Raw genomic sequence first — 72089 nt, 5'->3', positions numbered from 1 at the left:
AAAGTTGTTGCACGCAGCTAGAGCCCACCCAGTCACCAAGGTCATTTGTTGGCTGCTGTCTCCAGCTGAGATTCCTGTAGATTGCTGGATTAWATTGGAGTTAAGTCAATGATCCTGAATGATCCCGTTGCCTAAAGTCAGAGCAAAAATACATTAATCTGTCATTCATCTCCTGTAATACATGCAGAGGCATAGTCAGTTAGAAAAACTATATTTTTAGGCTGCTAAATACTCTCTGTGAAAAAAAACAGCCCATCTCAGGTATAGGTAGCATGATGCTTTATCACAGGCTAGGATTGCCAGGGTCAGTGCAGCTAGACTAGTTAAACAATCAGCTCTTGCCCTCAGCAAACGAGTGCTTAGGTTTCCTCTCGTTGTGGGTTCTCAGCGTGTTTTCCTTTTACTTACAACAGAAATCTCTCCCTTGGTGCCAAAGCTGAAATAGCATCAGATAAACTTACCTTTTCCCTAAAAAACCATACCAGAAAAGATATTGCTACAATGATGGATGGACAGCAACCACAGCTGGAAAAGGTGTAAGTTATTTTCTTTTTCTGTTTATCTGCAAACTTTCCCTTTTGAAGTTTGATTTCCCGAGGAGGTCAAGCTTGTRCAACTGTTTGATTTGTCTGCCCATCTATCTCCCTCTAACAAAGATGCCAACACCATTAAAGCCAAGTAATAGTAATATTAAAGGTAAAAACTTGTTTCCTATTGTAAATRTAGGCTGAAAGGACCATGAACACTGGATCACCAACAGCAAGCATGGTGAAGCTATTAGTAACTTCTTTGATTTGTTGGATAAGCACAAGTTCATTACAGTGTATTCACAGTTCAACTCACCTTTGAATTACATCAGTTCATCTTAATCTGAGGATGTTGTATTGAGGATTTTTTTGTTCTAGATAACCATCCAGCCTGCATTTCACATTGTTACTCTTGAATAGTAGGAGAATGGCAAGGAAGTGTTGCATCACTGAGGTCAAAGGGTAACATCTGCAGTCATTTCTGACATCAGATCCTTTCCTGTGCTGGAAATTCACAAGGCAGGCTCTTCATATGAATATCAAACATTATTCCATGGATAAAGCCTTACAGCATTAACAGCAATGGTGCCTCTTTTCAGACTCTTGAGAAGAGTCGGGCTCTTCCTCTACCAGCTTCTCACTGGGGATTGCTTTACAACAGTTGTTTCTAAGTTCTGCTAAGCCAACACATCATCCCTGAAGGCCACTTGATCAGACTTGTGGCCACAAGAGTTGAAAAGATTAAGCTGAGACCAGCTGGGATTTTGAAAACTCTGAGAAGTTCTTATCTATTAGTAGGTAGAAATTAATTTGCCTTTTCTGTGTGCAGCTGTTTTTCTGCACTCACACACACTTGTACATCCAAACAGATTGCTATTGCATGTGTGATCATTGCACTTAAAAATATTTAATGCCTCTTTTCTGCTGTGAAGATAGAGCAATATTTCCTAAGATGTAGGGCCAGAGAGAGTACATTTTTCTCATTTGTGGGAAGAAGTAATTAATTCATAATTCTCTCTTTGCAGGAGGCAAGCAGTAACAAGGAAGATATAGTTACATTTGCCTACCTTGCAGTAGTTTTGTAGATTTAAGATTTTTTTACTTGGTCATGAAGGAAAAATGGTTGTGGCAGCTAGTACCATTCAGGTCCTTTAACAGGGAGCTTTCTGCCACCACTTCTGCTGGGAAAATTAAGCTGCTGAGCTCTTYCCTTTTCTTGGACCTTCTGGAGTGATCAGAAGGGATTTTCAATTGGMCACTCTTGTTTTTCCTCAGCTTGGTGCATGCAATGTGGCCAAGTGTCACAGGACWTCTCTGAGAGCTCCTTTTCCCTGGAATTTGTCAGTCAATTGAGGAAAATGTTAGYGTCTCTGCTTTTAATGAAATGTGTYTCCYTCTAGATACTGGTAATTTACTCTCACTGGAGATGAGCCCAGTGGAAGAACTTTTACAAACATCTTTATAAGTTTGAAATCCTCCTAAAAACTGTGGAAATATTTCCCAATGAAAAGTTCTGGCAAAAACTCTTGCTGTTTTCAGTTACTGTTATCAAAAGACCTTGCATTCTGAAGTAATAGGTGTGCTCACCACGTATTTTTCTAGCTACATATTTTTCTAGCTTGTTTATTACTGGTGATGTCCTGCCTTTATTTATGACTTTATAGCTAACTATAAAAGCAGCTTTTTAAAAAAGGGAAACAAAGTATAAAGTCTACATTCCTTGCAAACACACATGCCCCAGGTATGTGGAATTCATGGTGTGTGAATGGTGACATTATGGATGGAGTTCTCAGCTGAAGTTCTGACAAAACACAGATGAAAAATCCAGCTAATTTTCAGATGTGATATCTGAGCCCTATAAAGTCATAGCTTAAGCCAAGAATTACTGGGAACTGTGYATAGTATACACTGTTAGGTGTTTCTAAATTATTTTAGAGGTATAAAAATATGAAATATTTTATTTCTCTTTTTTTTCCAGAACATTAGAGGAAGTGTACCCATACTACATCAAGGCTCCTAGTGATTCTCTGGCAAAACCCATAAAGCAGCTGTTGAGAGGTATGTGTCCAGACCATGGAAAACAGGGGATGGTTTAAAGAAGTGAAGGCAGCACTCACACTTGCACATTCACAGCTGTTACGGGCACCTCAGTCTGAAATGCACTTAAAGTGGTTTCTACTTGATGTCTGCAAGCTTGAGGGGAGATAAGGTAATACAGTATAAGGCAGGAAATGCATCTGGATGTATTTTAGCTTTGGATTTAACAGTAAAGAGCTTAAGGATGAAGTCTGTCTCATTTCCTTCAAGTCTGCTTTAGGAGCTGTTTTCCTTTGTTTCATGTGTTAGTGAGCACAAGTTCCCCTTCTCCACATGTCCCTGCTACCTCAGTGTGAACAGTCCATAGTGCTGCATGTCTGAAAATGCAGCTCCTCAGCTTAAATAATGACATTGCGTTATTTTTTTAAGCTGTTCCTTCCTTATTGTCTACAAAGAATCCACTTCAGATAAATCATTGAATTTCAGAATGCTATTAACAAATCAGAATCCATACAGGGACTCACAGACATACAGAATAATGAACACATGCACATATACATGTGTGAAAAACCTGTTGGGGTGGAAGAGTAGGAACAAGCCTTCATCTAAGCAACTTTCTCAAGGAAGCTAAATTTGGAGCTCGAGTGTAATAGTAGTAGTGCTCTGTATTATGTTCCTGTCAAGGTTCTTTGTTTAGATTCATTGGGAAAAATAATTCTTGGGGCTGAACCCAGCKCTGTGAGTAGCAATAAGTGACGAGTTCTTCACTGTCACTGGTCAAGTATTTAACCTTAGATTCATTATATATAAAGAATATAAATTCATATAATATCCATTCAGGAAGACCAGAGTCCCTCTGCTGTCCAGTGTGACCAGTATGCATAAAATAGGATAATATCCTTTTTCTGATATAAAAGAAAAATACATTTTATATCAAGATATAAACTGTTTACACTGTTAGTTCCATTCTGAGATACAGAAGCTACTGCCATCCTTCCAGATTACATGTATTTCTCTAGGCCTGAAATGCAGATAGGATGAGTGCTATTGATATTTTGGCCTGAAAAAAACAAAATTATTTGACAGCTGTACAGAAGAGAATGTAGGTGATACAAAGTATTTTATTTATTTTATGAAGATTCAGSTAAGATTTGCAGAAAAAAAAAAACAAACACAGAACTCTGGACTTTATGCTTTTGTATACAAAAATAATGTAAAATGGAGTTTAGGAGCATTTTTCTTCTGCATTGCTCAGTCATTTTAGAATGCAGATGTTTGAAGTATCTGTTCCAAAATAGTTTGATTTTTGCAATTCTTGGTGTRTATATATATTAACACTTCTTTTTTTCAATAGACTGCAAGTGGGAAAATATTACAGTTTCCCTGGTCAAAAATGTRTCTGAAGATGGAGTTCGTGAGTGGTGGGTTTTGAATCAGCTTGGAAAAAGACAAAAAACATCACAAGAGAGCCTTGAACTCTTCATATTCAGTGATAAAGTCAGTCCGCCAAGCCTTGGATTCTTGGCTGGTTATGGGTAAGAAAAAATCTTTACATAAATTTAAATAAAGTATGCAAGATAGAAGTGGAAGTGACTTGCTGATTTGGGGGGGTTATTTCTTTTTCATTGTTGCAGCATTTGAACATGACAACATTTTGAAAAGAGTGTTGTGAGATTTTCAAACCATGTCTATTAATATAGAAGGGTTAATATTTGCAAGGCTGGTATTACCCCTGAGAACTGCTCCCCAGTGGAAATAAAAACAGAAGCACCCTTCACACCAATTTCCTATTGAAGTGAAATAATTCAGAATATGTTAGTTTAGGTGCAGGTCAAGTTCTGCAGGCCCAAACTCTGGCTGGTTTTGGTGACCTTTCCAATCTTGTAGTCAGGACCTTGGATGTGAAACAGTTATGAAATAWATCTCCACAGACAGAGGAAGGCAGGAGACTAAGCATTCCCAGGAGATACWTCCTTCTGTTAGGATTTTGGAGAAGCCCCCATAGAAGAATTATCAGGGGGCACAGGTAAATGTTAGTTTGTCACCAGTTACATATACCTCMATAAAAAATATTAGAGATGAAACCTGACAAATTGTTTGCCTTTAGCAGCCAGCTGCTCTCAGATTTCCCATTGTGACTTCAAAGCTGTGGCAGGCAGGACAAGAGAGCATCAGCAACTGGGGCTAAACAATTTAAGCCAGCAGCCTCAGCTGTTTATGATTCCAGATTTGTGCAGTGTYTGAAAACATCTTATTTTCGTCATCCTGCAGCACAGCAGAAAYGAGATCCTAATTAGAAATTAATGTTCACCCAGCTGACAGACTACAGTTAGCCWTGCAGATGAGCCTCCTCACACTTGGCTGCCCTTTTAAAAGGCACAATTTGAACTCTTCCTTTGTTTCTTTTCAGCATTATGGGACTGTAYGCCTCAGTTGTCCTGGTGATAGGGAAGTTTGTCCGTGAATTTTTCAGTGGGATCTCTCACTCCATCATGTTTGAGGAGCTCCCCAATGTAGACCGAATCCTGAAGCTGTGTACTGACATCTTCCTCGTGCGAGAGACTGGAGAACTGGAACTAGAGGAAGACCTGTACGCCAAACTAATATTCCTGTATCGTTCACCAGAGACTATGATCAAGTGGACTAGGGAAAAAACTAATTGATCTCTTTGGCATCATACTGCAAATCAAGGTGGTTTAACCTGAATTTTAAAGGAAAAAGAAAAAAAGCACAATATTCTCTTAAGAGCTAAGCCTTTTATAGCTGGGTAGCGATGATTTTTCACTGAAGGAATCCTGGAAGCTACGGCCTTAGGAATCCATGCTGCCTTTCAAATTAAGGATCAACGGTGAAGAAGGCTGAATGATTTGKTTTTTTTAATGTGCCACTCCCCTACAATCTGGGGACTGCTTTGTAACTTAATCAGCAAAAAAGTTTGCATCTTTGTCTGGCTAATTGAATTTTCCAGACGACCATTACAACATAAAAAGAAACGAAAGGAGTGAAAACCCAGATGACTCCAGCGTACCTTCTTAATCCTTTCTGGAGCCACACAGTTTGGATTGTGCAATATGCAGTTGTACATCACTGATTTACAAGCTACAGTAATGGGACACTGAGGAGCCTTCAGGACACCCAACACCCAGGGCCACAGTGGGAACTGAAGACATTCTAGCCATGCCCATTTGTAGAAAAGCGGAGGTTTTGATGTACAAAGGACACTGTGGACAAGCCTCTGTCAGCAAAAAGAAAACAAGTAACAATCTCTTTAAATGCCTTATTTTATTTGTACAGTCACAGGAGACATTTCCATCAAACATCAATGACTTTTCTCAGGAAAAAAAAAAAGCAACTGAAACTTGACACTTAGTCAAGATTAACCAATGGCTAGAATAATTATGGTGAATTAAGGGGTGTTCTGCTGGGCCATTCTCTTCAGAATTACTGCTTTCCATTGGATGAGAAAAAGTGAAATCAATGACCTAATGAGCTACTTCATTTCTTATAACCCTTTAAAGACTGAATAGTGTGTGCTTCTCTTTGCTCCCCTGACATGCTTTTTCCCATTTTGATGGTTTAAGGCAACTGTTGTTTTGCTGTTAACTGATACTCTTCCAGTTTTTCAGGTATACGAAAATGTTTACATATACCAAGTCAYATTTTTACATCTGAGACAGGTTGTTTTTTTTTTTTTTAAGATCCCAAATATAGACATACATACGAGCTCGGAAAATGCCCTTTTTTTTCAATTGCTATTATTAGTGAAACAAATGGCTCATTAGAGAACATTGTAGCATGAAAATTTACAATTGCAATGTAGGTTTCTTTCCATGTTAAAAATAAAATACTGAGAAAAAAAAATCATTGAGTGGGTAGGGTATGCTAAAAGGGTATACTTGTAGTTTTGATTCAGTAATGACTTAAAATAAAGCACATGTTGCAAAGTCATTTTAGAAGTATTTTTCCTCTGCCTTTTTACATAAAATGGGAAAAGTTTGACATTCTTCTAATTCTGTGACAAATAAATCTCTTTCTTGTAGTTAGCTGCTATTTATTATATGAATGATTAGTTAATCACCAGAAAGAAACTAACATAATTTGCTGGTACATTTTACTGCGGAACTTCGTAAAACAGCACAACTAAATGAAGTTGAAACATACTCTGCTGAGTGCTTCCATGACAAATGCTGTCACATCCATTCTATACTGTGAAAACTAACATTTTGAGCACCTTGAAGTGCACAAAATAAAAATTGCTTCATGATATTGTAACAATAAAATAATTTGGTGACTGGAACTCACTGGAAGACAACCTGATTTCCTCTTAAGTGTAACAAAAAGGTGGCTCATAAAGCCAGGCAGCATTYCCCCCTGGAGAGTTTTGCTCCATTTCTTCCATAGGTCCTGTGAATGAAAATTGAAATATACAGGGCAGCCCTGACATAGCATCCAGGGATGCTAAAATTCCTKTATAGTTAGATGGATCCTCACCTGGGTGTTCAGTGATTTTAAGGAGATCAACACTGGAAGGAGAAGTATGAAGGAGCTCATGTGCTTCTAAAGGTACCAGCCAGCAGAACCATGCCGGCCACAGCTGGTCCCAGCTCCCTTCCTGGTTCCTTCATTTCTGGTGAGAAAAATCTGTCTTCAGAATGAGCTGTACAGTTGTTTGGGCTTTGCAAAAAATGTGCTGCTCTATTTCTTTCATGGATTGATCAAACTTTGAAAATAAAAGGATTCTTCTGTTGGTTTTATTTATTTATTTATTTTTGAAACCACCTATAGTCAAATCATTCATATGGACTGAGAGCTGACTGCAACAGGTGAGAATTGTACCAGACCATCCTTTGAGCCCAGCTGTCCAGATAGAGTTGAACTGGCAGMCAGATTCTGGGGGCATTCTAAGAGTTCAGTACTGTAGCCAGTACCATCTAATATCTAAATTAACAGCCTGGAGGACATGATAGAGTGCACTTCCATGCCCCAAGGGTCTGGAGAGATTTGTGWTAATGCAGGTGTGTCAGCTGCTCTCCTGGGGCATGGCCTGGGCAGTTGCTACAGCAGGGGCAGGGCTTCCTTGAAAGGCAGATGTCAGGATGCTGGAGAAATTATCTGCTGGCTACTGCATGACCTAAGGCAAATGCAGCAAATCCTGCCTAGGAGGCAGACTAACCCTCACAGCAATTCAAACTGGGTAAGTGGGTTGGGAACAGCTTTAGAATACAGAGAGCCAAGGGCAGGGGTGGGAACTGCACATGTATGAGCAGTGTGCCCTTGAGGCAGAGGAAACCAGCAGCATTCTGGGCTGCACTTAAAACATCGAGGTGGAAAGGCAAGGAAATTTATTAGTCCCCTCTATTCAGCACTTGYGAGACCACATCTGGARAGCTGCATGCAGCTGTGGGRGCYCCAGAGCAAGAAAGATATGACACACTGGACTGAGCAGGCAGCTGGAGAGCACAGCACGCGAGGAGAGGCTGCAGGAGTGGGGCTTGTTCAGCCTTAAAATGGAGAAGTCCCATGGGAGAGCTTATTGGTGTCTGCAGCTCCCTCATGGTGAGGTACAGAAAAGGTGGAGCCAATCTCTGCAGAGCTGCATGACAGAKCTGATTAAATAGAAGGAAAATTATTTTTACCTTGAGGTAAAACACTGAATGAGGGCAAACACTGAAGCAAGTGCACAACAAAACTGTGGGATCTTCAGCCTTCGAGGTTTCCAAAACTTGACTGGGCAGAACCTGAAGCAATCTGTGGTATGCAGCCATGCTCTGTGTGGCAGCTTTGATTCTGAAGCCTCCTGATGTCCCTTACAATCTGAATTATGTCACGATTTTAGGATTCTGCCAGAGGTGCAAAGTAACCTGCTGGTGTTCTTTCCCAGGCTATGGATGCATTAACTCTCTTGTTCTGCCCATCAATCATCCAGACACAGCCCCATAAAGCAGGAGGAGGAGCAGGTTTCAGCTGCAGTTTGTTTTCCTTGGCTCTGTTTAGAAAGCTTCATGTGCTTACACAGGCAGTGGTGTGAGTCTGTAAGTCAGAGAGAGGACAAGTGCTTGGACAACACACCCAGCTGAACCACGCGGCATCCCAGAATTMCCACTTGTCTTTGGGACATGGCAAAAGGTTCAGCTTGCACTGCTGGTATAATCGAAGCTTTCAGTTTACCCTGAGTTGGTAAACTGGCTAATCCCTGGGTAATTAATGTAAATAGATAAATAAATAAATAGGTAAAACAGCCTGCTCTGCATGGCACTGTGTGATATTTCAACAGRCTCTCTACTCAAGGTGCATAAGGACTATTTTTAGATTAGGTTTTGTTCCTTCCTTCTTGAGAGGGAAGAAACCAGAGGAAATCTAATGCTTTGCTTTGTTAAAATCTTGAGGAAAGCAAGAGAAAAGTAACCTGTGAACTTGCAACAGGAAAGGCAAATTCCCTGTTTAGTGGCCAAGGGAGCAGGAGCTACAAGTGCAGTGCAACTCTGAATCACTGTGCTGAAGGGCTACAGGGTTTTTTTGGGTTACATTAAGAGTTAAGGTGGACACTTAGGTCAGCAGAAAAAGAGCTGGAGGAGAAATAAGTATTCAGAATCATTCAGTGAGACTCCTGTGACTGAAGGAACTCCTTCAGCCCTGTGTTTCAAGTTAATAAAGTTCATGGTATGAGGAATCATTCACACCATAGCTTCAAGATTTCTCTGAGGAATATGCTGCACAAGTGGAAAGCCATGCAAGGGACCACCAAACATCCCTCCTCCCCTCTCCTGGCCTGACAGGCACCTCCCAAGGCCACTGCCACTGACTGCTATTTGGAACTGCTATTAAAGCAAAAAATCTAATGAAAATCAGCTTCTGCTGTGGAGAAAACTACATGGAACTATCTAGGAATCTTCAGCTTCAGCTTCTTTCATTTCTTCCCTTTGAGTAGGAGACTGTCACTTCCTCTGGTGAAGCCCTCATCCTGCAGGTTCAGTACCAAGTTATCTGCTGTGAGATACACACAGTTCTGTGAGGCAGCAATCGTTTTTGAGATGTTTTGAGCTGTGGAGAAAACTACATGGAGAATGACTGATGGCCAGGGAAACTGCAGACTTCCCTCTCTCAAGAGTAACTGGGGCAGCATTCACATTGAAGGAAACTCTCTTTGTCCCTCCTCAACATGCAGAAATTACAGATATGCTTGTGACCAACAAAATGCACAAAATGAAAATGCCAACCCTGTACTCTGGACTCACCAGATYGTAAGCCCAAACCAGGACTGGTTATCTAGAGAGGCACACATCACACACAGAGCTCAGATGTGTCATGACCATGTCTTCCTGCCTCTCCTCATAGTGAGATCACACACAATCCTTTCCTTCGTGTGGGCACCACAAATGAAAATATGAGGAWCCCTTCCTTGTGTAAAGCTCTCAGTGCTGTGGTTCCAGCCCAAATCTCCTTCAAAGGCTTTCATGAGGTGGTATCATTTTTCAGAGGGAATCTGGCCTTACTGTGAGGAATCTGACACCTCCAGAGGGCCCGAGGCAGCCCAGCTGTGCTGGATGTGCTGCGTTGCTGGACGCTGGCTATTGCCTGCTCTGCCACTTCAGCACCTTGCCTTGCAYGTTCAAATACATCAAACACACACAGGCACGGACAGTGTGCATCTGTGCATGTCTGTGTCCCTCTCTTTTCCAAGAGCAGAGCACATCTTTGCTGGATKAGCTCTCATTAATATTTCAAGGCGCTGCCTCCTGCAGCTCGTGCTGGGGCGGAAGAGGGAGCTGCCAGCAGACACAGACGTGACCATCAGACTCCTGCAGAAAATGTTCAGGGAAAGCACATTTTTAATGTTGTGGCAGCAAGAGTGAGGTAATGCAGTTCAAATATTTATGAACCCTTTCAGCTGACATCTCAAAATACCTTGCAGAGTCTAAACTTTGGAGGTCAAGGCAGTGTATTAACAAGATATTCATCCAGCTATAAAATTCTCCCTGTTTTTKACAATGCTGGGGATAGGAGGGAGGGAGGGATGGGTGGATCAGAGGGAGAAAAGACAAGGCCAGTTATAAAGTTCATTGCATATCAAAAGGAAACACATGGAAAGTTTGGACAAAATTTCAACTGTRCCTTTCTCCTTTTCAGAGAAAGCCTTCTGAAGTTACCTTTTAAAGGTTCAAAATACTCTTTCTCAAAAAGTGTCMCAAAATAAGGATGAACTCCAAATACGCCAGGCTTGATACAAGACTATGTTACCTGGCCTGAGTAAAGGCAGTTGGGATCTGCAAAAGATCCCAATTTTTGTTTTACTCTTATTCCATAGCTGGCCATCACCTGAACAGAACCATGGCACTTACAGYCGATGGCTTTAGAGATGAGCAGCTGCTTGTTGTCTTGTTAATCAAAGGGAAAGGGGAAAAAAATGAAATAAAAAAATATATATCGGAAGAAATAGATGAGAAAAAAACACCAATAAATGCTTCTATCTATCCATTGCTCTGATGGATTGCTTCAATGGGGTCCCTAGAGGTCAAAAATCATTATTTTTGTATGGTTTGACTCTGCTTGCTCTCTTCCCCGTGCCTACTGTGACCAACAGGCTTTTACTGCTGGGCCACATCCCTCGTCATCAAATCTCACATGTGCCACATCACAGATCCCCTTCTCTGTCCCCTAAAAACCTGCACAAGTTCACAGCTGCCACCAGGGCCCTGATGTAGCGATCCCAATGCCAGCCCTGCCTCCTCCCCAGTGATTCCAGCTCAAGTCCAGCCTCAAGCTCTCTCTTGCACAGGCAGGCTCTCACTCCTGCACTGGCACAGAGCACTGGGAGACACCAAATTATCACTTTTGATATGGCACAGCTGTACTCCCACCCTGATAAAAGACACTACGAAAGAACTGAGGAGATCCAACAGAGCTGAAAGTACAGCATTGCAAAACAAAATGACTGAAGGTTATTTGTGTGAGCAAGGAGGCAAAATGCATTTTCAGATGGCTTTTTGAATCATCCTTTTTTTTTATCTATCAGATGCTTATCTATCTGAGCTGTTACTTTTACAGCACTCAGCCCATCTGGTAATTGGCTCATGATGTGTGGATTCAAAACATATCCTCAGTGCTTTGTTGATGAAGTAATATTTCTCCTGCTTGTTTTGCTTAGATTTCACAGCTGTTCCACCAGGTCTGTGGAATTTGTGTAGCTACTTAACTATTTTCAGAAGAAAAAAAAAAATTTAATTGGTGGTGGTCTTGCTCAGGGTCCAAAGGACAAGAAGGGCACCAGAAACCAGGGCTTCTGACAAACTCTGAGTCTGCTGAACTGAAGCAGGAGATGGATGCATTTCTCTTTTCCCCTGCTCCAGCCACCCCTTTCCTTTTCAGCTGACCAAGCAGGGATTCAGATGGCCCCAGGTCTCCTTTCAAATACATCCAGGGAGGTGCTCTCTATGCTGAACATTTCTCAAAATCTCCTGGGCAGAGGCTGGAGTCACCAACCAAAGCAGGCTGCCCCAAAGAGAGAGTGCCACCTTCCAGTGAACTGTAGGAAACACCTCTGAACCAAATCTCCTGGCTGCAGCACAAGAAAGCCAATTTCAACACTGGAAATCCAAGTATGAGGTAAAGAGCAGGGCATGCAGAGCAGTGAAAAGGGAATCTTCCCAGCCAGCAGCCGCTGAGGGATACAGTGGAGCATTTCCCTGCAGCTCARCACAGCTCACTGAGGTTTCCTTCACTTCCAGCTACAACAATGTGAATTACAGCAATAAGGATGAAACGATCTGGGGAAAACAGCTCTCTGCACAACCAACAGAAAAGGGRCAAACCCATCCTGGGACTCAGTGACTCAGGACAGAGCTTTTCTACCTTGCAGGTCAGGAGATGAATAAGTGCAATGAAACAGACAGAGGAATTACCTTCTCTGAAAGGGATCTGTAGAGTACATACCCATTTTGAAGTTTTTCCTTATTAGTCATGCACTGGCTCCCACCAGAATTGTTCAACATATAAATAGTTGTAAGCCTTCATTTATTACAACTCTTCATCTTGTAGTAATAGTATGGGTCACACAGGCAAGAGAAGACAATGATTTTGCATGCATTTGGGGCTGCAGTTCAACATGGTATCTGGAAGAAAAAAGAAAAAACCAGACACTCATACACACACACACATTCTGATGGTCACTTGTTGAATAGAAGCTTCAGTCATTTGGCAGCAGCACAGAACAATGATTTAATAGTTTCATGCTCCCTGTACAGTTGAGGGCAAAGAAGAACATGCAAGAARAAGAAAATTGTGCATACCTTGAATTGGGGCATATCTCTCCACTGACYATGTAAGGGGCCAAAGTATTAAATGAGGGAGCTAAAGGATAGACATAAAGCTGTGTATGGGAAATATTCACCCAAATACAGTTCTCAGCCCTGCTAGTTTTAGACATCTGGTGCAGTTTTCCATTATATTCTCATTGTCCAACTCAAAGGTAAACACACAGCAATGTGCAATTTCATTCATCTCAGATCACATTGGCATCATTTCTGGAATACTATGGCAACAGGTAATATGGAAAAATGATGCAAGGGTGACCAGACATGAGGGATTGTGAAGGAAAAACCACCAGTTTTAACTCTGAGGGAAAAAAAAATCAAATGCAACCAGTAGTGTTTACAGAAATGTGTTTTCRGTTTCACCTGGCAACACCTACTTCCAAAAGCATTCCTCCTTTACTATTACAAATTCATCTGGAAGGTTCACAAAGCAGAGGACTGAGCCAGCTCTCAGTGCACTGCATCTTGCTGCTGACTAGGAACTGAACCTTTTYTTTTTCCCTCATCAGTTTTCCCAATCTGTACTTATGAAATCTATCAGGATGGATCAAAATAGATCAAGGACTGTTGCTCCTAATCAACAGCACAATTTGGCTGCATTTCACCAAAATTCAGACACTGTRGCTCAGCATAAGCCAACATTCTAATTTATGACTTTCAAAAACCTGTTTCTCATGCACCATAGTTGAGTTTAACCTATAGGTGAAAACCACCTTATTTTCCTGTATAACCCCTAACTCGCATAAGCCCCACAAAAAAAAAAAAAAGGCAGCGGTAAAGAGGAAATTAGAGGGATGAGAGCTTTAGAGAGGGTGAGCTGGAGATGACTTCTGGACATAAAAAATGCAGCCTCACCTACACGTAGCTGACAAGGACTCTACCCTGCACCTGTCCTTTTTTAACCCTACAGAGTCTGTGCAGGAAAGARTGGTAAAGAGCTTTGCTGTGGCAGCAGCATCACCACCACAAAGGCTCTGAGACTGACGGAAGGCACCCCTCTGTCCTGGTGCACCTGACTTTCACAAAGGCACACGCTACCAGATTTGGTCCTTTATGCCATTTAAAAAGCCATCCATACATGCTTATGTTGTCGATATRACAATTAAAACATTTGCTTGCAGGTGTTTACAGCTTCGTTCAATTTATACATATAATGGAATAGTCCGATTGAGAAATTAAACTCACAGAAGTCAAAAAGTCCAAAAGGTTCCCAAAGCAACTGTAACTTACGTGTCATTTTCATATCAAAACGGAAGAGAATTGCCTTGCCTCTCAAGAGTACCACTCAAGTTTTCATATTTATTTTTTTTTAAAGTAGACTCTTTCAGCCAGGAACTGACCTCTGCACCATGGTGCAAGAATGGGATTATTTCTGTTTCTGGAATGTAACCCTTTAGCTTCACTCTCTCTCACAGTTACCAGTCAGTAAATAAGAGCAGAGTTCCCAACACCTGCTGCACGATGCCCTCTCCACAGGACCACCTCCTGCAGCAGCAAACAGTTAAAAAAAAGGATCAAAGACCACACTGAGCSATTGTAGTCAGTGAGTAAACCATTTCTGCTGGTACACGATTGCACACCTGGCCCTCCATTATGCACACTTCCCGAACAACATCCACACCAAGGAAGAAAAAAACCCTCTCTACAGAAAGGATGGCTATGAGACACGACTGTCCTGCATTTACTAAGAACATTTTATAAAGCATAAAATCTGACTCCTTCCAGCAGTGATCATTAACATGAGGTTCCAGACTTACCATCCAGMTTAAATGCCATTCAATTCCAAGCCATAGGAAATGTTTATGCTGGTCAACCCAAAAATCTAAAAYAGGAGTCTCCACACTCTCTCCATGACACCCTTCCTCCCACAAGCTCTCCTTCCACTTCTGGCATTCCCCATGCTYCTCACMGGGATASAGCTTGAGGGGCAAACCTACATTTWATGCTGTTTCCTGACCCCAGATCTAGTCTCTAGAAGCAACATAAAACATTAAACAGTGTTAGGAAACAAGTAAGAATAGGCAGAGAGACTTGAGGTAAAGACAGTTCCCTTCTTCAAGTGCCTAATAAGTAGCTTTAAAGAGGATGGAGTCAGATGTTTCTTCAAGRTGCACTGTGATGGAACAAGAGGCACACACATGAGTCCTAACACAGATTTCCATTAGATATGGGAAAATTTTTAACTACAAGGAATAAAGAAACTTGGAGGATTTCTGTCCTTAGAGACATTCAAGTCCAGCATCTTATTGCAAAACAAATCTATTTAACTTTCCTCTCCCTGATTGCATGTTTTTAAAGACATCTGCAACACACCATCACCATCTCCTGGAGAAGTGTTATTTCTTCAAACTATTCCCATGGAGAGTGCTGGTTACATTTAGGATGTARCTATTACTTCTTCAATCTGTCCCTGTGCTTATTACAGCTGATAAAATGTTCAAGGGTGGTTTTGAAAAGGAGTTACAGTTCTGTCAGAAACAACATTGGGGTGAAATTTTACAACGAAATGCTTCAGGATTCAGCAACCAAAGCAGACGTTGCAGCCCACCCTAAAAGTTTCACAGGCGCTGCTCTGAGAGTCTTCTCATGCCTCTCCCTTCCTTTCCCCGCCCTTCGTGAATATTGGCTTGGAAGGAAGGAGGTGAAAAGAGGGAGGAGGGGGGAAAATTATTTTTGGCTTTCAACTTTTTATGGCATGCCTGTCCCATAAAACTCTTTGGAACAGTGCATCTCACCCCGGGTCAGAACAAAACCAGGTCTGCAATGGCAGCGAAATTTCTTGACGAGACACAAGTTGTCCAGCTGCCAGCCAGTAGCAATAATGTCCCAAAGCACTGACCCGCTCAGGGCCTGCAGCCAGAAAAATGCAGGCACCGAGAGCCTGGGGATATAAAGTGCTTATAAACCCACTGGATGCTTAAGCACACATTCATCTCTGAAGCGAAATTCCCTCAACGGGAGCTTTCCTTGACTTGAAAGGGCTGAGCTCAGAGTCCTTGCCCCGTGCAGGGCGGCAGTCTAGACATGACGGTGTGGGCGGGCGAGCGGGGAGGGGGCTGCCAGGAGGGGAACTGCCTCTGCTGCTTTCCACCAGGGGAACTGCCTCTGCCTCTTTCCAGGGGGGGGAACTGCCTCTGCTCCTTTCCAGGAGGGGAATTGCCTCTCTGCTTTCCAGGAGGGGAATTGCCTCTGCTCCTTTCCAGGAGGGGAACTGCCTCTGCTGCTTTCCAGGGGGGGAACTGCCTCTGCTCCTTTCCAGGAGGCTCCTCCATCCCCACGCCACTCCTCAGCACTGCCACCACAGCCAAAGCAGCGACCCTTCTGCCACGGTGCTTGTCTGAGCATTCAGACAGAGCATTACTGCGAGAAACACGTGAGCCTCCTCAGAATAGGCACGGGGAGGGAGAATGAAATATAATTAACTCGGTCACATGATGGTACAGCACATCAGGAATTGTCTCTCCTCACATCTTCAGATCAGCAGTGCCTGTCAAAAGCAAGATCAAGACTTGCAAAAACTCTTTGGAGGCTGTTATGGCACTGATTCTTGTGCCATAACACAAGAAGCTTGAAGGCTGCTAACTTGAAGTAACACAGGTGGAAGTCCCTGAATAGAAATGGATTTTAAGAAACAGGTCCATGATGTAATTTCTCTCTCTTTTTTTTTTTTTTCCTAGCTAGTTAGATTTTTCTCTTTTTTCAAACAGAGCCACTCAAGTTAACTGAATTATCACATATGCCTCTCCAGACACCATTCAGCACCTAATCAAATGGTAGAATTATAAATACCATGTGCTGCAGCAGTGGCTGAGCCTCAGTTGTTGAAGGTTAGATTGTCTTTACACCTTTGCACTGGTGAGACAAAAAAAAAAAAAAATGCACCGGGTAAGCAGTAATTTCATTGCATCAGRCAAATGCCACACAGAAAATAAGGTTTACAGAAAATGTGGAATATATGAGTCATGCAAAACAACCTCTTTGCTATGCTTTTTCAGTAACACAAGGCAGAAGATACCACTGAATTCCAAGTGAAGAAGTAACATTTCAAGGGTAGCAGATTCCAGCCTAGGTAAAGCTGTCTCTCTCTAGCTGGGAGGCAGATACAGCCTCCCCTAACTCCCAGAGATCAACATTCCTAATTGAGAGAGCAGGAGATCTTAGAGGGGCAGAAGGAAAAGGGAATATGGATTTTACCTGTGATCGCTGCATGCTCTTGAAGTAACCTTGACAGAATAATTAAATGTAATTTAGAGAGGAAAATGTATTATTTGTGAATGTATTGCAATAACTAGGGGAAAAGTGGATCTTCAGCATTCTGAAGACAGGTAACTCCCAAAAAGAGCAATAAGCAAGCAACAGGGAAAGTAGACACTGTYGGATGTTGTGTTTGTTTATTTGTAAGTGCATCCCAGAGATGACYCTGCTGAGTTAAAAACAACTCCCTGGATTTCTAGGACCTTAACAAAAAGGCTGTGACTGAGAAGAGATGCCCAGATCTCCTTTTAGGCAAGCTTTTTTCCAGGGCTAGTAAAGGAAGTTGGTTGCCCATTCTCCTGGTGTACTTAACTTTAGGGCTTACTTTCAGAGTCAACAAATTTGTACAGCCAGATCTCTGTGCTCACTCCTAACAAATTGTTTATTTGCAGCTGTCATGCTCTGGGTAAAATGAACAAGGGCATTAAGGCTCATGTGAAGGTGAAATAGCAAAGCTAGTCCCAGCTGAAGCCAACTGAGCAGGTTAGCCCAATGCCTGGATGAAGCACCTGGCGTCATCTTGTGGGGAGAACAGAAGGAAAGTGATTCAGGCATGGKCCAGACCTTTCTATAAAACACACAAATCAATGGCAGCATGAGACAGRTGCACACACAGAAGGAAAGGCAAAGAAAGGGTGGAGGACAGGAATCGGCTCAGATCAGAAGGCAATGGCAGAAACCAGTACTTCTGAAGGGAAACAACCAAATGCAGATTTGAAAATCCCTTTATAAAAAAATCCCTTTATAAAAGGAAAAATCCCTTTATAAAAGGGATTTGGTTTTGAAGTCCTACCACAGAATCATAGAACCAGTTAGTTTGGAAAAGACCTTTACTATCATCAAATCCAACCACCAACCCAGCACTGCCAAGTCCATCAATAAACCATGTCCCCAAGGGCCACATCTACACATTGTTTAAACACTTCTAGGGATGATGACTCCACCACTTCCTTGGGCATCCTATTCCAATGCCTTACAACCCATTAAGTGAAGAAWTTTTTTTTAATATGCAATCTAAGCTTTTGCTGGCACAACTCAGACTGTATCCTYTTGTCCTATMACTTGTTACCTGGGAGAARAGCCTGACCCCCACCTCACCCCAACCTTCTTTCAGGTAGTTGAATATACAAGCTCATCTGAAGAAGTTACACTGTAAAGTCCAGTAATTGGTATTTAAGTGAGTTTTGGCCCAGGAACTTCTGTATTTTGGATCTCTCTTCGCTGTCATGTACAGCTTTGACTGCACATTCACACATTCCAGCAGCTGTTATATTTCTTTAGCATTCAGCCTTCTTCAGCTTTCATCACAAGGATCTCTAGTCTGCTTTAGAGCTGATCTGGCAAAGAAATCCGCAAAGAAAAACTTCGTGCAAGAGCTCCCTAAGGTCTGCAGGTCTTATGAGTTTGGAAGACTTCCAGCCCTCTTCCAGGGGACTCCCCAGTTCACACTCAAAGAAGTTTCAGACAATTGGACTGATATTAAATAAAATTTAACTCTGTAATTCCCCAGGGGCTGGAATAAAAAGGGGAAGACACGTATAAATTTAGGTAGATTAATAATTATACAACATAGAGAGATGAGCACTTGGATGGTTCGTGGAATTTGCTGCTGTGACAGCAGGATGGCTGATCYCAGCTAACTGTGGCCATAAGCAACTTGCTGGGCCTCACGGTGCTTACAAGAGAAAACCACAACATTTGCTGTAGGGACTTTGTGCTCTCAGATAAAATGAAGAGGTAGCTGGGGAAATGTCACTTCAGATTTAAATCTCACTTSTGAGGGAAGAAGTGTTAACAGCAGTCTTAATTAAGAAAAAAAGGCATCAATATGGGAGCCTTCAGCAGTGAAATCCCCTCCAAACAGTCTTTGTAGCAGTCTSTGCAATCTCTCCCATTAGCTCCTGTGTGTAGCCACCAGGAAGCAGAAAGATTCACAGCCACTACACACAGCTGGAAAAAATACATTTAAAGCTTCCTCATATGTGTCATCCCATGGCATAGAGGAGAGATGCTGCAGTAACTGCAGTATCATCTAATGCAATGCATATATTTGAATATTTTTCATATAACCATATGCATTGCATAGATATTGTACATAGATTTGTTACACTAGCAGGTTTACAGTATGGGTTGTTTTTTTTTTTTTTAGCAAAAGCAGACCTTTTAAGTAATTTGTGATTAAAAGAAACCAAAGATGTTTCCTCAAGGCAGGTTGTTTAGGAGTTATTTGAGAATATCATGGATGGGCTGAGTCGACTTGGGAGAACTCCAAACAGGAGCGTTTCAGAGCAGTCCCCCTGCTGCAGTGAMAGTGCCAGCAGCAGTTTGCAAACAGCTGGTTCTACCCAGACCAGCAAAGCAAGATCCAAATAATGCCCTGACAGAATGCAATCTTACAGASTCCCACATTTGCCACCTTTCCCAAAAGCTGCAAATGCCACAGAGACACAGAGATCACTCATTCTGCACATGAAATTCAGTCTCCAAGGTCAACTCCTCAAGCTTGTGTATAGCCAACTCTACCAGGAGTCCCCAGCTCTACAACTTCTGGGGGCCACAAAGCACTAACGAGGACTCTGCTCAAAGGCAAGGCTCCAAAATCTCCCCTCAGACCTGTTCCCCTTCTTCCCTGTCAGTTCATGCACAGAAACAGCCACAAATCTGTGCCATGGGAGGCATTGTGGCCTCTTCCCCACGATGGTTCAGCCCTGCTSCATAATCCGGCCAGAGAGAGCCGTGACACCTCTACAACCAAACCCAGAGCAGATGAGCTCTGTGCAGCCTTGCACCAAGTGACAGCAAGAGCAGCTTCCCAGCTGGCCTCACTTTAACGGGAGGCACTGCAGCTGCTAGGAAAGGCGTGCTTGCTGAAGGAAAGGATATGATGCTTGGATTAAAAGAAGTCAGCTGAAGCAGGGTGATGAAGCCAGACTGTGCAATGGTGTGAGGCTGCAGTGCAGCTCAGAACTGATGGACTGCAGGTCTGTTTTCATCAGCGTGGTGGCTCTGCACAACATAGGATGAAAGAATACTTGWTTGCAAACATCACTGCAAATGGGAATTTCACTAGAGAGTGTTGCCATGTTCCAGGGTCACATCATAACCACCAAGATTGCTGTTAACACTTCTTCCCTCAGAGGAAAACAGGGGAAAAAACCCCAACACTAAACAAACAACYCCAGTGTTATTACTTTAAATTAATGCAGAACTACAAACCACATTCAGACAGTAATAACACACAAATGGAAATGATACTGAAATGCAGGAATTAGTCAACAAACGGCAATTCAGATAGAAGCTTTAGCTTTTGCAATTTACAATAAYAGGCATTACTAACTAAAATCTCCAGGTTTAAAAGCCTAAAACAAGTAATAAAGACACTACCTCAAATAAAATAAGCCTGTTATTCTGGAGAATAAAGTACATCAATTTAGCTTCCTATATGAAATTACAGTCTATGTGCACTGTACCCCTCTAATAGAAATGTCTGCATATTCATGTGCCTACAGTGGGTGGAGAGGGCTTCTTACATTACAAGATATATTAATGATATCAGCATATACTGTCTTTATTAAGTGGCTAGTGCAGGAATGTTATGCTAAAAAATTTACAATAAGAACTTCCAGTCAGTGAAAACTTAATTTCTACCTTTACCATATGCTTGACTATTCCAAAGGCTCTTTTAACTTTGATAGAGACTTCATCAGTTTGGAAATTAGAACTCTAGCTGTTAAAATTAAGAATAAAAAAGCATAACTACACACCAAAAAAAAAAAAAAAGCTGAAGATTCTGTACAAGAAAGCAGGTATTGAAGGAGTATAAGGCTGCTGACAGAAGTCTGCACAAAGGCAGATTCACATGCCTCATGTAATCAGCAAAATTTAAAGATCAGTAATGTAACTAAGATTTAAGATCACCAGTGGATATTCAAAGCAATACTCAACTACAGACTGTACTGTTAATCACATGAGTAAGTYCTTTCATGCAACTAAACCAGAGTGCTTTAAAGGATTCCCTCCCACCCCACAGCAGTTCTCCAGATATTATATGGTTATGAAATATTTTTAGATGAAAATGTTGTAAAGTGTTGCTTAGTACGATGGTATCACAGGGCTCTTTAGGGACCCCTCTTTGCAGTAAATGTCTGTTTTCCTTTTAGTGGTGTGTCCAAAGCAGAAGCATTGTAGTTGGGATCTGCATTGCAGGACTGAGGGCAGCTTCCCAGGCAGATCTCTCTTACCAAACTCTCATTTGTGTTATGAAGCGTTTTTGTAGCATGTTGTCCAAATCCATTCCATTTGAATCTAACACAGAGGGTGCTCTGCAGGTGCACATTAAATGTGCTGTAACCTCTAACAGGCAGTTCAGTCCAWGGGACCAGATTTCTTTTGTCTTCAGCTCTTTTTCCTCTGTGGGAAGGAGATGTGACAGGGGTAGTCATGGAAAAGTACAAAAGATGATGCACAGGACCAGGTTAGAGCTAGATCACTGTAAAATACCCAAATCACACCGGATGCCAGTGTGAACCTTGGTACTGACTTGGCACATCTCACTGATGTGCCCTCACTGTCCCATCCTGTTCACAGCTTGGGATACGTGGCAATAGGAGTTCTCAGGGATTATTTAAGAACATYGTCTCCTCAAAGCAAGAGGCTGACATTATGGTCCTGCCTCAGTCTTTGGCCTCTGCACATTTTCGGTTCTCTGGTTCTCATTCCCATCATCCCCATTGCCTCTATTTCCCCTCTCAGATTCCAGCACAGGGTCTCACAGATCACCAACACACTGATGGGACAGTGGGACTGAAGATGGGGAGGTCTCTTGTCCTTYCCTTGAAGGAGAGTCCCACAGTGCCCCTTCCTAGTGCTCTGACACGTCTGAGGGAGGGCACTTCCCAGCCTCCCCTGAAGCCAAGGCTTGCTTTATTTTGGTGGCATAAGGAAGTTCAAGCACAGGACTTTAATTTTTCAAGCTGTCCTATTAAGCCCTAGGGAGCTGTGATACGTGGGCATTAAACCACTGCCTTCATCAGAAGCTTTTGTTAACCCCTCAGACTACGAAGCTGCCGGCCTCATGACCAAATCTACTTGTTCTCCCAACAACCAACAACATTTTGACWCTACAGGTAAAAACATAATCAATCAATAAATCACAGAGGTCTTAGACCACGTTAGACTCCCCAAGAAACATCAAGAAAGGAAGAAAACTCTTTTCAACCTCTCATGCATGAAATACTTCATGGCAGTGTTACAACTACAGCAAACTCCTCTCTAGAAGGAAAGATTTCAAGCAAAAATTGAAGAGAGGATTTGATTTATAATGGGGGAAAATAAAACTAATGGGCCAGGYTTCGCCTACACTGAATAATACTTAGCATCTACATAGGAAAATTCCCACTGACTGCAGTCAGAGCAGATCTGAAGCTTTAAATATGCAGCTTCCCCTCCAGAATAGCAGTGCTGAAAATTAGGTGTCAGACTGTGACATGTCCTTCTGATGAGAGAGAGGGAAGAAATGGTATGCAGGGAGCCCCAGCTTCCTCCTGGGGAATAACAGTACAAAGGCTTTGGCCCTCAAAAGGAAAATTGACTGGGCAGGTCCACTGAGCACCTCTGGGAGAAGGGTGAGCACTGGTGACAAGCCTGGGAAAAGCCATCAGGGACCAGTTGAGCCAGAGTGCTTTGTGGCTGTTGGGCTTTAGCCAGAGCAGTCAGGAAAGGGTAAAATCTGCATTTTGCTGCAGGCAGAGACGGCAGGTGACTGCCAGCCTTCTGCTGTCAGCTGTGTCACAGAGGCAGCTGGCATCCCCTTCCCTCCCAGGCAAGGAAAAGTAGAGAGGTCACAGTCCTGCCCTGGGTGAGCAGGGCCCAAAGGGAGCGGAGCTGTTTGGACAGGATCCAGCTCAGCTTTATTGCCCGTAGCCGTATGTGTTCTCCAGCGCACAGAGCAACGTCAGCGTCACGTGCGCCCCGAGAGCAAAGCTGCCATTTACGGCCACGGCGGCCAAGAAAGCAGACAAACCTGAGCATCTGTGTTTGCAATCTCCACTGCTCCATAAAAGACAAGGTCAGACAGAAAACATGTGTTTCATATTTGAAAATCTGAGTGATTTATATGAGGGGAGCAGGACTGGACTGYGTGCAACCTCTAGGTTGTTAAAATTTAATTTACTAACCAATTACTATCAGATGCTTGCCTTCTTCAGCTGCCCCRTATGAGGAGTTTAGTTTCTCACAATACTCTGCCTTGATTTCATTCTCTATSTCCTTCCAGAGGATGAAGGGAATTGAGATGAAGTGGGTGAGCAAAAGAAAAAGGCCAGTCAGTCCCATATTTTATATTCAGAGAAGCCACCAKAGCATTATCTCCCTGTTTCTGTGTGTTATCCTTTTTCCATTATTTGCAGCTTAACTTGAAGAAGTAGATGCATTAAAATRAATGGTGAATCACTCACCTCAAGAGAGAAAGTCTGGAGGAGACTCAGTGTCCCCAGCTGCACTGTCCTCATTCTAGATTGCTTCTCAATCATCACTCCCAGTTTAAAGCACCTAAAACATTAAAAAATCATGTCTCAGAAGATGAAACTAAATGAACCAGGATGAAAAGTAAAGGCAGAAGGAAGATTATTGCTGATAAGCATCCTTCCTGTTACAAGGGTATGAGGTACAAGTTGGTTCTCCTGTGCTGCACAGCTTTGGGTTGCAGGTTCACAGAAAGTTCTGACCTCRGGGCAGCAATGTGTGTGTGTTTTCCAGCTCTTCTTAACGCTGAAAACACAACATCAACTCTAGCATTGGCTGAACAGTTTTTCAAATGTTCTCTATTAAAATTAACATTCTATCCATTCTTGGTGAGCAAGTCACGCGTGAAATGAACCTGGCTTCCTTTTAATGTGGTGATCAGAGACCAATAACATTTTGAACTCATGGGCGATTTGCCAGCTCTTCTCTCCAATTATGTTACATCTCCAGTGCTCTCTGCATTTTGGGTGACAGGTTCCTGGGGAATAGTTTAATATTACGACTCCTGGAATGAAAGAGGAAGATATTTTAAAGTGGGGAATAATCAATCCAGTCCAAACTTTAGGGTGGAGAATCATTCACATTAAGATGTGAAACTCTTAGAATTCTTTTCTTTTCCCAACCAATRCCCAGCAGGTCACAGGCAGCTGGACAACTAGCTCCATCATGGTAATTTATGAGGTTGTCTCATGAAGTAGAGAACTACTGCACTGAACTACTGCACTTTTTTTTAATAAGAGGGGCAAGGGAAGGAGGYAGGGAGGGGAGGAAGCCAAAAAATGTCAGACTCCAGGTCTTATGAGGATTTTAATGACAGCAATTAACTAAGCACTGACTSTAATAGGCAGTATATCAGATTGTGTTGAAGCTTTCAAAGCATAATGTTCAGAGGTTTCTTCATATTTCTGAATGCAAGGACTTCAGATATGTTTATACCTTTCCAGAACTCTTTACTCAGCCCTGGTTTTGCTAAATGCAGAATACGAATGCTGTTGACCTGAGGTTACCCACTCACTATAACTGGAGAGTTACAGCMATTTACTGCCTGGCAGATTTATCCCTACCTGGCATTACTGCTTAGGAACTGTCTAATTAACAGTCTGTTAAACCAASAGAATGAAACATGGCAATTTCTATGTAACTAACACAAGGAGAGTGAGCCAGTATAGGATCACTGGGTGTAACAGGGCCATGACCGCAATATGAGACAATAAATTCTCATRACAGAAGAGAAAAGCTGAACCAAAGCACTTAGCAGAACCAGAAGTGATGATGGAGGACTAATCAGTCCAGAAATTAGTCTAAACAGCATCAAATTCCTTTTTTGTTTTTAATCCATAGTGTAGTAGTATTTAGAGAGAGCTATTTTTCATATTATTACACTGCGGGGTTTCTGCATACTATGATGTTGTGGATCCTTCAGCTCTGGAAACTGCTGCATTTCAGTAATAACTCAAACAGCCCCAAGAAGTACAAGACAATTGGCCTGGAAATTAATGACCTTGACAAATGGTAGATGTGGTTTCAACCTCCAACTCATCCTTGGCCTCGATCTCCCTGTTCACTTGTCTCTTCCACTCAGTGCCTTGGCAAGCACAATCCAGCATTTAGAAACCCTGTCAGAAGAAGAAAGTGAGTATCTTTCCCCCAAAAGAGGGAGTCTGTGACTGGCAAACACATACAGGAATCTCAGTCCAGCCCTTGCCTGCCATGGAGGCCTGTCTGGGAGWAAGGGTGGAAAGCCAAAAGTTTGCAATCCTTCGCTGCAGGAATTTTGGCCCCTGGGTACGGTTTGCTGCCTCGAGGCAGCGCACCTTGCACACGGCTGAGGATCTGCTGTATTCTGTCTGTAAGCAAATACATTAACAGGAGAGAGAGAGAGAGAGAGAGAGAGAGAGAGAGAGAGAGAGAGTGGGAGAGAGAGTTAATGCCTAATGTGCACTTTGAGAGCACTGGATTCCAACTTATCTCCCACACTGAGCTCCAGGGACAGTCAACTGATGATCCAGATCTGGAACAAGACTTCAGAATTTGCTTCTAGCTCTGTGATTTCAACATTGGCTATAGAAGCACACACAATTATTTAAAAAGAAAAAAAATCTGCACCACTGAAGGAATGAAAAATARATGTCCTTTCCTTATTTTAGTCACTTCTTGTCCTTTCCTGAAAGTGRTTTTCTTTAAGGCATATACACTCATGGGTGTGGACACATCTGTGCACAGACTATCACRGTGCTTCATCCTYTCCTGCTGGTTACAGMAGTTTCACCCTTTAATTCTTCTCACTTCAGTGCAGATGGGATGTGCAGCTTCCCGGCTCTTTATGGGACCTCTCCTTCCTACCATTGAGACATTTATATTAAAGAGYTCAACCAGCAGAAACAAGATTATAATCAAGAATCATCCTAAACTTCTGCTCCAAACAATTTGATTACAACCCAGCTGTCAGTTTGCCAAAGTACTCCACAGGCTGCCAGTCATCCATCTGAAAAAAAACCTCAGAACACTTTGAAAGCCATGAAGTAAGACAGACTCACATGGTTGATATGTGACATGGCATCCCTTAAACAAAGTGAACCATAGGGACAAATGTAATATAGAGATTGACGAGGTGAACAAAAATACACCACAGCTGTCCAGGAGTAATTTAAATCTTCATCTGAAGAGAAAATCACTGCCAGATATTTCCAACCATTCATACAGAAATCAGAAGTATCAACGTTTTTAAACACTACTTAGAAATGAAGTTTAGGAAAATTGGGAAGAGAGCCAAACACACAAATAACTACGCAGAAATAACTTAGAAGACTGACAAGAAACATAGCATTCCTACTTTAAGCAATTAATTCACTTTTAACCCAACTGTCTCAAAACTCTATAATTCTGTATCATATAGCATGTGCTACCTTAGTGAGCCATACCACAGTTAACTTAAAGAAGTATGAATTCCACACTCAAAAGAAAAAGGGTTTGGTGACAAATGAGAGCCCCTAAAAGTCTKCTTCAGGGTGGAAAAATAGTTTGTACATTTTAAATTCAAGCTCTCGTTTTATCTACCATAACTCCCAACATGGGCAGGGCCTAAATCTAAAGATTTTGTGTCATATTCACCCATTACTTATATTTGGTCAAAGACAAAAATGAAAAACAGCAGCAAAATGCCAGCCTTTGTGCCACCAACACAGCATATCCTGGATTCCTGACAGACACCAGGAGTTTTCCATCTGCTCCAGATCCATGATAGTGTAGTAACTCTACTACTGTTTCTCTCCAATGAACACAAACCAAATATAGCACTGTCAATTAAAAAGCAACTGTTTTAATAAGGTGCTAAAAACCCATCAAAAATGGTCAAAATGGTTAAAACTTACTGGAATACCCATCCTAAGCCAAGGTTTGGTTCCTCTTCAGCACAAACTGAACAAGAAGAAACAAACAAAAACACCCCAAACCCACTAAAAACCAAACACCCCTCCCCCCAAAGTRATATACAGCAAAACCTTGTGGGAGCACTCCAACTCCTGTAGCAGAGACAAAATGCCTAAAAAGGAAAGGAAACAATTCAGCAAATAGGATCCCTTTATTACACTCACTGTTCACTTGCTGTGCATCTGGAAACTCCACAGAATAAATGCATTAGAACAGAATAGTATAAATTTGACATTAATTGAAGAGACAATATGAAAAATGCTTTCCCCTACTGCATTGCATCAGAATTATGCTGAAAATACCTTTAAATGTCTGACAAAAATAGTGACTTGTGTGATTCACACAAGCTATCAGATTATGATTCATCTTGCTGTTCTGTTATTTGTCAAACAACATATTATGTCTCCAGCTGTTYCTCCACCCCTCATGGCTATGATCAGGAAATCATAAGAGGGCATAAGTACTCAGCACTGGGCTGGAATCCTCCTTGGTTTCTTCTCTTTAAGTTGACTCCTTTCCATCACACATTGCCTCCTAGTCTCTTTCTATACTTCAGTCATAGTGAACATATTCCTTAACATCTCCCATATTCTGGTTCATAAAGATCAAAGTCCTAGTAGCTGCAGTATCTATATTTAAAAGTGGCCAATTCTTTTATTATAGCAATACTACAATTATATAATTTATGTAATTATAGCAATACTACAAATAGTCATCAGTGGAATTATCCACAATGCAAACTCAGAAAGAGAAAACCCAACAGGCACTTTCCTGAAATGCCCTGAAAACAATTACTCTGAATTTCACACGCTGCATTTTTAACAAACTATTTCAAAATCCAGTGGACTGATCACAGACACAGTGTATTCCCATATCTGTTTCCTGCAAAACAGATACATAGAAATTTATCCTGGAAACAAAAAGCTCCYTGAAAGTGTTGAAGCAATTAATCCATACCACAAATTGAAATTTCAATTCATCCCATTACTGCACTTCAGTCTTGTGAAGAAACACTGCTTCTCAAATATGGTTCCTGTTTTAGATATCCATGATGTTCTAAAACAAAAATTATGTTAAAAAAGCAAGTAGGGATAAGCATATAGCATGTGTGTGCATTCAGGTGCTTTAACTACCTTGTTTGCATGCCATTAATACCAGATTTTGTTTGGCCATGAGGTGTTCACACATGTTCCAATACCACCACTTTTGCCATCTCCAGGCAAAAAAAAAGGTAGGAAAATCATATAGATATGAATATGGATATAGCCTATCCACAGAGATCACAAGTAGTTCTGTGTTGGTACACACAACCAAAAAGTGACTAGTGTGTGCAGTCATGTGTATACTTTCTTGATTTCCCCCATCCCCATCTCAGTCACAAGAAATATTTTGCTTCCTAATAGCTGCAGGATGACAGATAGAGAAAAATAACTATTTGAATTTCAGATTGCATACTAAAATGCATGAGCTACAAAGGGGAAAAAAATCCTTATATTAGAGAATATTAAGATCTAAAAACGAAAAAAGAAACCTGAATCAACAGAAAACAAGGGTGTTTTCTTTCACTTTCCAATGTTTCTCAGCAGCAGGGCCTGTCACCAAACTCATGTCTTCATCAGGATAAGTGTTTCCAAGTGGTAAAAAATAACCCTCTGCTGGTGTTTCAAAGAAAATGACTCCTTAGAAATTCCCATGAGGTGCACTATCTGCTAAGTTTAGGACGATAAACATTAAGGCAGTAGCAGAAGTTACCAGATCATGCCTTACTTAAAGWATTATTTTTAATTTTACTACTCTTTCTGCAGCTGTGTCACTAAAACTTTAAAATATTTTGCTAAGCTGGTGTTGCTATACAACTGCCTTACCCCCCCCAAGTCCATCCACTCTTTACACAYCCAACCTGTGCTCCAGGCTCCAGTGCAGCTGAGAGGATCTTCATTGTTTCTGCAGTTACTCAGCCTGGAAAATCATACATTGACACAAGAGAGAAGCCAGAAAATTACTGGAYGGTTGTCAGTTAAATGAAATAGTTAGCACCCATAAAACACCCATAGGGTACCATAGGTCTTTAAACTTCATGAATTCTCTGCTATATTATTACCAACACAATTACTCTGGGACATTTGTTGAGCAGTGCAGCACAGCAAGTATCGGCTACAAAATTGTCAGTTACACTCATACAGAAGTCACTGTCTGCTGCTATGAAGTTTCTACCTTTCATTGCTGAAGTCCATTCAGTTAGTGACAGGCAAAGGATGTGATGTGTCTCCACGGAACATAGGAGCAGAACCATGTCATACTGGCTCCATGGAACACAGGAGCAGAACCTCTCCCCAGCATGGAGAGCAGTCATGCCAATCCTCATCCTTCCCTCCCTGCCTTTGTGGATTAATCAGGAAGTGGCACCTTTTCCAAAAGCAAACTCCATTCAGCAAATTACAGCAGGAGCTCTCTGTTCCATCCATCAACATACCATTGTCTGATGACCAGCTTCCTCCCTCCCTCCCTCCATTTTCAATTTCCCTGCCCCTCACTGATTTCTGTCCATGAGGCATTTCATAAAATTTTGYGGCTGCAATAAGAGTGCCAGCTGTAGCAGAATCAGCCAGCCCTGGAGCTGAAAGTTTCTTTTAACAGGTTATAGTGCACAYTGGCTACTGTTTTATTCRCCCACCCATCCAYTCTCCATAACCTGGCTCTTAATCAYCGGGTMTTCCAGGCCCGTATTCAGGGAAGCGGAAACACAACAGCCTAAGCTGCTCTCCTAAGTTGACTTCAACGACTTCAGGCAGGTKTTTCAAGCCACGAGAAGCAGCAGCAAAAGCAGGTCGGCGTGTGGATATTCCTAACCAAACCAATACTCCACCTGAGCGTATTTAAAGGCAGAAGCTGTTCCGGACAGAGCGGAGGCTGCTGGCAGCGAAGGAGGACCCGTGCCGGCTCTGCGGCACCATCTAGTGCTAAGAGGGAACAACGCGCTTGGGAAAACAAATCCACGCTGGTTTACGCAGAGCTTAGAAACTATGCAAAATAAAGGCATGTACATACAAACGGAAGACAAGCAAGGTAACTGATGGCTACACATTTTCACAGTGCACATGCTGGGGCCCGCTTCTGTCACTCTAGGACTGGAATGTTTCTGTTGCGCAGCCTAAACTGGTGGCACAGCAGMGAAGATGCTGGCAGCGCGCACTGCGGAGTCCGGCCACGCTCCTTACCACTATTCCCACTGGGCTCAGCAGATGAATCACAACAGCCACATGTTCTCAAAACGTACGTGCAGCCCTGCAGCTGCCTCYCCGCTCCCGTTCCAGGCTGAAGGCTGCACTGGAAATCTTGGCAGAAGGGCAAGAGCAGTGGCTCTGAAACAAAGACCCTCCAGCCTTGCGGAAGGTGCCCGTCCTCTCTATAGGTACCGAGGCAGAGGAGGAGATGAGCCCAGCTCCTGGGGATGCTGGCCTCTACAGACCATTAACTCAGAGATTAATGTCCCTGCTCAGACTCAAACCACAGATCCCAAGTGGCTCCCTTCTGCTCTCTAAAGTTACATCCACTTCCTCCAATTTTATTACCACTACTAGTTGTAAAGGTTGGGGTCGCTTTTTTTTTCCATTTCCTGCATCCAAAAAAGCTCACTACTTATTATAAATCTAGATGACAAGGCTTCTTTTTTTTCCCCGAGAGCAGCTTAGTTCTTACAATTTTATACAGCTGCTGATTTGCAGCATTTAAGGAACAATTCTTGTTACACTGTACAACCACAGCRCCAGATTCTTCAGCCTTTAAATGTTCCAGCAAGTTTCACTTTAAAACGGTAGGRAAGGTGATTTTTCTACAATTATTAAGAATTACAGAATTCACGTCCATAAATTGTGTGAAATCTAGTTGTTTTTCAAACTCCCCATTGGATCCAACTGAATGACAAGCTTGCATTCTCATGTCAAARAACACTTTGAAAATCTATCCCAGTGACAAATTAAATATAATTAATATTAATTTTCAAGTGGTGGTCCTCAGCAGGACCTGATCAACAACAGAGAAACCTACCACACATGCATTAATTTCAAGTTTTATTTTCCATGTTGGTGAAACACACAGCCTCCTCTCAAGAGACAGAATCTGTAGAGCTGTTACAAACACATTTTGTACTCTATTACACCACAGATTTGGGAAAAGAACAAATAAAGCACAGGTTTCACACTGCACTTGATCATCTGAATATTAAGTTACAGATAATTTAGAAATATTCTGATTTTACATATACATTGCATTGGCCATTGCTCAGCCTTCATGCACCATCTATGTTTTTCTTACAATCAACACTGGTTTTGGAAATTTTCTTGCTGTAAATGTTATCTTTTCCATTTTAGATCACTTAAATGGTATTTACATAAGTGTGCAAATTGCTTTGGAAGATAGAAACAAACACTAACACATAATATACAGACAGTTTTTTCTATAGTTAAAYATTTAGTAAAAGGCAGTTAACATTCCTAACACACTGTCTAAAATAGGAGAATAAGTTATATAAAATAGACCATCTTATTTTCAGATGCTTCCATTTCTGCAGATTTGGTCTTTGCAGCAACATTGCAATTAAAGATTAAGATTCTACTACTAGGAATCAGAAATGTCAATTCAAYGGCAGCTTAACATGTTTAGTACCAGTCACCTTTGTCCCAGATTTTCCACACTTGGCACAGAAAAAAAAAATCAACTTGACAGAGGGGGAAGACAGTATTGCACTTTTTTTTTGGCAATATGGAAAGTATGTTTTAAAAATCTAATGCATAAATTTTAACTTTTCTTTTAAGGGCCTGTTAGTGTTACAAGCACAGTTTAAATAAATCTGCAAATTCTTCCACAGAAGCACACCAAGTTTCCAGTTTTCYTATGCACCTCATCATTTCAGATATCACACACACAAAAAGCAGACTCTTTGGGATCTTACAACAAAACTGATTTCAGAACCAGAAGTAGCAGGAACTGCCTGAAGAAAATTACTGAGTGCTCCCTGAGCTCCTACATGTACATTTCTTTCTATTTGTGATAAAGACTCCCCATAAGAAGTGTATGTTCAACTTGATTAACAAATCCAGAAAGCAGAAGTTGAGTAAACTGAAGTGAGTTGCTCCAAAAGYGAAAACAGGAGTTATAGGGAAGTTTTCAAAACCATCTTTCATRTATCACATGCAAGCATTCTTAAGAGAAAAGCAGCTTGCTTCCTAAAATTTCACAGAGCCAAAACATCATAAASAAAGGGAAATTACCTGCCAGATAGTGAAGAACTACAAGTGCATCTGAAATAGCTTTAAAACTCATGGTTATTATTAAACAAAGAGACAAAACTGGTTTTTGAACACCCATTAAATTGATTAATTTGACTTTCCATAGCAGCCCTGCCTGCAAATTATGCTGCAGTTTGTCAATGCTACTCCCATGTCAATGCTACTGAGTGCTATCCACACCAAGGAAAGTGGTGGTGTGAGGTTTAGACCTCTAAAAGTTGAACCTTCATCACAATTACGCCTGACACAATTTTGTCAGACACTTACTTGATATTTTTTATGACATTCAACTCCTTAATATGGCAGAAACACTACCAACACTTAACGCTGTGCTTWTGGTCTCTTGCTTACAGAGCTTTGGGCATCACACACAAAACCCTGCTTCCAAGGATTCCCTGGATTCCAAGTGATGTCACCCTACTGCAGACCTTGATTAGATCCTGCTGAAGAGACTAGCCACAGGCACAACTTCTAGGTTGACAACTGCAAAGCATAAAATGGTGAAACAAATCTAAGACATGAAAGAAGTTTTCAAAACACATGATGACTTGAAACCAAACAAAAATAGAGAGTATGCATTGAAATTTGGTTACCTTGGATTCTGAGCTAGTTTGAAAAATGGCGCTAATAGGAGATAACCTGTTCTATGCTTTGAAAATATTAAAGAATCAAACGTCTTCATAGAATAGCATCTTGATTAGCAAATAAACACCTAGGACACTCATGAACTCAAACATATCACTGAAACATTCCCCCTAAGGTTTTGTTRAACATTTACCCTTTCTATTCAGTGAATGTTATTTGCCAACTTCAGTTTCTTTTTTGGTTATGGCACGCTTCAAAAACACTGCTAAGAATGGTTGTTCACTCCGTCCTTTCCTAAGGTGCACATTACAAACACTATGGACACCTTTATTTCCAAAGATTTCAGGTCAATACATTTCTTATGAGGAAAGATAGGTGTGTATTTCTACGTCTGCAATATTAACTTCAATCTAGTCCACTTAGTGTTTTCCCCAGTCATATGGATACAGGTTGTAACGAACAGGGTATTAAAATAATATTCCCCAGTGGAGTAAAAACTTGTTGAAAACAAACGGAATGCTCCCCCTAGTGCTTACATGAGTAGAAATCCTGCTGGGCACAGTCTGCCTTAAATGATCTTAAACAGGAAACAAACAGCCAGATGAATGATCCTACATTTAACTCCCAAAACAACTGCAARCATCTTACTGGGACCAAAAGTGTCAACTGGTGAAATCCAGCATTTAAAATTTTGTGCCATTCTCCCTCCAGTGCTTCAGAGGTTTTGGGTTCTTTTAAACTGTACTTTTAGAAAAATTTTCTCAAATTAATCTCGTCAGCTGAAGACAGAGCCCTAAGRAAGCTCCTACCAGGCAAGAGATGAAGTCCAAAGATGTTTCAAGATGATGGGTACAATCATGCTTTTTCTCCTGTACTGCACCCAGAAGCTGCCATGTTAATATTAGGATTCCCATCTCACAATTGCAATGAAGCTCTGGTAAATCTGGTACCTTTGGATATGCTCAGCATCACAATCAGTCAGATATTTAATACAACCTAGTCTGCAGCTAGCATAGTCCACCAGAATATTCATCCTCTTCCTCRTCAGCATGAGAGCCCACTGCAGCTGGTCCTCTGGCTTTGTCTTGGGTAACGTTTGGAGATTTCTTCTTGATTCCACCTCCTGGCACCACCAAGGTAAGACCAAGCTTGGCATACTGACAATGACAAGGCAAGTTTAATTTCTTTACTATCATAGAATTGACTGATGCTCACAATAAACAAGCAGGCAACATTCAGTACAGAAAATACAGTGGTGATGCTCTCAGGGTGTATTCTTCCAGTTTGGAATAAACATAACATTGGTTCATTTTTCTCTCTCTCAACACTCKGAGAATGGGATACAAGATCTATATTGATGTTGCTTATTATCAAATAAATTGACCACATCCTATAGTTTCTCTGGTTCAAGCTTTATGTAAAAAATAAATCATTCCAGTATGCAGCTCTTAATACATTACCTAGTATTAGATCATCTAAAAAGTCTTAAAAGTGTTTTTCAGCAAGACTAATAGCTTAATCTTTACTATTCAACAAAGTAAAATTAGTCAATACTGTTACAAGTTTTGGCAGGGATAGAAGTTTCCCTTATTTCACACTTTTCCTATCTTTTACTTCCTATAATTTACAAATTGTACAACAATAAAAAGTGGTGGGGAAAGAGACATAACTACTTGGTCAAAATTCAAAATCATTCCTGAATGAATATCTTGCTAAGAATAAACAATAGAAAAAAGCAGCCAACAATGCCATCCCATAGGCATCATATTCTTTTCGTGTTTATGCACATTTATCTGCTATATGTTATTTCTGAGAAAAAGCAGAAGCAGCACTGTTCTGGCCCTTAGGGAAGCAAGCAGAAGAGGACTGAATTTTGGTCAATTCATTAAACAAACTCAGCAAATCTCTAACAAGCTGTTCTTTCACCAAATCCTTAACACCATCTGAAAGGCAGGCAACACCACCACTGGCAGGCAAAGTAAAAGAATACAGGAAGCTCACAGACAAAGAGCAGCATGACAGCAAGTTACAATGAACACACAGACTGTGCTCTTCTTATTTTCCTCTACTAGGAAAAAAAAACTCCTTAACCTGAAAAAAAAAAAAAAAAAAATCACACGATCCACCTACTTACATCATTATCCATGTATTTGAAGAGTGGAGAATTACAGACTTCAGAAACTTGATCCTGATCTTGCTGATCATACCCTTCTAAAAGTTGTTCTAGTGCTGCACAGTCTTCACTCCCATTAAATCCTGGTATACTGAAGGAAATTAAGAGTTCATTTAGAGCAAGCARTCTACTTGACACTCAGCTATTCTACACAGCAGCTTTAAATGCTGCTGATTTAACAGCAAAAGGGCGAGCGCCTTTCAAGAATCTGACAGACTACTTGTTCCACAAMAACTGCCTATAACCACATTCATTTCTCCAGGTACATGGTTCATATCCATAAAAATTAAACTTTTAGCAATATTAGTTTACATGCAGAGTAAGACCACAACCATAGCCAAGACACAATAGGAATATCAGTTTGCAAAGATTAGATTTTTGTTTCCTGACTACTCAATAGTCTTTCTCCACTGTATACACAGAAAAAAATCTGTCATGAGTTGCTAAACATAAAGCTGGAGATTTGGAAAATATAAGCAAGATGTTTAAAGACTGATCTTGAAAGATAAGTTTTAAAAATATAATTTAACTTATACATATGTTTATTTCACTGAAAACATAGTTTAAGTAAATCATATTGTTTCAAGATTTTGCTACTGAAGTTCCAATGAAAGCTGAAAAGAACTGCCAGGGTTAAACACTAATCCATACATCGTCACTAAAATTTTCTCCTGTGACATGGCAAGAACTTCTAATTTCCATCTCATTTCCTCTGTCACACATAACTAGTTCTTTATGACTTTTCATTTTAAGTTTCTTGAGAAGAATCACAGTAGCCATTACAGCTAAATCTGTAATGTGTGAAAAAGATTCCTGATAGCCATACACCAGGGAACATTATTATTGTACAGTAAGTCAACAGAAGGGCCGATTAAAAAGAACTTATGAAAGAACAGCAAAATATATTGACATTAGTGAAACATTCAGTGTAGAATTACAGAACACAAGGTAGACTTACCTGTAGCTTTCCCTCACACATCTTTCTGCAGCAACATAATCATTTCTATGAAGATGAACTAAGACTTGAGCAATAGTTTTCTAAACAAACAAACAAACAAAAAGTAAATCTAATGATTCTTTAGAAATTAATAGTAAGAGATGAGAAAAATAGTAGACAGTTAATATCTAGCATGAGAATGATTGTGGACTGTAATGACCTTTCTAAGAGACTGAAGTCTCTTAGAAAGTGAGTCAAAGTGAGTCAAAACAATCCAGTGAAAAAGTTGAAAGCCACTTCCCCAGGTGGTATGACATAGATTATCTCCTATAACATTTAAATGAACTGTTGTCCCAAATAAATKTTTGCAGTTTGTTATTTTTTATAACATTGATATTTTTTATGTGTTTTTTGGTTTTGACAGCTAGATAACAGATTCTTTTCTTAAAAATTATAAAAGCACAGTTAAAGTTTGCAGAAACACCACTACCACAAATTCTCATAATTTAGCAAGAAACTTATCCCTTAATCAAGAGGTACTCATCATCTGTCAGATGTCAGCTGTATTTAACTACAAAAATAAAAAAATTGAAATGTATAATCAGAAGTTAGCTCTTAGAATTTACCTTATAGCATGTGGGGTAGTTTTCAATTTCCTTATAAATACTTTTTTCCTTTTGAAGAGACAATGCAGCCTCATCTAATCTAAAAGCCAAAAAAAACCCAGGAGTATCAGTGTCATGAATACAGCACATTGAACCCAAAGCTAATTACAAAGTATTTAACTAACACAGTGGCAAATCTACTGGAATAAAAAGCAATGCAACTGAAAACCAGCAGATCTTACAGAGTAGGTAAATAAATATACAGACAGCAACTCTTTTTGTGTATGCGCTAAGAACATCTCCAGTACTCATTTAGAGAGTAATGGTTTTGTAACTTGGGTTTTGTAACATGTAGAAGATGAATATTTTGTTACATACCCTAACACATTTCTCTATGTCCTGAGGTTACTATAAGCTATCAGTAGGTCTGATATCCATAAACTAGCAATATAGTYTCTAAAGGACCTAAATGTTTCAGTGAAGCAAGTCTGAGATGAACTGATAGGCAAGTTTGGTGCAAGCAATTTGCAATTAAACTTTTCCCACTGAGACTCTAAGATACACTCTTCCTTAAGAAGTCCAGAATCAGACTGCTGCAAACAGATTTCTTTCCTCAGGTTAGTCCTAATTCCTCTGTTTTACATCCCACAGCTGTAAAAGACTTTCAAGTACCTTCTACATATTAGTGCTGGAAGAAAAACAAAAAAAATCCTGAAATAGTTTTAAGAATTAATGAAAACTGGTGTATGTGCTTTCTAGCTATTCAGCAAACATAAAGGAAACAAATGTCTTTCAGTTCACATTCCCATTCCAAAACACAAAGCAGGTGGTTCCTGGATGAACGTGCATATCCCGCAGAAACTGGATCTTAGTTTGAAGTGTATCTCAAATAAGAATCAATAGTACATAAACCAAACATCACCAAGACAAAAAAAAAAAACCCGCCATCAAAATCACATTTGAGGATTCAATTACATTAAAAGAACAAAAAGGGATAAAGCTATACCTGCGTCCTCTGACCAGAAGTCTTGATGCCTTCCCTAACATTTCTAATGCCTGCCGTAAACGCTCTTCATTCTAGAGAAGACCAAAAAGGATTCAACATTCTTATTTGATTTGTACATATCTAAGAACACTAGCCCTTAATCTAAGCATGTCACCTGTAACTTAGAACAACTGTTAGTTATTATATTAGCAGTTCATACACTCAGAGGAAACATGAAGTGTATTGGTCTCCCAAGTTCCAGAGTCAGCTCCTGTCTGGATCTACTCAGCAGAGTAACATCAGTGCAAACTTGCTTATCTGGAAACAYTGACAACTGACAATAGAGAACTACATCAAAGCTACTTGCAAAAGAGCAAATCATTGGCTCGTGAACAGAGAGAGCACAAAGAACAATCTTCTCTTCTGTGTCTTCAGGGATTTCAAATTATTTTGGGTTCCAGGACCTCAACAGCAGACATGTTCTCTACCCTCTGGGTGCCCAACAAGAGGCRGAAAACTCACAAACAAAATTCAGATTCTGTCAAGTACTAAACCGAAAAAAAAGCAAAGCAAACTGACTCCTGACTTTTGTAATTTTCTCTACAGTGCAAGAAAGCTTCAGCTACATGACTCAGCCACTGATGTAAAAGAAAGGAARCATAATTTAGAACCTAATCGTAAGCTTTTTCTTGACTCTACAGCTGAAAAAAAATAAAAACCAAAAACACCCACAAAAATTTCCCACTTACTTCGAATACCGATGCTGCTTGCTGATAGAGCTGCACAGCCTTCTCTGGACTCACGTTTTCTATTAACCTGTAATAAACAAAATACTTTTCAGATGAAAGGAAAATAATTTTTACCTGAAAGCATAAAAAAGAGATAAAAGAAAACCACAGAATACYCATGCCCTGCACAGATTCACCATTAACTCATACTCACTTTCCAGCCCGTTCCAGTGCAATGGCTGCTGTGTCTGGTGTCCCATTCTCCAGGTACATCATACTGGCTTTCTCAATAAGCTGAACTGCTTCAGGGATCCTCTGCATCTCCTAGAAAGCAATAGTGAAAGTTGATCACCAACTCCATAAAATTCACTTTTAACTACTAAATTTTCRTGCAAGTCATGAATTTGTARTAGTTTAGAGCAAAAGCAGCACTAYTCTTCTGTCACCCTCCAACATGAGACACTCTTCTTTCCTTCTGCAAAAGGAAAACCATTTTCCCCCCTAAATATAAATGCTGCTTTCCTAATCTACTAAAGGTATAGGTGGGGAACTACAAGTCAAYGAACGAATTTAATCTGAATATGCAATTCGATTATATATATTTGTAAAATGGTCCAGTGCACAATATTCRTCTCTATAAAACAGAACTTTAAAATAAAAACTAGTAAATGAGAATACCTTTAGCATCATGCCAGCTTGTTCATAAGCTCTACAGAGAAAAGAAAAGTACAGTTTGGTTAGAGATAGTGTATTACACTAAGCTGTAGTTATCCAGCAAAAGTTAACATGCACTGACTATCTAACATCTTCACTGTTAATAAWTAATGTTTTAAGGATGTTTCAAGTGTTTTATATAATGACACAGCATATGTATAACATTATCTTCCACAAATTCAACCATGCTCCCCAGTAAAAATATATTCTAACCTGATCCCTGGGCAACGTTTGGATTATTGTCATCAACTTCTTGCCTTGAAGTACTSTTTAATTAAAAATTTCTTTATAAGCTCAACAGTGCAGAATTTCAAAATTATGAAAAGTTCATCTAAGAAAAAATATTTGTTATCAAAAGGTGCTGAAGAATACCAAAATAATTTCTTCAGGTGGCCACTGCAGGTTTTCAGAYTTTCCTAGCTCACACTTCCATTGAACTAATTTTGAAGCAGCAAAATTACTTCAATCAGAACACTTACTACACTGAGATCAAAATGCCAGTTCATGCTTGTACTGTATGTTAAAAAATCTGTTTCAGATTACTTAGCACTTCTGTACTTACTTGGCAGCATGAAAAAGACTGGACATGAAATTATCAAAGTCAAGGACAAAAGCCACAAAAATATAATGCAGGTAAAGTATTAACACACAAAATCTTACACAACTACTAGTTTCAAAGCAAGGAGCCCCATAAAGWCAAATCTAACCTACTACATCTGCAGGGAAGTTATCAAAAATAAATGATTCTAAGGACTGAATAAATGAAACATAGCAATGCAAAGTTGTAAAAAGCACATTTATCTAAAATATGTTTCTGCATATTAAATAGTACTATTAGTACTGTAATAGTACTGTAATAGGCAGAGGATAACTTAGTTTATAGTATTTGCAGGTAATGAAAAAAAATTAAATTTCTGAAGCAGTATGCTTAGATATGTCAGGCACCTGTCAGCTGTTATTGGGAACAACGCTGATTTTCTAACCAAGAGTTCTTTAGTTTTCCCACTCAGAGCACTCAGGAACACTCCTTTAAAAGCAATTATGCTACAATGACAAAATGTGCAAATACATTAAATAACCTGCTACCAATCCCCATTACTCCAATCTAAGTAGCAGCTAGTCAGCTTCTTGGAGAGAAAGAATTTCAATCAATGAAAAGATACGCTTTATTGTTTTCATGTGCCTCAGCTTCYCGTAAACAGGCCTCCCTTGCCTGGTCAAACTGCTTGGCATTCTTAAAAGCAACAGCTGCAAGAGAGCAAATGAAGAGATTTTATTTACAACTTGACATGGTCTTCTTTTTGCCAGGGCTGCTCAACAGTTCAGCTACCTAACTATGCAAACAGGCTCTTTAAATGAAAGGTTACAGTTTACCAAGGTCTTCTCAAAAATCCCAGATGTTTTCCTTGTTTCATTAGTTACTTAGTTGCCATTAAAGACATTTATTGTCAACATCACTTCCACATCACCACAGTATCATATGTAGCACAGAATATGTTTAAATGGACTTGGAAACTCACTTAATATATTCTGTATTCTAATTACAGAACTGCAGGAATGCATATTTATATCATTTTATCATTAGAGGTTATAGAAAATCAGTACAGCCAAAACAGAAGTGTGCCACCAACAAAGTATACCTCTAACAACTTCYTCAGCAAGCACAACCACTGCAGGGCACAAATTTGTATTTCTAGCTCATTTACAATAAAATACTGAAGTAGGACTTAAAKTAAATTTCAATTTTCTTTCAAATTTCACTGTTCCTCCAATTTTATATTTTTTACTTCATTCTTAAATAAATAAGTAGAAGTGCCTAGAGTAAGAAGCCAAAGGACCGTAACGAATTACTACTATGAAAAAGAAGAAAATGCTTAAGAACAAAAAGAAATCAAYTACTAAGGATTTTATACACAGTGTGTCACTTACAGTAGAAAAAGAGAGGAAAGAGACCTTACTATGCCTGAAAAAAAAACCCAGTCTGGCAAACATCTCACCTTACTGAGACAGTCTTTGACAGGACATATTTCATAAGATGATGATAAAGCAAAATTTTAAAACCAGCTTGAACATCTGTTGTTTTGTAGATAAAGTCATAGGATTTGGGGGTGGACAAGTGAAAGAAGGAAAGAAAGCTTTATTTTTGTCACATATAGCAATATAAAAAATAGAAGTTGTAAGCTTGAAAAAAAAWTTGGTTTGAACACTGTTCTAGATTTCCAAGTACAACCTGAAATTTATTTTACAGTATTACCAATAGGATTTTCTTATTGTTTCATCTTACATTTAGTCTTCACTACAGTTTAATTACACAGCAACCTAATAAAAATATGTAAAACATTATCAGGAACTAAYATTAATGAATACTTTGAAACCATTAAATATATATGGCCATATTTACAGACACACATACCTGCCTTCCCATATTCAGTAGCTGCACTGTCATAATCTGGTTTCCACTTTAAGAAYCCAGTTTTCAGGCTAAAACACAAGAAACAATTAATAAAAATTTTATGKTTTACATTCAAGGCATTTTAGGTATATTTCAAACTTCAGAAAGCCCCTAGAAATGAGTGATTACCTATATGCCAATAGTACAGTGGCATCACTACTGTAAAAACAAATGCCAGCACTGTTAAGAATTGCATAAAGCACTGCAATTATCTCCCATAGTTACATGCCCTAACATGCTTCCACTATTCTCAAGTCCATCTTCTCAAGAATAAGAAGTCAGCAGCAGAAAAATACTTCCTCCTACACCAACATGATATCACCAGAYTTCTATTATCATGACACCTGACAATACATTTTTTTTCACACATCAGGAAGTTTCCAGCATTCCTCTACAGGAWTTTTTTTTGCTGCTGAGAATTAGCAAAAACTCTCCACTGCATACACAGATAAAAGAATTTATTTACCAACACAAAACCTCGTATGCCATTTATGTCTACAATAGATCATGACCCTAAAAGGKGCCATACGTAGGCATAGATACATAGGGGAAAATGTACCCTGGAAAATTAGGTGAGTCATTAGGCAGTTTGGAATTCAATGTGCTGACTTCCTCACTTCTAAAAGAAATTTTAAAATTACCATAACTTTAGAGTCCACTTGTATATTTGTAACAGGCCAACACATCATATGCAATACATTCTTTACTTGGAAAACATTAGTGTATGGACAAGTTGGTTTTCTTGTCTCACTTGGATGAAGACCACAGTTACTCTAAGACAAACCTTTATATTATGTTATTTTTTATCACAGTCAGAGTCTCAAATGCATCAAGCTGAAATACTTGCACTCAATGCACTTGCAATATAATGCACTCAATCCACACACAATTTTATGTTTCAGGGCCTTTTATTTCAAATGCTCTCCAGAGAAGCTTAAAATTTATTCTGCTGGAGGGCACTTYCAGTCAAGTAATTTGAGTAAGACACCCTGTTTTTTTCTATTTGCAAGTCTTCCCTCTATARCAATTTATACTTTTGATCCATGATTTCCAGAGGGTCTATCACCGTTCTTACTAAAACTACGGCAACCTTGGATTAGTCAGCTGTACTATCTCTATACTGTAGCCTGTGCCATTGAGACTTACTAGCAAAATGGCTATGTTCAGTGTTAAAATACACAGTAACAGACTATCAAAGATGTTAAACTCTCCAACATAAAYGTCAATATAGGTCTTTGAAGCCATCTAGGAAGCAACAATCACACATTTCTCGTGGATAGGAAGCAAACACAGCACCTCRGCAAAGTCAAGCTCTTTTATCCAACACAATCTCCATAACTCTTTTCTACCACTTGTCTATAGCCTTCAGATGCACCAGGGAAGGTTTAGGATCGACATTAGGAAGAAATTCCTCACRGAARGGGTGATTAGATATTGGAATGGGCTGCTCAGGGAGGTGGTGGAGCCGTCATCCCTGGAGGTGTTTAATAAAAGACAGGATGTGGCACTGAGTGCCCTGGTSTAGTTGACAGGGTARTGTTGGGTCACAGGTTGGACTCCATGATGTCAGAGGTCTTTTTCAATCTAATTGATTCTGTGACTTGTCTTCCTCCCACTAACTTTAGGAAAGGGACAGAAGTGGCTGCCCTCGCTCTGCAGTCAGGGTCGGAGCAACAGAGGCCACAAGGCCCTAAAGGAAACTGCTCAGGCTSCAGGCCTCTGAGCCGCACCGTTCAGCTTCACCGACCCCACTGTTTGGCTTTAGGGCCGGTTTACTCTCCCGGACCGGGGCAGCAGGCCCTCTAGAGTACCCAGGCCCTGTAGGGGGGGTCCCCTCAGGCAGAGGAGGGGCTGAGCAGCCAAGTCCCCCTATTCCCTCCGCGCCAGCCCATCCCGGCCCCGCCGCCTCTCTGCCCTTCTCCTGATGTCCCCATGCCTGGCACACGAGATGTCTCCTGAGCCCCTGGGCCAAACCAGGAGGGGACACGACGCCTCCACGGGCCAGGAGGGCCGGGCGGGCCGGACAGCGCGGACGCCGAGCTGGCAGCCGCTCGCCAGCTCYCCCCAGCCCGCACCCTCCGCCCCGCTGCCCTCCGCTCACTATTTCTCCGCTTTCGCGATGTGCTCCAGCGCCTCGTTAATCTTCTGCGCCGCCATCTCGCCAGCGCGGCGGGCCGGGCTCGGCCGCGCTCCTCCGCCTCCGTGCGCTGCCGCTACGGAACGGCGCAGGGATCACGGGCACCGGGAGCGGCGGGAGGAGCGGCCCGGGCCCCGCCTGCTGCCCGCGCCTGCGCCGGGGCTGAGTGCCCCGAGTGCCCAGAGCGGTGCGGGAGCCTCGGGCTGGAGCGGTCGGTGCGGCCGGGAGTGCTCGGCGCTGGGGTTTGCCGGGCTCCAGGGGCCGGCGCTGCCTGCAGTACGCAGCTCCAGCCCTGCCGTGTGCAAGGCCGACAGAGGGCTTTTAAAAAACAGGTACACCCAGAATGGTTATGGTTGGAAGGGACCTCTAGAGATCGTCTGCTCCAGCCGTCCTGCCAGGCAGGGTCACCCGGAGCAGGTGGCGCAGGAACGCGTGCGGACGGGTTTTAAATGTCTCCAGACAGGGAGACTCCATGACCTCCCTGGGCAGCCTGTTCCAGCGCTCTGCCACCGTGAATGTGATGAAGTTCCTCACGTTGAGGTGAAACTTACTGCATTTTACTTTGTGGCTATTGCTCCTTGTGCTGTCACTGGGAACCACTGAAAAGAGCCTGGCACCATCCTCCTCACACCCTCCTTAGAGATATCTATATATCTATATCTATATCTATATCTATATCTATATCTATATCTATCTATATCTATAGATGAGATCCCCTCTCAGTCTTCTTCAGGCTAAACAGGCCCAGCTCCCACAGTCTCTCCTCATAAGAGAGATACTCCAGAGCCCTAATAATATTCGTGACCCTCTGCTGGACTTTTTCCAGTAGCTCCTTGTCTTTCTTGTGCTGAGGAGCCCAAACTGGATGCAGCCCAGAACAGGAATGAGCAACATCTGTGTTTCCCAGTTTTTTTTTAATGGAGACCAGTTTTTTTTTTTAGCAGTGCAGAGTTCACAGGCTGAAGTCTGAGCAGCACTTCATGCCCTGCCTTCGGGACACTTCTAGAGGCAGTTTTGCTGAGGCCTAATCTGCCTCGGTGTAAACAAGAGGGTGTCTGCAGCTGGGCTGGCACAGAGATCTGATGCAGAAGGTGTGAGTGGTGGCTGAGCACACCAGGGTTGCTGACACAAGCCACACAATCATGCAAAATACCCAAATTACACACTCAGTAATTGAATCAAAAATGCTAAAGTCCCTATTATTGCTCATGTCCAGCTTCCTTGACTCTTTAATTTTATTAAAATGAAGTATCACCAAGTAACAGATCAGTCATTGAGCCCCAGAAGGTATTTATTCTCCGAACTTGAACATCATAATTTTATTCCAATGATCTGAATAAGTGAAGTATTTATCAACACATGAGAGAGAAAGCAAAGGAAGAAGAAGCTGGTTAAATTTGCAAAACTTCCAAGAGCCTAGAAGTCATTGAAATGATCCTTATGGGTCCCTTCCAACTCAATATCCTCTGATTCTGTGATTCTCTTTAAAGTCCATAGCATTTACAGGAATCAGAGGTTTACAAGTTCCTACATCAAACTGGGAAAASAAGCAATATTTACATGATTTGTTTTACTCTAGGTAATCATAAAACTCACAAGTCTGAATTGCTTTCCCTTCCTTTTCCTTTTCCCACATTCCCTTGTTGACTTGGACACTTAATTTTCCGACTTCGGTTCTTGCATTGCACTTGAGAGGTTATCATCTATTGCAGATGGTGGAAAATCCCCACTAAATCTTTATTATTATTCTGTGTCCTAGATCAAAGTAGGGRAAAAGGTTGTRGAGAGGTTTTCTGCTTTCAAAAGCAGATGAGTGGTCACAGGAGCACTGGGACAAAATCGCTAGTCTTGCATAATGCATGCACAAAAAAGGTTTTTGGCAAGCACTCAGTGGTAGCAGGTATAAAGCAGAGGAAGCTGTGATCGGAAAGATTCTTGTGTCATCACGTCTGTCTTTTCTTTCCCTTGCAATGTCAGCCAGGATAGATCTGGCCATATGAGCTTGGGCTATGAGCTTGCTGCAGCACCTTTCAGATAAACGTGTGTTAGCTGGGAAAATTAAATCCTAGACCGCAGCATTAAATGACAGAATAACCTCAGACTGTTGTTCTGGAGCTCTAAATTAATGACTTACAGTTTGTATGTTTGTTTTTGGTAGGGCTTCTGGCCTGCTCTGTTCCCTGGGTTGTAAATATCTGTTCACTTTCTAGTGAAACTGCACATGTGCACTGCCTGGTTACACTTTATACTGGAATGACCAGACGAAAGATTTTCAAGACTAGTATTAAACGAAATAGGATATTCTTGGGTAGCTTTTATTTTGTAGGCACGGAAGCTCTGGAGATTTTACATCTGGGAAGGATCATATCACAGCATCTGGTGCTTGGCTGTGGATTAGAATTTGGTGTTGAAAAATGACCAGGTACAATGTGAAAAAAAAATTTACTGGGATAGCAGTTGGAATGAAAAAGATGTGAACTCTGTAAATAGCTGTACCAGTAGAACTCATTGATCATTAGCCAATCCTCATCTGCTGAGCACTWCACTTTGCAGAGAGTTTCTGTCTCCTAGATAAGCATTTCTTCATGTGTACCATTGCAACCAAAGACAACAGGCTATGAGAAACAAGGTGCATGAGCTATTGCAACTTATTTGTCTCTAATAGGTTAAAAAACACCTGTGTGAGACGTCTCGGGGCTAGCCTCTGGCTAAAGGCTGGAGGCAGGCAGAGGTAGCACTTTCCACCATTATGGCTGGGTCCCCCCACAGCTTTGGCATCAGGACAGCCTGGGTGCCCTTCAGAGAGCTGTTGTAAGTTACAAAAAACTATCAGTACAACCATAGCTAAAATTTTTTTTTGTAATTAACTCTTAACTTTTCCTTTATATAAATATGTTGTCTTCTTTCAGAAAGTCAGGATTAACTGCAGCAAAATGTACTTTAAATCAACTGTCGAATCCTACCTGCTGCTCCACTGGATCTGGAAGGTGAATTTAAATTTTCCTAGATCTGGATTTCTCACCTCTGTCTGGTACCTTTTTATGGCAGCAAAACATGGAAAGTTCTGCCTTATACTTTRTTAATGTCTGAAATTGGAGTCGTAACTACAATACAGTTCACCACCATGCTAAGGAAATTATCTGGGAGAAAGGGAGAGTGATCTGTATTTTTTTTTCTGCCAAGCAGACTGCGCCATCACTGATGCTCTAACGTGCAACTGGGTCAGACAAATTTTGGGCCCATAATATACACTAAAATGTGCTCTGTGATCACTCCAGTCCARTGCCAGCACCTCAGTGCTCCAGTACCTTTCCTTTTCTTGTCTTCAGCATTAAATCCATATAACTCATTTGTCTTTCAGATACTACTGTCTAAATGGATATGGTAGAAAGCAAATAAATAACTCCGAGGGCAGGAAAATTAATAAAGAGTGTTTTTCTGTAGATTTGTGTCTCCCAACTGATTGTCTTTAATTAAATAGCAGAGCACTGCAGTGTGAGYGTGCCTTTTATTAGCTGTCAGAGAACAAAGAGAGAGGCATTATAAATATCCCAKCTGGGGGAAGGTGGTAATGTCTAATTTGCTTTCCAGATTCATTGGACATGAGAGAGGAGGARGGTATTCTGAGGATGATCCAATGTGAATCATTCATAATGCCTTCCACACTATTTATTGAACCTACATAATTTGCATGCTCCTATTGAAGATTAAGTAAGGTGGCCTGTCCACATAGGTTAAGGCAGGTTCATTTTGTTACTAAGTGGTGTGTCATGATTATCAAGACTCTTTCAGTCCTACCTAGTATTCCATCGTTCCAAGACGAATTCATTTCCCTCAGTCATGACAACCCTCAAATTGTAATTTGTTTAAATTCAAATTAATTTTATACAATAGTTCATGTGTGACTCACAAACAAATGTACAGTATTTACAGATGTGAATAAAGTTATTCTGGAGGAGAGTTGAGTCACCTGTTTTTGTTGGGTTTTTGAGAGACCAAGGTTGGATAAAGGCCTATAATCCATCATACCTCTTCCCACGTGCTCTGATGGGAATCTGACCAACTCWGTATTTTTGGCATTTGTCACCTCCCAGACTTGCTCCTTGATACTTCCTCACCCTCTCAGCCACTGTGAGGATAATTTGCTTTCATACCTGATTGTTTCATCCACCACCAGTGCCTGACCCACCCTTAACAAATGCTTGTAGAGCTTGTTTTGGTAGTCTCATAGAAGTTGTTACTAATTTTTTATATTCCAAAGGTGGCAATTCCACATGACAATTCCTGACATGGCAACCCCTTCCAATTAATAAAATCTTCCTTCTGCTGGTTACYGGGTCTTGGAAGGATGACTTTTGGAGCAAAAACTTCCCATTCTGAGACTAAGACTTCACTGCAAACCACTTCTGGAATCACCTTGACTCCTGGGTCCCAGTTTGTTCCTGTTTTTGGCTAGTATCTTCCTGGCTCTGTTCCCTCTGGCAATTTACCAAGCAATCACACCTGCACTAAGAGGAATATATGGTGGAGGCATGAATTGTTTCAGCCGATTTAAGTACCACATCATAAATGTGTAATCATAGCTTTACTTTAGCTTCTCTTTCTGTTGATGAAGTAWCTTGCTCAAGATAGAGCACATACGTAATTCAAAAATGTGTCACCTTTTCTGCTCCCTCTYTGCAACTCCAGAACCTCTGGAAAGCTCTTCCATTTTTTTTCATTCTYCCTTCTTTCTGGATTGTTTTCTACMGAAGGCTCTCACATCAGACTCTCCTGGTAGAACGCCAGCTATTYCTCCCTCAGAATCTACCCAGTGCCAATGGCTTTTGATGGAGCTTTCCTTGGTTTGCAGCAGTCTGTACACAAGATGCTCATCATGGAATGACATGTAGCATTACTTTCCAAATCAAGAGGCATTTATATCTGCATACGTGAACATGTATCCTTCAGTTTTTTAAAGAAATACTGATTGAAATAGATCTCAGAACAGAGTCAGGAAAACAWAACAGTTTTCATCAGCTTTGAAGGCATAATTAGATTATTCCACTTTTCTATGGGATTGCCAAATTTCATGACTGGTTCTTCCAGGTGCCAGCTTCTACTTTATACCCATGAATAGGGAGGTGAGATCACTAATATCCAATAAAATAAACAAGGATGTCCTTATTCAAGGACATCAATAAGCTTTTGGTGACTATTATTGACAGCATAATTTTGTGCACCTGAAGCAAGATTTACAGAGAAGGAAAGACATTGTTTTGTTTGTCTTAATTGGCTTAATCTTTTTTGACATTGTTTGCCTTAGTCTGCTTCAGAAGAGCATGTGTAGATCTTCTAGCCTGCTAGCTAGAACTAGGAATGCAGTCCTGGACAGAAGCTGCTACACTGTGGTCTCTTCTTTTGAACAATCAATACAGAGCATTCCAAGTTGCTGGGTTTTGTTCCACATGGCAGCATGGAGTTAACTAAAACATCTGTTGCATTCCCCCAGTGTTTTAGTCTTCAGCATAACTTTTTTTTTTTTTTTGCAATTAATTGCTTTGGTCATGTGTCTGAATGTCCTATCTACATTGATTATGGAGATATATTGACAATACTAAAGCCTATTTCCCCCTGTAGAGGAGTCAGTTCTCCCACTCTGAATTGTTATTTACATACACTATTATGCTGCCGCAGTACCTGTCTGCAACAGACTAAACTGTACACTTTTGTAAGTTTTTTCTAATGATCTGATGATAGTCAAAACTGGTGTGGCAGTCATGTGGGGGTGCAGCTGAAAGCCTCCCAAGGCACTGAATTCAGTTCCATGGGCAGCCCAGTGACTGACGAGTGAAGCTCTATTGTTCTGTATAAACACCAAAAGTAAAGAAAATAAACCTTCCAGATCATTTACCACTGTTGAAGCTGATGATTCTTACTCTCAAACATAGCACTGAGATAGTATTTAAAATGTTAAAGTAGAGTTTGATATCAGGATTCTATTTGATTGAGTGGCCTAAAGACTATTTACCACTATAGGGACTACATCYGTTCATTAGGTCTTGGTCTCTAGATAAAAGTAGCAAAAATCTCCTTTAGAGTTTCATTTGTGGACTGGAGAAAAGCTCCTTCAATTCACAATAGTGACTGAAATTTCTGTTCTTTAATAAATCAAACACCTCTAGCCCTGATGTGTGAATGTGTGCTATTCCAACCTGTAAGAAGAGTTCAGCTGCTTCATACAGATACATTCTGATGTGCAGTTTCGGTTCTCTGTTCATAACAAACTTTTGAAAATTTGTTKAGATGGGTTGAAGACATCCACAAAGTACATTCCTACTAGTCTTAACTGTAGCCTGGTGTGTGCATTTAAAACTTTTTATTAATTTCCTTCCAGAAAAAAGTATAAAGTCTGTAAAAGCCTAGGCAAGCATTAGGCGTTCCATGTTATTCTCCCACCAGAGCTTAGATTTCTCCTCCAGTAGGCCAGTAGTAGCTAAAAATTACTATTGTCAACAGCTCTTTTGACAAACATTTAGAAGAGACTGAAAGTCTTGGTTCATTTAGAATAGTTACCTGTGTCTCGTTCATGAATTTCCCTTGAAATATAGATAAAACTTTAGCAAACACATTAATTCCTTTTCTGTAGTCCATTCTATRTCACATGCATTTTTCCATACTTAACTAAAGCTTTATATTTCTCCTCAGTCTTGCAAACCAGAACACTTTAAATTCATTCAGTTCAAATAATCCACCATTTCTTTTRTGTGACTTATTTTGATAAAAACTCATGTTTTCTGCTCTAGAACAGACCTTTTATTACTGCAGTGTGTGTGTAGGACAGCACTCAGAGGTGTTTTTCTCATGAAAAAGAATGTTTAGCATTTTGTGAAAGTAATTTTTTAATATCCTATCCTTGGGCTATTCACGGATATGTAATTAAACAGTTTCTCCTATGCTAAAATCATATATGAGYATAGTGAATTCTCTTAAATGTATTTGCCCTTTAATGCCATATCCGCTGAAAACACTAGTGGGAAAATTTAAATCTGGATGAATCAAAACCTTCTTACAAAAATCATATTCTTTATGTTTACCCTTAATGTGGGAAATGAATTTATGAAAATGAGAATTGGTCTCCACTTTTATTTTGAAGAATTATAGGGTGAATCAACAACAGATTCTTTCTTTTAAGCTGTAAAATGTATTTTCTTGTCTCTAAACCCGCTCAACAAAAGGCAATTACTGGAGTTACAAATGTGCTTCACCTGCATCRATTATCAGTAAAGACTTCAGATGTACCTGCAGAGAAGGAAACGTAACTCAAGGTAGCATTTCCCTTCCGTTCTGCATGCCAGGTCTTCCTTGTGATGGATGTGCTTCTTACATACCTTTCTGTCTTTGAGAATTGCAGACCACAGTGTCATGCCCAACTTCTGTGCATTTACTTTCTACCTCCTAAATTTTTTACACTGTTCTCTCTTTATTTTCCCCATAATCTCATCTGGTTTCTGGGTTTAATTTTACCCTTTTGCCTGGTAGCTTCTTTCTTCTCTTTTTTCCTTCCAAGTGCTGCTTCTAGCAAATGTGTCCTGTGATAGTACCATTAGACCAAGATACGTATATTCTTACAGATGAAAAGGCGAGAAACAGAAGCACACAGGGGTGCATGGACCATGTAATCTTTTTCACATAGATAAGAGGCTACAGCAAAAGCAGGAGAGAAAACTACTTTAAGTGCAGCGCCTCATTTTGCCTGTGGCTTCTTGACTAAGATTATATGAAGGATTCCACCTATCCCCATATCATTTGGAGAAGCCTGTATGATTCAAAATTATATGGAAAAAGTAGTGAAAAGTTACAGAATCACAGAATATTTGAATTTAGAAGCTATCACAGGAGGAGGTTCTGACTACTCAAAGCATGATCAACTTCATCAGGCTGCTCATGGCCAAGTTCAGTSGGGTTTTGAATATCTCAATACGGAAGGGATGCAGGAATGAATCATAAAAACATTCTGCCCTGCTTASAAGGAGTTGGGGGTGCTGGYGGATGAGAGGCTGGATGTGAGCTGGTAATGTGCACTTGCAGCCCAGGATCCCCACTGTGTCCTGGGCTGCATCCAAAGCAGTGTGGCCAGGAGGGCAAGGGATTCTGCCCCCTGCTCTGCTGAGACACCCCTGCASTGCTTCATCCTGCACTGGATGAAGCAGAGGCCCCACCTCTGGAGGCCCCAGCATAGGAAAGACARCAACCTGTTGGAGCAGAGGCCCAGAGATAGGCCACCAGGATGATTAGAGGAGGGATGGAGCACCTCACCCATGAGGAAAGGTTGAGAGAATTGAGTTTGTTCAGCATGGAGAAGTTTTCAGMGTGACCTAATTGTGGCTTTCCAGTACCTGAAGGARGCTTACAGRAARGAYGAGAGGGACTTTTTACAAGAGCAAATAGCAACAGGAAAGGGAGAGTGGATTCAAACTGAAAGATATTAGGTTTAGATTAGATAATAGGTAGAAATTTTTCACTTTGAGGGTGATGGGGCACTGGAATAGGTTGCCCAGAGARGCTGTGGAKGCCCCATCCCTGGAAGTGTTCAAGGACAGGCTGAGTGGGGCTTTGAGCAACCTSATCTGGTGGAAGGTGTCCCTGCCCATGGCCARAGRATTGGAACTAGGTGATCTTTAAGGTCTCTTYCAACACCAAACATTCTATGATTCTATGATAAATATCATAAGCAATGCTTATAACAACAATTAAATTATGTTATTTACAATGCCTACCTCTGAAAAATGGTGTAACTAAGATGAGTGGCAAATTCTCACTTGCCACCTTTTGGAACTTGATACAGTATTTGGCAAGTGGAATTCAACAGTCCCTGTTGTATAAATGGGAGAGGAGAGAAGCTTGRCATTCCCTTCYGGARCTCAATCTTGTCAATGTAGGTCAAYAAATTGTCTTCAGATAKMATGGCTGTTGTAATGAAGCCTAGCAAACACAGGAGGGCTCTATGTGAACACATATTAAGAAATGCTTAGGTTGGTGCCAGACAGGAGCGATATGTTCTGGTGTTACATAACCTTAAGTTAATTTGCAATGCAGTTTAAAGAAGTAGAAGATTTTGTTATGAAATTACCATCTTGTTTTGGTTATGTATGGGTTTTTAGCTAAGCATTGTATCCATGCTGGAGCATAAAAATATAAAAATAGATCCCATAAACCCCAGCTGAAGGGGACTATTATGAAACAAATGAAATAAAATTCCTGATTTTGACATTTCTGCTAAATAGATCTGGTTTTTTATGAAACAGATTTAGGTTTAGCTGTCATRGATACATTTCAGTATATCACAAACTGGCTTCTGACAGGAAAAATGGTCTCTTTCCTTAATTTTACATTATAAATCCCAATTTTTCCATATTGCTACCATGGAAACAAATGGAGAGTGAAGGCAGTAAACGGAACAAAAAGCCACTATTGCATAATGGGGTTTGGTCATTCCTCCACAGAGACAAACAGGCTTTCACAACAGGGCTCTACTACAGCACAGCCGTGTCACAGCAAGTCCTYTGAGGCAGGGACTCAGCTTGCCTGTGTCAGTGTGCAGCTCATGCTGCTTGTGGCAAGGCCTCTGTCTCTTTTTGAAGAGTGGGGCTGTGCAACCATCCAGCACTGGCTGTATCAGATGAGAATGTGTCCCATATCAGTCAGTGCCCYGAGAGAGAGTGGGTATCTCCTCTGTGTCTGGTGTCCCTTGCCTACCACCYCTTTCACAGGACAATTCTGGGAAATAGAGGGTAAATAAAATCTGACAATAATGTGGCAGCCCCTGCAAGACAAAGGACCTCTCCAACTCTCACAAGAACGGTCTGGCTTCATGATTACCAATAGGAGTAGTAACAAGGAAAGGGAAGCCACAGATTCCTTGTCARTCTGTGGATGCCCACCTGTGAAGGAATGGTGCTTTCCTGGGGCCAGGGGGCTGCTCTAGACTTTCCACAGGAGGTGTCATGGGCTTGTTCCCTTCCCTCATCCATGACTGTCTACATAAGGTAAGGAGCTTTGTTCTAACATTTATTATCGTCAAAAGGAAAACACTATATGTGAAGAAGAAAGGCACTAAGTTGGATTTTTTCTGCTCAGATTTGAGCATCTTGATGGAGGTTCCATGGTAGGAGTGCTTTTCTGCTAGTTCCTGAACCCAGTTGTAGCTCAGCTACCTTGCAGGTGCATTATTTTATTTGTTGTTCAACAGGGGTCTCCAGAATGTAATGTAAATGTTAAAAATCAGATTATGTAAATCCAAGCAGCTGGGAATAACGAAGGTGGCCCATTGACAGAAAGATCAAGATCAAACTCTCTGGAAGAATCCACGAAAATGACAAGTTCATTACCAAATCWGAAATCAAAGGTAAAGTTCCTCCAGTAGGAAGAAGAATTTTACAAGACTCTTGGATTAATCCTTTAGGACTTAATTATCTCAGTTCAGCTGTACACTAAAATTACACGTGAGTGCCTCCGGTAAGCAATACCAGTTGTCAAGCCCATCACATTCCCATTATAATGCTAGCTGACTTTAATGTTTAAATCTGTCATRTTAAGACCACCTCCAGCAGGATGGTGGTTTAAGTTAGGTTTTATTRTAACTGAGAGTTTTGCATTTTTGTTTTCCAGGACTTTTCTTTTGCCAACAAGTATAAACCTACACTGACATAGCAAATGATATATTAATTTATAAACCCTTTGGGAAGGAAAGTACATTACAAAGCATTTCTGGAATGCAATTTTTCACCCAGATAATTTCACAATCTATTTTTCCTTCTAAAAAATGTTTTTATTTAGTAGACATTGTTAATTGCCACTAGTAATCTTAAGTATTTTCTTTTTCTTCTCCCTTCAGTGAYAAAAGAGTACAGAATGTATTTCTAAAGGAACATGTAACAGTTTTTCTGTGGATCCATTCCACAAAGTTAATAATCACAAAGAGATTAATTTCCTATGTTATAGACATGCTGTTCTTGACAAGAGGGTTATMATTTCTTTACAGCAAGAGTGTTATAAAAATAATTCAAGGCACACTTACGCATGTACAAACAGAGTAGCCAGGCAATGACAGATCTTTAGTCCCTGGCCCGAGCTTTGACATTGGAATTCTGAAAAGACTGTTGTTCACTGAATGTGTGGATTTGTSTCATTACAAAAACAGGTCACAACCTGCAAACTTCTGACCTAAATTTGTATAAAAATATCCTTCTACTTCAGCAAAGTTTGGATCAAGGTTCTGGGTTAAGTCTTAATTCAGATCATCATGTGTTCYTTCATTAGAATTACCGGGAAAAACGTTGGCTCGATACCAGGTTTTCCCTCTCAGATGTTTGTTGCAARGTCTGTTGAAGTATTCCAGATTGACTGCTGTACCTAAATAATGGAAAAGACCATTTATTTTCTTCATGTGACTGTCCARGAAGACAGGAAGAAAATGAGTGTTACTGCAGTGCAGCTGTGGGCTTGCTAAGAAAATCTGGCCCACAGACACATTTATATAGCAGATCCCCCAGTCACTGCTTCCATTTAGATGAACCACAAATATCTTGGCATTCTCATCTCTCCACAGCATATTAATCTCAGTTTGGGGGAAAAAAAGAGACAAACAGTGAAAAYAGTGTAGGAAAGATTGCTTTCTTCCATTCCATCATTTGATGCTTTCTGTGTTCCTCCAGAGAGAAAGATGAAGGGAAGTAGTAACACATTTGTGGTATAACACAGACAGAAAATCTCTTTAATTAAACATTTTTTAAAGGATAGTCACCCTATATCATGAGTTTTCTGCCACTACTGGATTCTRCTCACTTCAGCTGTCCTGTGGGGATAGGAATCAGAGAAGAATCTYTTATCAAGTAGTGGGAAAAATAATGCAGGTTTATCAGAGGAAAGTCTAGGCAGGCAGCAGAGGCCATTACAAATAACAGAAGTATTTTTGAGAAGGAACATTCTTAAGAAGAAAAATAAAAGAAAGGCTATACTAGTAAAGGCTTGATCAGACGATATACAGGCGCCACAGGTACTGTCCAAGATATTAAAGACTTTTCTGCCTCTAGCAGATCAAGCAGACACATTTATACTGGTTCTACAACCTTGCATTAGGTKACTGTGATTCTCTGCCTTCACAGACTGCTTGGAAATCACACATCCATCTGAAAATTTTTCATCTGCCGTTATTACACGTGCCTATTTCTTTCATGTAACAGCAGTAAAACAGTTATTCTGTTACTCTCCCATTTTCCTTGTTTGGTGGGAGCAATTGACACTACAATTTGTTAAATCAGTTGCACCTGAGACCCAGTCAGTGAGCTTTTTTYATTTTTAGCTGAAACCCTTCCATTTATATGCTTTATAATAAAGCAAGCTGGAAAAAATCTCACAGCTTTTGCATTMTAATTTCTCCTTGGGGCCTTTATCTTTTTAATGATTCTTTAATGTTACACTGTAACTCAAAGACTGATTAGTTTTTTCTTACAAAACAAAATAARGGATTGCTTGCTTTGAAGTCTGTCATGCTTGACAAATCTGAGGCTGAGGATTATCAGAAGCTAGGAAGGGTCACACCTGATTAGACAATAGAACCACCTCTTACAATCTTCTGCTCTTCAAAAGTAGCCAAAATACCTAGAAAATTTTGTAGCAGGGCAATTATATATCATGCTTCCACTTGWATTCTCCTGTCTTCCAAATACATTTATWTTGGAGGGTTTCTAAGCAGGATTTACTTTTTCTATTTCAGAAGCCTTGGTTGTTTTTTCTTCATGAGTTTGTCCAGTCTTCCTTCACATCCATTTAAAGTTTCAGCTTCTACAGTGTCTTCTAAAGAGGCATTCCACAAATCATCTACTCGGTGTAATAAATATTACCTTCTTTGATTTATTTTGAACTGGAATTTTAGTAGCTTTATTTGATTCCCATGGAAGAGACATTGGACTGCACTGAATAGCATCTCCCTTTCTGTCTGTGACAGCTGGGATTTTATGGACCTACCAGTTTCCTATTAAAAAGTCCTGAGAATGGGATAGGTGTGACATGCTTGGCAATGCTGGAATGTATTATCATGAATCGGTACCTGGTGGAATCAGTATACATGCTCAAAGCCAAATTCTAGCTGAAATAACYGATAGATATGTTTTTCAGGAAAGACATTGATAGAGATACTTAGCATAGATAACAAAAAGAGTTCACTCTTAGCAGCCTTTCAATCTTCAAAGACAACTTTCATCCACAGTTTATCCCTTGTAGCTGTGAACAGATTGAATCAAAGGGTCATACGTATTCTGATCTCTCCAGATGTGAGCCAACTTTTGTGCCAAAATGGGGTTTATATATTCCTTAAATCCTCTTATACAACTTTAAGTACACATATCTTTAAGGACTTGGTTTAACTGGTGTGCTCTCATTTTGCTCACCTGTTGCACAATTTTGAAATTCAACTACCACAGGTATGTTTAAGTTGCATTGTGGTTCTGTATTGGGATTGCAGCTCATTCAGGTTTCTTACACAAATGTCCCTTCTGTACACATTAGAAAGAGACATCAAGATCTCATGTTCCTTGGATGTGCCTGGCTGTATGCATTCATACAGCTGTTGTGCCCTTCTGTGATGAACTAGGTGCAAACGTGTACAATGAACTATTTTCCTTACAGGCATCTGCCTGTCACTAATCTGTTAAATTTCAGAGACCTTTGGAAGGTATAGAGATTTGGCTTTAATTTGTGAAGGCATTAACAACTTTGCCATCTTTCAGAAGAAAAGTACAATAAGATAAAGAAAATGAAAATGAAAAATTTTTAAACCTGTCTTCTATATGAGAAAAGTCACTTAAGGGCAAGCTTATTTCTCTGCTGTCTCACAACAGTTTTCTCTTCTTGGCACTTGTCACTTCTAGTGTACGAACACAGTAAGCCCAAATCTCTGCCTGGCTGCTGGTGCTCCATCCTGACAGTTCATTCAGCACTACTTTGAATGGCAGCTGACTGCCCTTACAATGCTGTGTTTGACAGGCAAATGCTGACCAGTGAAGAAGAAAATGCAAGCAACAAGAAAGGCACTTTTCACAGAGCTATGCCTCTGAGATATAAAATTCTTCCAGAGGCCACAGGCAAAGAAAATTGCTTTGTATCTATTAAAAAATGCTTTCAGCAGCCTTCTTTGAAAAGGAAGTCTGCCTAGTAAGCAAAAGGAGAAATGGAATATAAGATCAGAGTATGACAGACTGCCATATATATTCTTCTCTGGCCTTGAACATGCATCTGGAAGGATAATGTCAGAATTATTTGTTGTAAATAAAAACTGGGAATTCAGTTGTGGAAATTAGATCAACCTTCATTTTTAAACAAAGTAAACTTGATAAGACATTAAATGTGAATGTTAAAAATATAAAACTTGAAGACTTGTTAAGCTGATGAAAAAGCACTGCAAGGCGGTGCTGTTTTCATTATGCTAGAAAAAGCCCATTCCCCTTGATTTACCAGGGTCTGTTCTTGGGGGCTTATATGAGTGAGTAGAACAGAGTTCTGCCCCTCTTGATTGCCTATATAACTCGTAGTTTCAAAATACAGATTGTACTTGCCCAGGGAAACAAAACCATCCATCTGTATTCCCAGCCCAGTTCATGCACTGGTCCATATTTAGGAGAGCAGGTTTCTAATGTGTAACTTCTGTGTAGGTTCTGGGTCATCCCTTCAGGGTCTTGGTTGGAACATCGCTCAGTTTTCCATTAATCTCAGAGATTTCTTACAAATATATGTCAGATWAATAAGACTGATCAAAGACTTCAACCAAGAGAACACTCTGTAGGTGACTTTAGACCAAAGTGGTAAAGATCAAGCTGTTTCAGCTTGCAGGTTTATTTGTGACCTGTGTGAAATTCATAGTATGTCTTAGGGTCATTCATCCTAAGGAACATTTTCCATCAAAAGAAAAAAATGGAAAAAAAAAAGGACATGGCCTCCCTGGACACTTCTAACTAAACAGGGGCCAAGAAGTTAATGGGTTTGGGGACAGATTATTTTATTAACATTCATTCTGAATGTTTTGTTGTAATTCATGCTAATGAGGCACATTGGTGGGACAGTAGTGAGACACTGCCTATTATTATAGTCTACTCACTTTTTTCCAGMCTCCAGATTTTTAGATTTTTGTGAATTTATGTGGTTTCAATCCCATGATACCTAAGAGCAGCAGTTAGTTGATTTATTCTCACTATAGCCTTCTCACTTTCTAAATTTTACTGAACTTAAAGGGAGATGTTTACAAGGTTTGCCAAATTTCTCCTGGGAAGTCCACAGTAGGGAAAGAACTCGGCTCTGGTGTCTTAATTGAACAAGTTTCTTGCACTGAAGTTCCTTTCAAACACTTTGTTCAATTAAAACTGGAGGGAGGAATGAGAAAATGTGTGTACAAGTTACTGATTTGAAAATTAATTGCCTTCCTCAAGAAGCAAGTTCTCAGCTCTGCAGAGCGTCTGCTGCTAACTTCACAGAAGTGCAGGCAGTTCTCTGGTGCTGGTAAGTTGGAAATGTGCATCCTAATTAGGCTGCAAATCACCAGAATAGTATCTTATGAACTGGGCTGGGATGAATGCCCACTGTACTCAAAATAGAAAAGGTTAAAATTGGAATGTTGGAGCTGCTTGTAGAGGTGAATCTTCTGATGTGTTTGTAGGATATAGCTGTGTGGTAACGTTCAAAACATGCAGGTGTAGATCCACAATACAGAACTGCAAGCTGCAGGGAAAAGATAATAAAATTACTTTCAGGTTGCATGTACTAAGTTGCAGATACGAAATACAAAATGCATTGGAGCTTGGTCTGGAATTGGAATTAGCAGTCATGAAGGCTGGAAAAGGGAAAGAGCTAAATAAATACTGCTTTTGTTGCAAAGTAAGATCATGAATACAGGATGACCCCTGTTCTAGTTTTTTCAAAAAATTTGACTTTGGATGTAAGATGACTCTTATCCTGTGCCTTTGTTCTCTGTCTGTATTCTGGCATCCTCACCCCTTCCAAAAAGCCACAAAAAAACAGGGTTGTGAAGAGCCTTTCTGCACATGCTCATTACTTTAAGCCTCTACTACCTGCAGCTTCAGTCATCAGTGTCTTGTCCTCAGCTGCACATTCTTGAGGTGGGATGAGAGGCCTTGRTGATGGATGAATTTCAGCACAGCAGAACAGGTGAAGGATGGCAAACATTGTGCAGATCTGGCACAAGCTTCCGCCAATCCAGTTTTGTGTTTTGGTTTCTGTAATTGCTCTTGTCTGGACTCTCTCCCTGTGACTCCTGTATGCAGGGAGGAGGCCCTTGTTGGTAAACTGACCCACGTTTTCTTGACTCTATGAAAAACAGGGTCCTCTGTTGGTGGAAAAATGAAAGTTTCCTTTCCTAGAGCGTTTGTCCAGCAAGTGAGCTCTGACAGCCTTCCTGTATTTTACTGACGTTGTAGATGGTATTCACTGAACAGGATATGTACTTGCTGAAATATTTTCTCCTGAAAGGTTTATTGTTCTCTAATGTTTTTTTTTCTGTTGGGTCACCAGAAGTTTATTCCTATATACTCTTTCATTAGGATACTAGGGCTTTTTAAAATTTTGTTCAAGTTTTCAGGGTTAAGAGGTTTTTAAAGTCTCATAGTTTAACTGGAAGCTGTAAGGACAATATACTAATTATTGGAAATTAAAGGATGATGCTTTGAAATGCAAAAGGTGACCAGAAAAAAACAAAGAAAGAATTTAAGTTACTGAAGTAACTTAATCAGTGTCAACATTTCAACTGTCYAGGGAACAACATTTCTCAGAGAAATGCTTTAAAAAACCACAAACCAAATACAGGATTTTCACAGATAAGAGYCATCTTTTCCACTGCAGATCTCAGCCATTCTTTTATATTAGTTGGGCATTATTTTTTTTTAGTTCACAGAAGATATTTTGTCACTTCCACTGCATTACCAGTTGAAAACATCAATGTCATGGTTTAACCCCAGYCAGTGGGGAGAAGAATCAGAAAGAAAAGATAAATCCCATGGGTTGAGATAAGAACAGTTTAATAATTCAAACAAATAATAATAATTATAAGGAGAGAGAGAGAGAGAGAAATAAAATCCAGGCAAAACAAGTWATGCATAATACAGCTGCTCTCCACCTGCTGACTGATACCCAGTCTGTCCCGGAGCAGCGATCGGCAGCCTCCAGCCACCCCCCATGTTTATACACTAAGCAGGACATTCTGTAGTGTAGAATATTCCTTTGGCCACCTCAGGAGACCTGTCCTGGCCATGCTCTCCTCCAGCTTCTTGTGCACCTGCTTCACTGGCAGAGCATGAGACACTGAAAAGGCCTTGATTAAGGGTAAGCACTACTCAACAACCAGAACATCAGTGTGTTATCAACATCATTCTCTTATTTTAAATCCAAAACACAGCACTGTACCAACTACTAGGAAGAAAATTAATACTGTCTCAGCTGAAACCAGTGCAGTCARTAATTTAAAGTATCACCCTATCATACAGTCTTGTGATTCAAATGCATTTTAAGAAGTTTTATCCCTTGGATGCATTGGTTTGATATTTTTTCATAATGTGTTCAGTACTTGGACTCCATATGTAGCAAGGTCTGAACATATCCCTGCAATRTGTAGTGTTGAAAGCAAAACTAGACCTATGATCAGTGGGTTTCCCTGTTCAAACAGTTGTTTTTCCAGCGCAGTGGTCAGTAGGTAAAAAAGAACATCAATCGGAAACCCACAGCCAAGTCATACAGATATCCTGGTCAAACAGAAGTTCCCCATTTGACTGAAGACCAAAGCACAGGAAGCTTCTATCACCAGGCTGCAGGTGTTTCCAGGGCAAAGACTGTMGTTTTATGGCTCTGCTGTAGAAATGTCTGCTACACTGAGTTTTCTAGGTGTTCCCATAACAGAGATAATAACATTTAATATCAATGGAAAAGGCAGAGGCAGGAGCTGGACTTGAATTACCTGATTTCAGTCCCACAAATTCTTTGCTAGTTTATTATGCTGTATCTCTTCAGATCAACTGAAAGTGCTGGTGTTTTTCTTGGAGGATAGAGACTGACAAGCAACAGCTAACAAGGAGAGGTAACATTCTGATATCTCATTTGCTGGCCAAACTCCCTTTAGACTGTTTCATTTTATTAATGCTCTTTCTTCCTTTTATTGTCTTTTKCAGTAGAGCGTTATAAATTCTGGCCATTTTTCTTTGAACTGATTCCTAATCCACGTTTCTTGTTTAGGAAAATCAAGTGTATTTGAAGGTAAAGTTAGCGTTTTCCTAATATTTCCGTTGCTTTGTTGTTGTTACTGCTCTGATGTGGGAAGATCTATTGGCCACAGACATAACTCCCTCTTTACACACAGCTGGCAAATGAAAACAATATCAGAACATCTCCATGACACACAAGGCTTTTATACAGTGATGTTTCAGACTTTACTGCAGTTTCCTTTGGAAATGCTTAAAACAACTACATCTGTTTCCTTTCATTGGGATTTTGTGTTCTTTAAGCCAAAAGGAGGGGATAAAACTCATTAATTCTGAACAATAATTGCAGTGTCCTATGTAAATATTTTTTAGACTGCGGGGTTGTTTTTTTTCTTTCCACTAAAAATATAAAATAGCTTGTCTGTTCAATGTAATGAGAGTTCCTGGATACTTCTGCATTGCTATGTTATGCACAAATACTTGAGCTAGATTTAAACAATCTGGCTTGGTTGCTGGTATCAAGCTAGCAGTGACTGCACAGAAGGCAGTAGAGAGCCATTCTCCTAACAGCAGGAGAGGGCACGATGTGGGTTTAATTTACCATGTTTCTGAAGTACATTTGGCATCCTACAGTGCCTGCCAGCCTTTCATAGCTCAACTGTTACCAGTCTGAGGACATCCTTCCTGAAAATGCTGTAGAGACCCACCTCCTACAGCAGATGCTGTAGCTATGTCTCAAGCTAAGATCAGAGAGTGCCTGGCAGTCTTYTGTGGCACCACACAGAAAAGATTCTCAGTGTGGGCATAAGCCAAGTATAGCTTTCTGAAAGAAACACACGTTTTGCTAATAGTACAGAGGGGTAAAAATTATTAGTGCAAGCTACAACATTTAATCCAAACAAAAAAAAAATCAGTGTTATTTCTCCCTTTAGCTGAGGTTCAGGTCTGTCTCTGAATCCATTTATGCTTCTCAGACCAGCGTGTTTCTAACAGATACATACAGCTGTTGTCTAGCGCTCCCTGCTTAAGAAATTATTTGTTATTCATCTTTCTCTAAATCCCTGTTAATCCAGGCCAAGATAAAGTGAAAATCAAAGTGCTTATAACATTTTGAGTAGATTATAAACTTAAAAATGTTTAAAAATAAAAGTGTAAAAGAAAAGAAAACAAATTCACGCAGATGAGGCAGTCTCTTAGACTTCAAGTTTTCTCACAAAGAGCTTGTCACCTGCTCAAATGTCTGCCTGATTGCCCTTGGTTCCAGGAGGGCAACTTTTTCGCTCCTGAACAGAATGGCACTAGCTGTCTGGTCTGTGACATTGCTGCTCTGCTGGGTGCTCTCTGCTATCCTCTGTTACTGGAAATACTGCAGATATATTTGGTTAATTCTCCCTTGGGTTCACACTTCATAAGTCCAATTCCTTCTCTGACCTATTTGAAAAATTCACATAAGGAAGTGTGTTCCTGTATCTTCATTTGTGCCCTCTGCAGCTTTCCACAGTAGGGTTTTTTGTTTTTTTTTTTTCTAATTTGCAGGATACATGCTTTGGGATGGCTCACACTAGGTGCAGTCTAGCGTGTTCCGCAGTGTGCTGGAAGAAAAGGCACATGATCATGGTCACAAGAGGAGTACAACAGAGTGTTCAGGACTTCAGCTCTCTCAGCATTTCCCTACCTTAATTCCTGTTAGAGCTAAAGATGGCAGGGAAGTCTCTGCTTCCACAGGATACAGCTCTGAGTACACACAGAAGAAGTGGAGTAGTATTGGGGCAGAGTATGACAGCTTTGTACTCAGCCCTCAACAGTCAKGGTATCTGGAGATTTAGCTCCTGTTCAGACTAACAATCCCTAAGCATCCACTCTGTTACCTGATTGCCTTTTCCTTCAATCTCGAGGGGAACTGGATCTCTTGGCAAAGGTACAAGGAAGAAATATTTGCACTTAAGTTCTGCAATTCAGTCACCTCGAGGCACTATGAGCTATCATCTTCAACCCAAGCTGACACGGCTACTGAAGACTACAGAATTCAGTGCCTTTGTGTCCTCTTTAACCTATCACTAGGCTTCACCTACAGCAATAAGAGCTGTTGATTGAAAAATACTGTCTCAAAACACCCATTTKGTTTTGGAGTATGAATTGAGAGAYTTTTAATACRGACATAAAWGACAAAATGCACAGGGTGATTGAAATGCAGGCAAGGCGTGGGCATTCRTCACARGAAAAAAAAAARKTTTTTTTCCTGAGACATCAGGATTGAGAATAGCATAACAATGTMATATGTGAAGAGGAARTACATCTGTGTTTGAAATACTGCTGCAGATTAAAGAGAACACATGACATTATAAAGATTTTCCAAAGCAATGGGATCCAGGATGAGTCTCAGAATAATGCCAATGTGGTATTAGGCCTGGGACTAAGTTATTTTACTGGCTATGGACACAAATAAAAAGAAGTAAAATCCATGTATTGATTAACTAGTCTGGTTTTCTCATCTTAGCATACTCATCTTTTATCATTTTACGTCACTCTCTCTTTCACAGTTTGGCACTGTGCACACCACCTTTTCCACTGCAGAGTCTGTGCAGATGTATCCCAGGGACTGTGTGAAACAACCACAGAAAGCAGATGTGCGATGATTGCTGTGTACCTGAAATGAAAACTGAACGTACTGAGAATGAATGACATYGATAGAAAGAGGCCATTTTGGCATTTACTTCTTTCTGGTATTGAACAAGATTAAAAATTGAAGAGCTAGATATGGCTTGCTATAGCAGAAAGGGGAGAAAGGAGAATATAACATTACAGCTGGTACCAGATGGTAAAAATAATTCCTTAAGATGGTCCATTTGCTTTCAATTTAACAGTTAATAAAATACTTTTGTTTGATTTTCCCCGCAGTAGTTTAGATCCACATATGTGAGGAAACTTCCTTTCTATTATTATCTTTCGGGAGTAGTGTCTTTAAATATTTCTCTTCTCACTTTCTTAAGTTTGTCTTTTTAGTTATTTTGAATTTTCTCCTTTCATCTCTAACTATGACACTGAGACAGGGAGGTGTACTGTGCCAAGAAATACAGGAGTCAGTGCTGTTCACTCTTCACATCAAGTTATTCAAGGTATGAGATATCTATGAYTGATAACCTTGTCAAAGGATGGGCCCTCTCTTTATAAATCTAACATGAAGTCTTACCATAACTTCARGGTTCAGGTGCAAAAAGAAACAATAATTTAAGACTCATAGGTTGATATTTTTAAGCTTAAAGGTCCATTGGCAAGAGTCTTATATCCAAAGACAATCTGCTTTAAGAATGCTTTGGAATATGTCTTGGATATATTMATTAAGCCTATTCTAGCACAAAGACATTAAAAAATAAGCATGAAAATACACTTGACAGGAGCAGACAGCTTATACTCTGTAGCACCTGCAGAGAGCTTAGGTTGTAGAAAAAGACATGTTCGGGATCCTAGAAACTCCAGCTGACTCCTGGAGGTATGAGAAGCTGTCAGGGCAAAAATGTTATAGTAACTGGGAATTTCAATCACCCTAGTGCAGACAAAGTATATCACAAGRGGAGGCTGATCTAAATAAAAAATAATGAAAATAGTAGCAATTTGAAAACACTAATGAAAGATCCAAAAAAATGAAGCTGCTCTTGGATTAGGCCTGATGAATGAGCAGGAGCTGGTTTCATAACGTGTTAATTCAGAAACATTCTGAAATGCAGACCCTTGGCACTAAATCTCAGAAAAGCCAGTGAAAGATAAGRCAAAGCTAATCAGCTGGAGTAACCCACAGGGTAAGTTAACACTTGAGAGAATGAGGGCAAGAAGAAGGTTTTGGGGCATATTTTTGAAGACTAAATGTTTTCTACCMGATAAAAATATTCAGTCAGTAAACAAACCAATACAGCTAAAAAAACWACAACCACAAAAGCCATCAGGTGTGATATTGTATTCTTCAGAGGAAAATAGAAGAAATCATAAGCATTGGCAAGATAAACATAAAGGAAGGCCAATACAAAGCATGCARTTCACCAAAGGTATTAAAAAACTTATAATAGGAACTTTTCAAACATCAAAAGCAGGACACATKCCAGAGAATCGGTGAGCCTGAAAATGATCTATGTGTAAAACCTAATGTTGATGCCAAGGCTTCACTGCTTGCTGGAAAGAAGTTTATGGAGTTTCCCATACCARGACCATCCTTTACAGAGAAAGAGTCTGAAGATTTATCTCAAACTGAAGTGTTGATATAAGGACTTTTGTGCCTAGACAAAAATGCAAACCACACAATAATGGTTAATCAGGATCATGTGGTATTTACCTAAGGGGTCCAGAGGAGCTCACTGTGAAGGCTATGAAGTAACTGTGGCGCATGATATATTGCTTAAATCAGCCCAAGCACAAGAGAAATACAAGGTGATAAATACAATGGAAAATCTAAAAAGAACAGAGCTAGGGCACATATGGATAAATACAATGTATCTAGGAAATACTTAAAGAGGAGAATAAAGCCTTCTAGAGGAAAAGTATTATGTTATAAATCTATTTCAGTGCTTTGATCCAGTCACTGAACTTGTGAGTAATATCAATTCACCTGATACAGTGATTTTTATCAGCAAACATTTGACATCTCTTAACAGAATGCRTAAAGGAACTAAGCTGTCATAAGAGTGGTCACATAGATTATTAATTTTTTAGAAAATAAAGGGTGAGAACAAATAATTGGCTTGTTACATTGAAAGAGGCTACCAGTAAGGCACACATAGAGTTATACTGACTCATGYRGTTCATTAAATGAACTGGGAAGGGMCTGAAGAATGAAATTAAGTTAGTAAATTATACTGAATTATTCAGGYCAGCTAAAACTAAAGAAGACAGTAGAGAGTTGTAGCAGTGTCTCAKGATACTAAGTGACTTGTTTCAGAGAAATAAATAGGGAACAATTAACTGTAAGAATTTATTGGCAACTAATTAAGTTATGAGAAAAGCAGTTCAAAGCAAACAAAAGGAAATACATTTTCTGCAAATAATTAAAATGGGGAACTCATTGCCACAGRATGCTCTGGAGCCCAGAATTACTTTTATAAAGTAATTAAGACAGATTGACAAAAAAACAGCTGATACAGCATGGCTAAACACAACAATGTACATGCAGCCTGTGGCTTAAGGAACCCCTAAACAAGTTAGTACTGGAAGCTGGGAGGTAAAACAATGGGAGGGTTATTCTGTAATTGCACTACTCTTATATTCATCCCTTAAACATYCACTTCCACCTGAATTATGGATAAATTAATAAAGAGTTTTGAGCACTTACTCCTAAGAACTGGGAATATCCTATTCAATTTCTTTATTTTTTTAATCTTACCCATCTGTCTATATTTGTCTCATCTTGTAGGTTTGGGACAAGGACATCTATGTTTAGAGAGCCATTAGTGCAATTAGGCCCAACAGCATTGAAACTCCAGCTCTGAGCTTCCAGGTGTCGTTATAATATGAATGCTGAGCTACCTTTCACAGGAAAGACTTGGTATATTACAAAAACAAACAAAAAAAAAGCCTCTGTTGAAGAAAATTGAATTGCAATGTCAAGCATTTCAGAGTTCATAAAAAGCTAATTTAAAGTTCTCCAAGCAAGATTTAACCTTTGCAGCCTAAGCCTGGCAAAGCTATATGCAAGTAGAAATTACTATGAGGAGAAGCAAWCCAGTTTAGGTGCCATGTTTAACCTGATCTCTTTATGTATTCATTTATTATTTTRTACAAGCATTCCATTCATATACACACAAAAAGTCACAAAATCAAGTGCTGTAACTGGGCCTTTCATTTTACAGTATAGCATGAGTAATGGAAGAAGGCTAAATGAAGGGAAATTGGAATGAGGATTCTGTGGTTAAGAACTGTAAAATAAAAGGGAAGAAAGTAAAGCTTGAGGGAATATTACTTGTAGAAGTGGTATGTTTTSTACTGGTTAACAAAGAATTTGTGTCATTGCTGAGACAAAATTAGGTAATTATTTTCAAAGATGGGAGCTCTTTTKGGACAGCTGGCTTGGATACATGTGTTCAGCATTGAACAGGACACTGTATTGAATAAGTTGTTGTAGGATTTCCTTAGTGATCAAATGAAAATGTAATATGAAAAAAGGTGTGTTTACTTCTTGTAAGGAAAAAAAAAAGACAGCATTTAAGTATGTGAATGTACTTATTTTGGATGTGAAGAATGAAGGCTGGAAAGTTTAGATCTTGGAAAAATGAAGAGAAGTTTCCCTACTGGTGATTTGCCAGAGAAGGAAGAGTCCAGAGCAGCATTATTTCTGAAAAGCAAAATAAAAAAAATTAGTTGTATGGAAAGAACAGATAGCCCAGGTACTGTGTTTCTCTCTGGTGTCTGTCTTTCTTCTTTGCAAACTTCTTATTTTAGAACTTTGATCTCTTTGTACCAGGGCTGTCTASTGATTGAATGCCGTTTCTTGGGTGCTGTTCACCTTGTTTGTSCTACAGTTGTCCTCACCCCACTTCTGTACGATGGCATGACCTGCTAAGGATATATARATTAGGACCATCTGAAGTGGAGACCAATGCCTGAAAATCTTTATTCTTGAAGTTTGTTTTTATTGTGGAGTCAAAATACTGAACAAATTTTCGTGTAGAGCTGGGTTGTGCATACAGCTTGGGTGTCCACACAGCCTGAGTGTCTACCCATGGTGGCCGGAAAAGTCCTGTGGGATGTGCTCAGCTCCATTTGACACACTCAGTGTTTCCATTTGTATTTTATTCAGTGGTGAGTTGCAGGACACTGTGCTGGGCAAATTCCGATGTTTTTTGCATTCCTCTTGGAAGGCATCATCTTATCATTGACTAACACCAGAGCAGGTACCAAGGACCATGAGCAATCTTCTCCCATCCTCAGCATCAATCTTAGGAGAATAAGAAGGGCACCTGCAGTTATGCCACCAAGGTTAGAAGAAGATGAGGCTCACCAATTGTGCTTCTGGGCATAGCTGTTCACTTGCCGAGGTCAGAAATGCATTTTGTTATGTTGCAGTGTTGGCCTGCATTGTGAATTTAAAGCATATAAGATAGGGTGTTTCCAGTCTGCTTACCAAATGATGCCACAACAGCTAACAGTAAATTACACCTTCATAAGGGTAGCATTGGTTTCTTTGTGATCATGCTTCATGCTGTCTCTAGATACCTTTACTGACTCTTTCTGCATCCAACAAAAGATATTCAATCTCTCTGCTCATGGACTGACAGGAAAGGGGAGTGTTGCACCATTGCAAGTCCCTTCCTATGTGTACAGTTCTGCTGTTGACCTCTAAAAGTGTAAATGAGCTGAGGTTTCCTGCTTGTTCCTAAGTAGCCTGTCAGGCAATCCCCAGGTGACTCATGAAAGCAGACAAGCACATTTTTGCTGCCCTAACAATTGATTTTTGGCCCTCAGACCAYGCAGGGCAGGCTCCAGGCAGGCAAGGCCAGATGAATTGGTTCAGGGACTGTCACCCGCTTCCAGGCTGCATGCACCCCYGGGTCCCTCTCATGTAACTAGTTAYACCTTTRTCATACAGGAACACAGGCCAGAGGGGTGGGACACTGAATGAGACAAGGTCTCTAAGTAAAGGTACATCCTTTGAAATGCTGAGCTCTCACAGCTCCCATTAACTCCCACTGCCCAAACCAGTGAATTCCTAAATACCTCTTTTGATCTGGATCATTGTTTGCTTTGCCATTGTACTCTTTCCAGACATCTTGCTATCCGTACTCAAAATCTTAGGAAGGAAACATGGTGAAGACGAATTCCTGTCACACCCACAGCTTTCTGAATTACAGCATAGGCTGTTCAGGATCATTTTTTCAGTCAAAAATGTATCTGGGCTGCTCACTGAAATGCATAGAAATTAGATAGCACCAACCAGCCTATTCCATAGGCACCCTATGAGAATGGAACCTTGGAAATTTATATTGCAATCTCCTGGTTTCTCGTGAGAAACRAGGAGAGAGATTCACATGACTGAAACAGGTTTTACCTCAAGGAATTTTCCCTCTTATTCTTCAAGATACAATTGGGACTGTAGCAATCTTTGTGGAGTGACCAAAAATCCCTATGAGGATCAATTTCCCACAGATCCAAATATTAAGCACCTACATTTTTTACATGCTTAACATATGGTGTAGAGAGGTTGTCACTGAACATCAAGAGGACGCARTATTATACAACTCCCAAGGAAATCCCCAAATATGACATTATCCTCTCTTGKCTGGGATGTGCACATTCTGTCAAACACAAAATTCCGGCAGGCCCATGTATGATTCTCAAGTGTTATCTTCAAGTAGCACATCCTGACATGTATACATCCCTGTACCATAAAGRATGAAAAGGTATCCTGGAGTTATAAACCCCATGCTTGCTTTGAAAACAGTCAACGTATTAGCTTTTAAACACATGACCAGCAATCTGAGCAAAGCATAACCTCATAAAGGTCAGAAAAATGTGTRCAAGTTTGTAGACTAACCAAAAACATCTACAAATCACATGCAGATTATGCAAACTGTTGTCTTGATAGTTCTTTGTGCCATTCCTCATTATTTTTAGAAGTAGCTAACACAGATATTATTCTGAATTTTAATATGCAATTGTTTTTACGTGTACTCTAATTAGTGCAAGGTCAAAAGGAAGGCCTTTGAAAGGAGATATGAGGTCTTTGTTGTCACCAGATGACAGCATGTTGAAAAGCTACCAAAATGCAATGGCAGAATAAAAGGGGGATTTCAGGTTTTGTTTTGCTCCTTGATGTGAATTGCTGAGCATTCAGGATTTCTTTGGATCAGGGCTCAGTCATCACTTTCARAGTGCAGAAATTACTCTTTGACAGGAAAGGGCAAACTAGATTCTTCTTTTCCTACAATTGTATCAACATTTATGGTTGTCTGAAYTATCCCCATTGTAGTTTAAACCCACAGGAAGGGACTCTGGAGAAAAAATGTTTCTGCAAAAATGCCCTTACACAGCTTCTAAGGGGTTGAAGTTTTTCTTGTTCTTTTCCCCAAGGGGCGGGCTTCCTCTCGAGGGACTGTGCCACAGGGCTTTTCCCCTAATCCTAAACTGGGAAGAAGTCCTTTAAGCTGTCCATCAGCTTTCCACCCAACATGGTTGCAGTTTAATTCCCCTGAAGACTAGCCATGGGAGATAGGGATGCCTCCTTATCCCTGAAGGTCTGAGGGGAACATCAAGGGGGAGKGGAGCATCAAAGGGGAACAGCAGGTTGCCCCTCTGTGACTTTCTTGTAAGTCCCCTTTAGACAGTGGAAGGATGTTCTCAGGTTTCCCTGGAGCCTTCTCCAGGCTGAACAATTCCAGRTCTCTCAGCCTGTCTCCACAGGAGAGGTGCTTCAGCCCTTTGGTCATCTTTGAGGCCCTCCTCTGAACCCATTCCAAGAACTCTATGTTCTTCTTTCCTCAGGGGTCGCAGACCAAGACACCGCATTCCTGGTGGGTTCACACCAGAGCAGAGCAGAGAGGCAGAATCCCCTCCCTCGCCCTGCTGCCCACACTGCTTTGGATGCAGCCCAGGTTTTGTTTGGCTTTTTGGGCTGTGAGTGCACACTGCTGGGTCATGTCAAGCATCTTGTCAGTCAACACCCCCAAGTCCTGGTCAAAGTGATCAAACGCACCCTCAGCAAGTTTGGTGATGATACAAAACTGGGGGAGTGGCTGATCCACCTGAAGGCTCTTCTGCCATTCAGTGGGACCTTGATCGTCTGGAGAGTCAGAGAGAGAGAAACCTAATGAAGTTCTACAAAGACCTGGGGAGGAATAACCCCAAGTACCAGCACAGGAACCCAAGTACCTTCAACCTTTGCTGGTAGAAGGCTGAGCTACTGGAGAGCAGTCCTGCAGAGAAGGATCTGGGAGTCTGGACCATGAGCTGGCAGTGTCCTTGCAGCCAGGGAGAACAGTAATATCCTGGGGTGCCCTAGTGAGAGTGTGGTCACTTCAGGAGTGCTGTGTTCAGTTCTGGGCTCCTCAGTATACAAGAAAAACAAGGAGCTACTGCAGAGGGTCCAGTGGAAGGACATGAAGGTTACTGGGAGTCTGAAGTATCTCTCTTGTGAGGAGAGACTGAGGGAGCTGGGCCTGTTCAGCCTAGAGAAGACGGTGAGGGGATCTC

The 72089-nt window shown here is 40.4% G+C and overlaps 2 protein-coding genes across 3 annotated transcripts in view; one reads left to right on the top strand and one right to left on the bottom strand.

The window, feature by feature from the left end:
• PIEZO2 (piezo type mechanosensitive ion channel component 2) overlaps positions 1-7365 on the top strand; it is a 284493-nt gene extending 277128 nt beyond the window's left edge. The window contains exons 50-53 of one of the 2 annotated variants that reach the window (XM_057368929.1): positions 414-536; positions 2506-2585; positions 3919-4099; positions 4975-7365. In XM_057368929.1, the coding sequence (XP_057224912.1) occupies positions 414-536; positions 2506-2585; positions 3919-4099; positions 4975-5227 (637 nt within the window). In that variant the 3' untranslated portion in view covers positions 5228-7365. The remainder of the gene's footprint in view (positions 1-413; positions 537-2505; positions 2586-3918; positions 4100-4974) is intronic. The other variant, XM_057368928.1, reaches the window with a different exon arrangement.
• A 25403-nt stretch (positions 7366-32768) lies between these two features.
• Positions 32769-43807, bottom strand: NAPG (NSF attachment protein gamma). The gene is made up of 12 exons (XM_057368927.1): positions 43648-43807; positions 41508-41575; positions 40258-40342; positions 39657-39674; positions 39059-39089; positions 38595-38704; positions 38402-38468; positions 37674-37744; positions 36689-36767; positions 36084-36163; positions 35087-35216; positions 32769-34109 (listed from the first exon to the last, which is right to left on the bottom strand). The coding sequence occupies exons 1-12, from the start codon at positions 43701-43703 to the stop codon at positions 33960-33962; spliced, it is 945 nt and encodes a 314-aa protein (XP_057224910.1). The 5' UTR covers positions 43704-43807; the 3' UTR covers positions 32769-33959.
• Between the last annotated feature and the right edge of the window lie 28282 nt (positions 43808-72089).

This window comes from Malurus melanocephalus, unplaced genomic scaffold, assembly GCF_030028575.1.
Source record: "Malurus melanocephalus ecotype Western Australia unplaced genomic scaffold, MMel_1.1 scaffold_99, whole genome shotgun sequence".
In the NCBI taxonomy this organism is placed as follows: domain Eukaryota; kingdom Metazoa; phylum Chordata; class Aves; order Passeriformes; family Maluridae; genus Malurus; species Malurus melanocephalus.
This window is presented reverse-complemented; position numbering and strand designations above follow the sequence as displayed.